At 49.2% G+C, this 71,755-nt stretch overlaps 1 long non-coding RNA gene across 1 annotated transcript; it reads right to left on the bottom strand.

Annotated features, from left to right (window-relative positions):
- Positions 1 to 17,081: 17,081 nt before the first annotated feature.
- LOC103347975 (uncharacterized) lies at positions 17,082 to 55,113 on the bottom strand. Its single transcript, XR_007918575.2, has 3 exons — positions 54,540 to 55,113; positions 53,668 to 53,739; positions 17,082 to 19,116 (listed from the first exon to the last, which is right to left on the bottom strand). It is a non-coding gene; the product is annotated as an uncharacterized lncRNA (long non-coding RNA).
- Positions 55,114 to 71,755: the final 16,642 nt, after the last annotated feature.

The following is a 71,755-nucleotide window of genomic DNA, read 5'->3' as shown; positions in this document are numbered from 1 at the left end:
AGGAGTCCACCCTTCCCTTTCAGCAATTAGTTTAAACATACAGGGATAATTAAATTCCCCAATCACAAGACATAAAATGGCTAAATAAATCGGAAGACAAGAGCCCACCATACGCCATGAGAGACTGACTTGCGATGTAAGGACTTACATATGTGAGAGTGAAAGCATGGACAAAGACATGCAAATAGCGACTAGAAGAGACCAGAAGTGACCCTACTTTGATCAGACGAAATAGACTTTAAACACTCGCCCAAGAGACAAAGAACATTTACGTACGGAGAAGAGTCAAGTCACCAGGAAGACATAGTAATTATAAATACGCACCCACCAAATATCAGAGCACCCGAATATATGGCACAAAACTAACGGATTAAAGAAAGATAGAGAGCAGCACAGTCACACCAGGACGTTCTGACGACCCTTCTAATGGGTAGAAATCAATGTCTCTTAATAATGGGTAGGAAAAAATAAATAATGGGTAGAAAAGCCAGACAAAAAATCAACAAGGAAACAGGGGACTTGAGCAACACTCGAGACCAAATGAACCTCTGCAGAACAAATATAGACAGGACACTCTCTCCCAACCGCAGGAGAATACACACTCTTGTCAGTTACACACAGAATCTTCTCCAAGATAAATCATGTTGGATTGAAAAAGTCTTTAAAAACCTACGCAGATTGGAACCGCACCAAGTAGCTCTTCCAACCACACGGGAATGAAACCACAAATCCAGAACAGAAGAGAAACTAGAGAACACCCTTGAAAAATCAATGGGACAACGAAGGAATTGAAAAGGAAGTTAGAAAACATCTTGAGAAAAATTAAAGATGAAAAGAAATCATGCTAAAATGCAGGGATACAGCAAAAGGAACAGTAAGAGAGAAGTGTGTAACAGGAAGCACCCACATCAAAAAAGATTTAAAAAATAGTATTTCCAATTGAAAACGGAACTTTAACCTCAAGGGATATGAAAAGCAGCTCAAATCGGGACCAGTGACGTGGTGCAGCGGGTTAAAGCACTACTCGTATGAGCATCCCATATCAGTGCTCTCTCTCTGTTCCTCCCTCTGTCTTTGTTGCTCTGTCTTTCGAATACATAAATACACCTTGTTTTTTAAGAACAAGCGAAGCCCAGAGTTAGCAAACGGAAGCAAATGAAGACTAGGGAAGAAATAAATGAAATAGAAAGTGGCAGAGAAAAGACAAAAGCAAAAGCACTAGCAGAAAAGATTCAAATGAATTCAATCAGGAAAGAAAACGGAGACTTTGCAACTGAGCTCAGAGAAATAATAGGTATTATAAGACACTGCCATGAACATTGATCTGCTGGCAAATTGGATGACCCAGAAAAAAAAATGGATGAATTCCAAGAAGCATACAACTTACCCAGACTGAATTATGAAGAAATGGGAAATCTGAAAAGACTCATAACTAGTAAGGATATTGACTCCATAATAAAAAATTCTTAACATTATGAGATTTCCATACTATCCAAGGTGAGCTATGGATGCAGTGTGATCCCTATTAAAACCAAACACAGAAAAAACAATCCTGGGGCCAACATTATGGCACAGCGGGTTGAGCCACTACCAGTGACACTGGCTTCCCATGTGAGTACCAGTTTGAGTCCTGGCCATTCCACTTCCCATCCAGCTCCCTGCTAATGCTCCTAGGAAAAAAACGGAGAATGCCCAAATACTTGCCAGCATCCCATAGGGACACCAGTTCGAGACCCGGCTGCTCCTCTTCTGACCAAGCTCCCTGCTATGGCCTGGAAAAGCCACAGAAGATGAACTAAGTGCTTGGGCCCCTGTACCAGCATGGGAGACCCGGAAGAAGCTCCTGGCTCCTGGCTTCAGTTCTGCTCAGTGGCCATGTGGGGAGTGAACCAGCAGATGGAAGACCTCTCCCTCTGTGTGTATGTGTGTGTCTCTATCTCTGTCTCTAACTCTTTCAAATAAATAAAATAAATCTTTAAAAATATATACATAGGGGCTAGCACTGTAATGTAGCAGGTTAAAGGCCTGGCCTAAAGCATTGGCATCCCATATGGGCACCAAATCAAGTCCCAGCTGCTCCACTTCTGATCCAGCTCTCTGCTGTGGCCTGGGAAAGCAGTGGAAGATGACCCAAGTCCTTGGGCCCCTGCACCCATGTGGGGACTTTGAAAAAGCTCCTGGCTTCTGGCTTCGGAACTGCTCAACTCCGGCCATTACAGTCATTTGGGGAGTGAACCAGCAGATGGAAGATATCTCTCTCTCTCTGTCTGTGGTGTGTCTACCTCTCTCTGTAACTCTGTCAAATAAATAAAATAGATCTTTTAAAAATACATACATACACACATACACACACACACACACACACACACACACACACACATAGAGGCTGGCACTGTGGCATAGCAGGTAAAGCCTCTGCATGCAGTGCCGGCATCCCATATGGGCACCAGTTCAAGGCCTGGTAGCTTCACTTCCAATCCAGCTCTCTGCTGTGGCCTGGGAAAGCAGTAGAAGATGGCCCAAGTCCTTGGGGCCCTGCACCTGCATGGGAGACCTGGAGGAGGCTCCTTGCTTCAGATGGGCGCAGCTCTGACCATCTGTGGTCAATTGGGAAGTGAATGAGCAGATGGAAGACCTCTCCCTCTCTTTCTGCCTCTCCTTCTTTCTCTCTGTAACTCTGACTAAATAAATAAACCTTTAAACAAAAGAAGAAGAAGCAGCAGCAGCTCCTGGCTCCTGACTTCATACTGGCACAGCTCTGGCTGTTGAGGCCATCTGGGGAGTGAACCAGTGGATAGAAGACCCCCCTCCCCCGCTTCTGCCTTTGCCTTTCTGAAGTTGAGCCTTTCAAATATATAAATAAATATTTTAAAAATAAATTAATAAATAAGTTAAAGGAGACAGAACCTAAAAACTTTAAATATATATATATACATACACATAAGGGAAATTTTTAAAATAAAATAAGTAAATAACAACAACAACAACAAAAAAAAACAAAGAAATCTTTAAAAAAGAGACAGAGCAAAACAATTCTAAAATTCCCAGGGAACCCACTAAAGACTCTTAATAGTCAAAGCAATCTTAACAAAGCTTTTTGACTTTAAAACATATGACAAAGGCACAGTAGTCTAAACAGAATGGTGATGTCCTAAAGACAGACATATGGAAATAAACTCACACATACTCAGCCGACTGTCTTCAACAAGAGTGCCAGGACCACACAATGAGGAAAGGGCTTCAATTCAACAAGTGGTTGTGGGAAAACTCAACATCCACCTGCAGAAGAATCAGTTCGGCCCCTTTGTGGGGAGCAACTGAGACTAGACTAAGTTACTGGGATTAAGACTTATTCTATGCATCTGCTCTCCCACAATATGGCGCTGGGAAAGGACCAAACAACTTCTACACAGCTGCCTCTCGCCAACTTGACTGATAAGCTGCAGGAGCTGATCCTGCTCCTGATTGGAGGAGAGCAGCGTGCTCAGCATGTGGGTAGCAGAGTTGGGATTGGTGGAAGAGGACTATAAAGGAGGAGAGAGACAGCATGCACCGGGAACATCTGAAGGAACACCTGAGCAGCCCCCGAGAGAGCCAGCCGGCGGTGTGCCGCTCCTCGGCGGAAGCGGGGAAAGTGGCAGGGGGTGCCGCCCCTCCAGGGAGGTGGAGGGGTCGGCAGCCAACCCGGGAAGGACCAGCCGCAAACCCGGGAAGGGCCGAGCAGACAAAAGAACAGCGCAGGGTCCAGTGTCGTTCCTCTGCGAATGGGGAGCGACACCCCTTACCTCAAATCATAAACCCAAACCCACACATAATGGATGAAAGACCTAATGAAGGCCGGATGAGCATGGGGAGCACGCAGTCTGTGGGCCCTATAAGGCCCATGAGATCATTTGATTTGGCCCTGCCAAGGCAACTGGTAGCTGGACTTGGAAATCAATGACGGTATAGCAGGCTAATTTTTAAGTGGATAGTTTCATCTTTTTCCCTAAATTTTGTTATTTATTTTTATTTCAGAGTCAGAGAAAGAAGTACAGAGAGAGATCTTCCATCTGCTTGTCCATTCCGCAGAAGGCCACAGCAGCAGGCACTGGGCCAGTCCCACACCAGGAGCTCCATCTGGCCTCCCAATGGGTGGCAGGGGCCCAAACACTTGGGCCATCTTCTGCCACTTTTCCCAGGCCATTAGCATAGATGGATGGGAAGTGGGGTGGACAGGACACGAACCAGTGGCTTTACCCGCTTTGCCACAAGGCCAGCCCCAAATGAATAATTTTCTATGGTCCATGAATGATGCTATAAATATCTGATGGCCCTTGGCACAAAAAAAAATTCCCCACTCTTGGAAGAAAATGAAAGAAAAAGCTTCATAACATTTGTCGGAAACAATTTTTTGGATATGATGCCAAAGACACAGCGACACAAGCAAAAATATTCAAGTGGATTACATCAAACTAAAAGCTTCTGTATGGCCAGGGAAACACAACAGAGAGAAAAGGCAACCTCCAAATGAGAGAAAGCATTTTCCAATTATGTATCTAATAATGGGGCTTTTTTCTTTAAAAAGGTTTATTTATTTATTTGAAAATCAGAGTTACACAGAGAGAGGAGAGGCTGAGAGAGAGAGAGATCTTCCATCTGCTGGTTCACTCCCCAGTTGGCTGCAAACGGTCAGAGCTACGCTGATCTGAAACCAGGAGCCTCCTCTGGGTCTCCCATGTAGGTGCAGGGGCCCAAGGACTTGGGCCATCTTCTACTGCTTTCCCAGGCCACAGCAGAGAGCTGGATAGGAAGTAGAGCAGCTGGGACTCGAACCAGCGCCCATATGGGATGTTGACACTGCAGGAAGCAGCTTTATCTGCTACACCACAGCACCGGCCCCTAATAATGGGTTAATATCTAAAATAGAAAAGGAACTTCAATAGCAAAAACAAACAAAAGCAAACAATAAAACAAAACAAAAAACAACTTGATTTAAAAATAGATAAAGATGAGATGGGCTCTTGGTCTGGTGGTTAAGACATAGCAAGCATGTCCCGTGGTAGAGTTCCTGTGTTGGATGTTCAGCTTCAGCTCCTGCCCCCAGCTTCCTGCTATTGCTGATCCTGTTAGGTAATAATGATGGCTCAAGTGGTTGGGTTCCTATTGCTCACGTAGGAGACCTAGACTGTGTTTCCGGCTCCTGGTTCTGGTCCCAGCCCAGTGCCAGCTGGGCATTTGGGGGGTGAACTGGTAGACAGGGGTTCTTTCTATCTCTCTGCCTCTCAGATCAACAAATAAAATTGAAAAAGAGGCAGTGAATTTGAATAGAGATTTCGCCACTGAAGATACACAAAGGATAAACAGGCATATGAAAAAAACACTTGACAACATTTGATGTCAGGGAAGTGTAAACCGAAACCATCATGAGATGTTGTATCACATCTGTTAGGATGGCCATTATTAAACACAAAAACAAAACAAAAAATAACCAGCGTGGGTGAGGATGTGGAGAAGCCGCGATGCCTTCACACTGTTGTTGGGAATGTGTAATGGTGTAGCAGTTATGGGAGAGGGTGGAAGTCCTTGAAAAGTTAAAAATAGCACTACTACAGGATCCAGCAGTTCTGGGCAGACATCCAAAATAATTGAAAACAGAATCTCAAAGAGATGTTTGTACTCCCATGTTCCTTGTAGCATTATTCATAATAGCCAAGTGGTAGAAATGAACTAAATGCCCATCAGTGGATAAATACATGAAGCAAATGTGGGAAGTACATACAATGGGATATTATGCACCATCTTTAAGAAGGAAATCATGGGATAGAGGCTACAACGTGGCTACCCCTTAAGGGCATCGTGCTGGGTGAAATAGCTCCTTGCAAAGAACAAATACCACCCAGCTCCACTTGCATTGGGTATCTGATATAGTTGAGCCAGAGTGGGAAATGAGTGGCCAGGAGCTGGTGGGGTGGGGAGGGAGGACGGACATTTCTGCTTAATGGATATGGCTTCAGTCATGTATGATGACAAAGCTCCAGAGACATGTGGCACTGCAGCATGCCTGTAGTTGGTCATGCTGTATTGTACCCTTAAAAATTGGTTAAGTAAATAAATTTCCTATTATGTGGGTTCTTAACACAATTTTTTAAACGGCAGTAGATTCAAATCTTAATTGCATCCAAAACATCTTTACAGAAATGCTCAGCACAATGTTTAAAGAAATGCCTGGGCACCCAGTGGCCCAGCAAGGTTGACACAGAAAACAGACACAAAAAAATGGCCCATCCCATATGGGCACAGGTTCAAGTCCTGGCTGCTCCACTTCCAATCCAGCTCTCTGCTATGGCCTGGGAAAGCAGTAGAAGATGGCTCAAGTCCTTGGGCCCCTGCACCCATGTGGGAGACCCAGAAGAAGCTCCTGGCTCCTGGCTTCAGATGGGCCAAGTTCTGGTTGTTGCGGCCATTTAGGGAGTGAACCAACAGATGGAAGATCTCTCTATATATATCCTTACCTCTCTGTAACTCTTTCAAATAAATAAAATAAAATTAAAAAAAAAAGAAAATCAGCCATCACATCCATCATGCTTTTGCATAATCAGTTCAAAGTCAACACAGTGAGAAGGTCAAAGCATATGCTTGTACTACTAAGAAGATGCTTTTGACCTTGTGGACCCCAGACTCTCAGGGACTCTCGAGGTGGCACAGTTCACACTTTGAGAACAGTTGCCCTATGGGGAAACCAACCATTCAACACACAAATACAAGGCTTCATTCTACTCCTTAATGTAGCACCTCAAGATCAATGAATGGTGTGCCAGGCATGTCCAGGTGTGTCCAGTTGTGTCCAGATGTATCCAGACATCTGATGAGAACACACACTGTGAAGGAAACCAAAATAAAAACAAAAGAAGAGAAAGAGTAGGAAGCAGAGAAAAAATAATAAATACAATGCAAGAAATAAAGGGAATATAATAATTATAGTAATAATATACATTATATAGTGCCCTAGGAGAGATGAATGACATTGTATTAATGAAATAAAGGTTACAGCATAAAACCAGAATATAAAATAGTTATACTGAAATTGAGAATATAATAGAAGAAATTTTTAATATTCCCTGAATGGTGGTGAAGTAAATTTGAAGAACTCTCCCAGAAGATAAAATGGAAAGAAAAATGGGTTTAAAAATTGGAGACAGATTATATGAAAATTAGAGAATTAGCACAGGAAATCCAACAACCAAAATAACGGTAATTCCAGAAAAGGAGAACAGAGAAATGGAGGAAGGATATTATTAAAGAGATTTTTTCAATTTCCCGTAATTAAAGGAAATTAGAGTCCACATTCCATACTGAAAGGACCCAGCCATATCCAGAAAAAATAGCAAAAATAAGAGAGAACCACCCCAAGTTTTCAAAATTATGAATTTTGGGAAAGCAGTAGTTTTACTAGGTCCTGGAATAGGGGGAAAGATAAGGCAGCAGATCCCATTACAATAATTAGAGCAGAAAATGGTGGCAACCCACTTATTAGTATTAGCATTGGAAATAATCAGTGGGTGGACAAGAGCCTTCAAATTTGGAAAGAAAAGTTATTTTCTTTTAAATAGTCCAAGTAGTTAAGACAACTGAGTGTCTCCGAACTTTAAGAAAATATTCACCAAGACAGCTGAAACCCCAGGACATAATTCCCATTTCACATCCAGTCTCTCTCCCAACAAAGTTGTCACTGACATCCTAGGTAGAACCTGATCCCTCAAATGTCTGAATACATTGCTATGTATGCATGTATGTGTCTTTAAACAATATTGTTATTTTGCATGTTAAAGCTGTAGATAAAATCTATGTATCTGTACATCTATAATGTATATAAAGTCAGATATGTACCATATGTAATTCCCACCCCCAGCACTGTTGGTAAGACTTGTGTTAATAAGTCCAGCCATGCGCCCTTTAATTGAGAACTGTATCCTCAGGTACTTTCATCACCGTGTGAGCATCACAGAGTGTGTTTACACAGCCTACAAGGTATGGGTCAATCACAACACAGCCTCTTCGTGCAATCAAGAAATGGGTAAACACAAGGCGCAGGCAAACTCCTTCACCATAAACTTTTATCTATAAATAGGAAGCGGACACTCTAAAACAATAATAAGAAGTAGAGTAAATATACAAACCAGTCCCATGCTGTTTATTACCCCTGTCGAGTGTTCTGCACGATACATAATTGTATACGCGGTTCTTTTACGTGCCAGGCAGCATAGCAGTCGTGTTTACGCAAGCAGCACCACAAACGTGGGCAGTGCATTGTGCTATAACTTTACTATGACAACGACAGCACCAGGCATAGGAAGTCCTCAGCTACATCATAATCCACAACAGGAAAACTCACTCTCACAACTCTTGAGCCCCTGACCTATTTTGAGACTATTAAAGCAATGAATGTAACTGACTTCCTATAGCACATCGTCTTTGCACGGGATTCTTTTTTCTTTGGCTGCTCAATCCCAATCTTTTGTAATGCCATTTCCAAAACGTATTTCAGCTTAAAATTAGTTACTAACTTCTATCATGGGAATTCCTTATTTAAAGATTTATCTTTTTGAAAGGCAGAGCAAGAGAGATCTATTTTCCATCTACTGGTTCACTCTCCAAATAGTTGCAACAGCTGCAGCCAGGATCCAAGAGTTCCATCTTGGTCTCCCATGGGTGCCATTCTCTGCTGCTTTCCCAGGGAGATGGATCAGAAGGGTAGTGGCCTGGATTCAAACCACCGCTCTGATATGGGATGCCAGCGTCACAGGTGCTGAGTGAACTTGCTGCACCACAACACTCATCAGGGAAACTCCCTATGTAAATGACAACAAAGCATCTGTTTGCTTATGTCCTTGACTGATTTATAGAATGCTAAAGAAAGGTATTTCACATAAATAATCTTTTATCAAGCTTTATCATGGCATACTCTGTAACAATAAATTCCAAAGAAATTATGGAAGCATTAACATCAGTTGTCATATGTGCACCTCTACACTGCAGTGAAGGTACTTAGAAAATGTAGTGTGTTTACTTAAATAGAACCTCTTATATCAAATATGCATTGTTTATGGGAGTTGGGAGAGTGAAGAGGACTTTGGAAGAGATTTTGTTTGAAAAAAAAAAAAATGTAATGATCTCAGTCTTACCATCCCACTCCAGGGAAGAAAGGGGGGATTTTGTCTCTCGCCGCAAGCTTTATGAAAGATCTCAACAGAGTCCTTCGTAATCCCTGCAGTTCAGTAGCCATAGTGATCTGCCATCTGACTCTGGCCCAGGAAATACCAGAGTAGACTTGGATGGATAGGATTATGGATGGGTGGGAGGATAGATGGATGGATGGTGGATAAGTGGATGGGTGGATATATGGATGGATGGATGGTGCCGCCGGGTGGCTCACTTGCTTAATCCTCCACCTGTGACACTGGCATCCCATATAGGCCCGGGGTTCTAGTCCTGGTTGCTCCTCTTCTCCAGTCCAGCTCTCTGCTGTTGCCCGGGAGTGCAGTGGAGGATGGCCCAAGTGCTTGGGCCCTGCACCCGCATGGGAGACCAGGAGGAAGCACCTGGCTCCTGGCTTCAGATAGGCATAGCTCCAGCCATAGCGGCCATTTGGGGGTGGAGTGGGGGGGGTGAACCAACGGAAAGAAGACCTTTCTCCCTGTCTCTCTCTCTCTCACACACTGTCTAACTCTGCCTGTCAAATGAAAAAAAAATTAAGAAGTCTACAGGCAGAATTTCATATCCTTCATGTAAGCTACCATTCTTTAAAAAAAATATATATGGATGGATGGGTGGATGGATGGATGGATGAATGGATAGATGTATGGCTAGTGGGTGGATGGTTGGATGGATGGATGGATGGATGGAGGATGGATGGGTGACGGATGGGTGATGGATAGATGGATGAGCACATTGAGGAGAATGACCACTGATCCGCATCATCCTGGCTTCCCCTGCACAGGGTCAGAGGTCACATGTCTCTTTCTCATGGACCAAAGGTAGCACTTACAGCACAAAAATAGTCTTTGGTCATTGTGGATTTTTCCGTTGAAGGCCCTTGGAAGGCTGACAGCTGGAAAAACAAAATGCAACTCTGATATCACACAAACATGCTCTCCCCTACTTCAAGATCAGTCCTGGAGGATGGAAGAGAAGCCTTATGTGTGGATGAATGTGGAAAACTGATTATATATTAAAGTGAATGGGGCCGGTGCTGAGGCATAGTGGATAAAGCCATCGCCTGCAGTGCTGGCATCCCATTTGAGCGCTAGTTCACATCCCAGCTGCTCCACTTCTGATCCAGCTCTCTGCTAGGCCTGGGAAAGCAGTAGAAGATGGCTCAAGTCCTTGGGCCCCTGCACCTGCGTGGGAGACCCGGAAGAAGCTCCTGGTTCCTGGATTTGGATAGGTGCAGCTCCAAACTGGGGAATGAACCAGCAGATGGAAGATCTCTCTCTCTTTCTGTCTGCTTCTCCTTCTCTCTGTTTGTAGCTCTGACTTTGAAATAAATAAAGAAATCTTAAAAGAAAGAAAGAAAGCAAGCAAGCAAGCATTACAGAAAAAAAAAAAAAACATGTTGTGATGTGAATAACTTCTGGGGTATCAGAAAACATTGTTTCAGAAGAAATGACTGGAAAGTTGAGCCTTAGGCATGGCCAGAACATGAAAAATAAAGATGGCCATGAGGGAGGCCACTGTCATAGGGAGCCCTTGCAGACTCTAGCAGCTCAACCAGGGTTTGCTGCCTCCTGGGGAGCTGCCCATTCACCCAAGCTTATGGGGCTGATCCAAGAATCTGTGGGTAGGAGAGTGAGGGGGCAACAACGGTAGAGAAGTTAATATCGGGGTAGCAAGGACACCAACGCAAGAAGTGCTTTATACGTCAGCTATACGATCCACCTGCTGTGTGATTTGGGACATGGGATGCAGCTTCTCTGAGCCTGGGTTTTCTCACCTTCAAAACGGGAGCTGGGGGGAAAGTAAGTGTCGTACAGGATTTACGAAACCTTCGCTGCAGTCATCCATGTAATGTTAGCACACATGGCACCTCAGTGCTTGCTGAAAGCCAGCAACCAGGGTGGGAAAGATGCAGCAATGGTGGTGACCTCTGAGGCTGTCCCTTTGGGAGCCCCTGCAACGCATGTACTTCTGGAAACAAGCAGACTCATTCGGAAAACCACAACAGTTTGGGAAGACCTGGATCTGACACCCAGCAACAGGAACCTGGGTGAGTGGCTGTCATTGCCAGAAACTTGACGGACCAACTGGGGGGATGAAGAGGGGGACCAGCTGGGCCTCCTAAGGACCGTTCCCCAGATGCACTGGACCGAAAGCTAACAAGGAAGGAAACCAAATCCACATGTGGAGACCTGGAGAGTGCCACTAAAGAGCTGGAAGGTGGAAGAGGGTGTCAGGGACAGGGTTTGCTACTTTCTACCCTGTTTATGGAATTAATTTATTTAAAAATGAAATAAGAACCTTTCTTTGCAGGAGTGGTTTGACTGATATAGGACAGGAGTAAATAAAGGGTACAGGTCCCTTAGACCATCCCAAGTGGCAGCCACCTGCTGAAACTCCACCCAAGGCCAACTGGACCTCTCCACCACTCACTCAATGGGATAACTTCTGTGTTAGGAATTTAGCTACAGTAGTCTCCCCGACAAACCCTTATCCATGGGGGGATGCAATACAAGACTCTCAGTGGACGCCTGAAACCACAGATCATACTGAACCCTAGATGTAATATGTTTTTCCTGTATATCAAAACCATGATAAAGGTTAATTTATGAAGTAAGCACACTTAGAGATTAACAATAACATAATAAAATTGAACAACTGCAATAATTATATACAGACACAAAAGTGTCAGTGAATGTTCTCTCTCTCTCCCTCCCTCTCTCTCTCTCTCTCTCTCTCTCTCAATATCTTAATTGTACTGTACTCAGCCTTCTTCCCATGATGGTATGAAACGATTCCATGCCTATGTGATAAGATGAAGTAAGTCAGGCCAACGCTGTGGTGCAACAGGTAAAGCTGCCCCTTGTAGTGCCAGCATCCCATATGAGCACCAGTTCGAGTCCCAGATGCTCCACTTCCAAGCCAGCTCCCTGTTAATGTACCAGGGGAAGCAATAGAAGATGGCCCAAGTCCTTGGGCCCCTGAACCCATGTGGGAGACCCATATGAAGATCCTGGCTCCTGGCTTGGATCTAGCCAAGCCCTGACTATTGTGGCCATTTGGGGAGTGATCCAGTAGATGGAAGATTCATTCTATATCTATCTATCTATCTATCTATCTATCTATCTATCTCTGCCTTTCCTTGTCTGTAACTCTGATGCAAATAAATAAACAGATCTTAAAAAAAAAAAAAAGACAAAGTGAGGTGAATGAGGCAGGCATCATGACATAGTGTGAGGCCACTACGGAGCGTTGCTTGGACACAAATACTGCAACGGCACCACAGTTAGCCTGAAGGCAGAGTGACTGCCAGGTGACGAATGGCAGGTGGCGTTGATGTCATGGATACACTGGGCAAAGAGAGGACTCACATCCAGGGTAGGGTGGAATAGGGCAGCACCAGAGCTCATCACATCACTCAGAACAATCTCATTTAGACGTAGGGATTTCTTATTCCTGGAATTTTCCATTTGTTTTCACTTGAATAGGATTTGACTCCCAGAACTCAGGCAAACTTTCAAATCCCAAAGTCTTATGCTAACAGTTAATGGATTAATGCTAAGGGGTGATGGATCAGGGAGGAGGCTTGATCCAATTATGGTGATTGAAGGTGGAGCCATTGAGAAGCGACTGGATTGGATGGATTGGCTGCAGGGGTGGAGCCCATGACGGAAGCATGATGACTCTATAAAGAGACACACGGGCCCGAGGACGAGCGTGCCTCCTGTCTCCCTCGCTCCCTGTTTCACCAGGCGATCCTTGCTCCACACTGTCCACCCAGCCTCACCAGGTGGCTGAACCTGTGGGGCCTGCCCAATCTTGGACTGTGGTCCCCCAAAACTGTTAGCCCAAACACAGCCCCTTCCGAAGTAACTCCTCTCTGGGATTTCAGCTGAAGAAACAAAACATATGTGGGGACCCCGTTGACCTTGAGTGACTCCAACTAAACCACGGATGAGGAGAAATTCTCGTATTATGCAACCAAGCCACCGCTGGATGCACCACGAGAGCCCGCGCTCAGACTAAATGACCAACAGCTGGGGTTCAAGCCTCATTTGTTTTTCTTTTTTCTTTTTAAGATGAAATTTCACAGTATTTCTAAAATTAAAAAAACAAACTAATAACCTCATATGGCTTTAAAACTAGCAATAAAAGGTACCGTGCTGTCAGGCGCCCTGCCCGCTCTGAGCGGCTGGAGTCTGACAAGAGCGCTGAGTACACTGTGGCAAGAACAGAATTAATAAATGACATAAGACACTACTTTAATATGAAGAACATTGGGGCCGGCACCGTGGCGTAGCAGGTCAAGCCCCCACCTGCAGCGCCGGCATCCCATATGGGCACCAGTTCAAGACCTGGCTGCTCCAGTTCCGATCCAGCTCCCTGCTAATCACCCCCAAAAGCAGCAGAAGATGGCGCCGGTGCTTGGAGCCCTGCCACCCACCTGGGAGACCCAGACGGAGTTGCAGGTTCCTGGCTTCAGCTGGTCCAACCCTGGCTGTTGCAGCCATTTGAAGAACAAACCAGGGGATGGAAGGCCTTTCCTTCTCTGTCTCTCCCTCTGTCACTCTTCCTTTCAATAAGCAAAATGAATTCTTGACTTGGGGCCCAGCTCACAGACTGCGGCGCATCCCTCTGGGCTTCAGGTGCTAGCTGAGTCTACCCAGGTCATTGAGTTCAAACAAAGCCATTAGGGGGGCCCTAAACTGAGATGTGTGGTGTCCTTCTAAGAAGACAGCCGTGTAGGGCACAGGCGCAGGTGGAGAGGCTGTCACGTGGCGATGCAGGCAGAGATGGGAGTCAGGAAACAGCAAGGTAAGGAAGACCACCGACTGCCAGCCAAGCCCCCGGAGTGGGCAGAGGCTCCCCTGTGTGCATCCCAAGAATGCGGCCGGCCAACATCTGATTTTAGACCTGCGGCCTCCAGACCCAGGAGTCAGCAGCTTCTGCTGTTTTTTTTTTTTTTTTTTTTTTTTTTTTTTTAATAATTATTTTATTTATTTGAAAGACAGAGTTACTCCCCAAATGACCGCAAAGGCCAGAGCTGAGCTGAAGCCAGGAGCCAGGAGTTTCTTCCAGGTCTTCCACATGGGTACAGGGGCCCAAGGACTTGCTTTCCCAGGCCATAGCAGAGAGCTGGATCAGAAGTGAAGCAGCCGGGACTCGAACCGGCGTTCATACAGAATGCCGGCGCTGCAGGCTGAGGCTTTAACCCGCTGCACCATAGCGCTGGTCCTAGCTTCTGCTGTTTAACCACCCACTCTGCAGGCTTTGTCACAGCAGCCCTGAGACACCAACCTCACTTGCTGATGGTTTGCCTAATTATGCACCCTGTTCCTTCTGCGTCTTTATACGGAAACTATGTCACAGGCTATTTGTAATCAAACATATACATGATTGATTAATTGAAGATCGAATAAAATATTGGATTAATTCATTAATGCCTATCACGTTCTCCAGAAGAACAGAGCCAGTGGGACATACACAAGAGTAATTCAAAAAGTTCCAAGAGAGACAGCCCTGGCCGGCACCACGGCTCAATAAGCTAATCCTCCGCCTGCAGCGCCAGCACCCCGGGTTCTAGTCCTGGTCAGGGCGCCGGATTCTGTCCCGGTTGCTCCTCTTCCAGTCCAGCTCTCTGCTGTGGCCCGGGAGTGCAGTGGAGGATGGCCCAAGTGCTTGGGCCCTGCACCCCATGGGAGACCAGGAGAAGCACCTGGCTCCTGGCTTCGGATCAGAGCGGTGCGCCGGACGCAGCAGCCATTGTGGGGTGAACCAACGGAAAAAGGAAGACCTTTCTCTCTGTCTCTCTCTCTCTCACTATCCACTCTGCCTGTCAAAAGAGAGAGAAAGAGAGAGAGAGAGAGAGAGAGAGAGAGCCTTGCACTCATCTCCAAAAGCTGTTACCAAAAGAGTCACCATGGTCTCTCCAGTATGAGCGGCTTCCTCCACCCCCCACTCACCGTCAGCCTCCTGGTTATGACTCAGACACAAACCTGAGTCTCCAAGCGTGGGCCTCAGCACTCAGCGACATCCTGCCTGGCCGAGCGGCTTCCCCCCAGCCTAACTCTGTGTCCCCTTAAGCAGCCACCACCATCACCCACCAGAGAATACCACCTGGCACGGTTCTTGGAGGGGTTGATGCCAGAGATCACTTGGGCATGGACTGACAGGCAGTGCTGGCAGATAATGGCCAGAAGCAGGTACCACCTGCCGGAGGTCAAGAAAGCCTAGTCCTTGGGGCAAGAGTGGATGGAGAAAAGGAACTAAAGATAGTGTGCATTTTTAACGAACTTTTCAAAGACCCCTTATGTATGTATGTATGCATGCACACCCGTGTGCGTGTGTACATGTGTGTGTTTGTGTGTGTGTGTGTTCATGCATTTGGAAAAGGTCATAGAAAATGGGATTAAAAAATAATGGTTTTTAGTGGAATAAAACTTTAACATCCACACACATGAAGGGTGTTCAAAAACCTCATGGGAAATGCATATTGTGAGAAAAGGAATGGATTTCAGAATTAAAATATTTGCACTGCAGTAAACTTATTTTTCCATCTAATATTTCCAGGAACTTTTTGAAGTCCCCTCATGTACACACTCAGGAGAGGATTTCTCATGGGACTTGGCTCACATGATTATGGAATCTACGGAGTCCCGTGCTATGCTGTGGAATCAGGACGCCTGAGAGCCAGAGCACGCCATGGCGTGAGTTGCGATTCAAGGCCAAGGCCTGAGAACACATAGAGAGGTTGGGGTAGGGGAGGGGAGGGTTTGGGTAGAACAAACTCAGAGAGCAAAGGCCTGTGAGCCAGGGCTCTAACGTCCAAGGGCAGGATAAGATGGATGTCCCAGCGAAGGGAGAGAGACAGACTCCCCCTGGCTTCCACCTCCTTTGCCTATGTATTAAGTTTGAGACCAGATTGAATTACTTGGGTGTGTTAATGACCTAATGTCGCCCAACAAAGTACCATGAATTTAGCAGTTTTAACACAACACACATTGATATGTCAGAGTTTCCCGGGGTCAGGAATCTGGGTGCTGCTTTTCTGGTTTGTGAATGGCCATGGGCCTCTCCCCACGACAGCTGGCTTCATCAGGACACGGAAGGAAAAGAGGAAGAGAGAACATCAATAAGAAAGAGGGCAGGCTTTTTACAGCCTGATGTCGGAGGAAGTGACATCATTGTTTCTGACGAATTCTACTGCTTAGAAACAAAATCATTGGCTCTAGCCCAAACGCAAAGTGCCGCCGATGAGGGCCAATTTAGAAGGCTGCCAGCCATGCCAGGGACAGCTAAAAAGAAGCAAAGTTCAGTCAATCTTGTCTCCAATTCTCAGAAAAAAAGAGAAATTATATATATATACACACATGTGTGCAAGTAAACATATAGTGTGTGTGTGAGTGCATACATATACAGTATATTTGCAGTAAATCTATAAAGTATATGTGTGTATTTCGAATACACAAACACATACACACATATAAATGTGTATGCATATATACAGTATGTGTGTATGTATATATGTGCATATGGCACATGCAGTATATGTGATTACACATATAAAGTATGTATTGTATATTGCTGATATATATGGTGTGTGTAGTGTGTGTATACATGTATGGTCTTTGTAGTGCATGTGTGCATGCATATAGTGCATATGTGTATACATCTATGTGGTATCTGTGCTCACACATATTTGTAGGATTGTAGTATGTATGAATGTACACATACATGATTATGAGTATGTTTATACATATTAGATAGAACTTATATAATTGGGCATTTCATAAAATTCATGGAAAAGTGGAATTAGAGAGAGAGAGGTCTCCCATCTGCTGGTTCACTCCCCAATTGGCCACAATGGCCAGAACTGCACCGATCCAGGAGCTTCTTCTGGGTCTCCCAGGCAGGTACAGGGGCCCAAGCACTTGGGCCATCTTCCACTGCTTTCCCAGATGCATTAGCAGGGAGCTTATTGGATTGGAAGTGGAGCAGCTGGGACTCAAACCTGCACTCATATGGGATGTTGGTACCACAGGCAGCGACTCAACCCGCTAGGCCACAGCGCCAGTCCCTTGGGCGAGTCTTAGATGTCCCTTCATGCGTAGTACGGGTGTACATCTGTAGTATATGCAGTACATGTGTGTGTAACGGTTTTTGAAGAATATAATTTGGAAGAATACAAATTATTAGCTTGGCTCTCAAAAGAAGGCTTTTCAGTAGGAACAGGGCACAGACAGAACCACATTCCGGGCTATTATACCCTGAATACTGATGTGGGAAGATTGCTTTTCTAGGTCAGTTTCCCAGAGGGCAACAATGCCAAGGCATGAGGGTGAGTGGGTGAAAGCTGAGATGCGACAGGAATGGGGGCTTGCGGGCCTGGGGCTGGGGGGAAGAGCGAGCAAGCCGGAGCTGCAAATTCCTTCCAGACTTAATAATCCCGGGCATCATTAGGATCCAAAGCAAGACTTCAGAACATATGTTTTGTGTTGACAGCGGACCCTTAATTAAAACAGCCCCGGTGAAGAACGGCCTGATTAAAGAAAAGTGGTGCTTAAAGAACAATTTGACTGCTGATTGACATGGGTTGGCAGAGTGGGTAATTCCCCGCCTGGGTCCACAGTCCCCGGAGACCACAGGGGGCATGCATCCCCCTGAGTGCTCCCAGCGTGTCAACGTGCAAAGGCCATTCACGGCCCTGGTCTCCTTGATGGCTCCAGATCCACAGCATTTCCACTTCAGAGACGAGCCAGCTATGCAGGAGAAGCGAGGGGACCTGCTGGTGGCCCCCGGCAGCCGGCACGGCCACAGCCAAGCTCCTCTTGTGCCGCGTTCACTTGCATGCCAGTTCTGGCCGTTGCAATGAATCCACACGTCTTGTCGGTTATAAAAACCATATGCCTCCTTTGCACAGCCCTTCTTGGGCAAGCGGGGTTTGTAGCGGCACTGGGGGTCACCGCAAGGGATCGGGGAGCCTGCGGTCCACAGGTCGGGATGGTCTGGAAGGAACTGGGCTGGGACGGAGCTGCCCCACGCAGCAGGCTGTCTGTGTTTCCCGGAAGTGCCAGAGAGGTGGCCACAGGGCTGACGATGGGACACGCCTATTCCATGAGACAGCTGAAATCATTTTGGGGTTTGATGAAATGAACCACTTCCCAGGAACAGCAGATCTTCTCCGAGGAAACAAGATTCTCAGGAAACAAATTCACTTTTATGTCAGTTAGGGATGGAAGATTTAGGGGAGGGGCAGCAAATCCCATCCTGCATGGGACACCCACCTCCCCACCCCACACAAACAGGTACACACATACAGATCTGTGCCCCTACCAGACCCTCTGCTTCTGCGGCCCTCAGGGAGTCACCATGCATGCCAGGAAATGATGGAGACTTTAGGTGAACACCTTCAGAAGGGCTCTCCTCGCGTGCATAATGACAGCCAGCTTGCTGTGTGCCCGGCACACGGTTTGTACCTGAATTCCGTCATTTAATCCCCACGGGAGTTCTATGAGGTGCCACTATTATTAGCCCCACTTAAACACTACCCTTTATGGGCCTTTTTATGAGAAAGACACTTTTTAACTTCAGTGAACTAGGAATTTATGATCCGACACGATCAGCTTTCATAGGTAAGTAAAAACCATGGGTTAGAATTTGGTGGAGGGGCCCATCTGGCCGTCGCTGGCTTCCGTGGATAGTGGAACTGTTTTCTCAAAGTTTCCTCTCTCCCTTGGTGAGTTTGACTGCCTCGATACCCTGGGACTCTTCCACAGGCACACACACGCTGGTCATGGCTGACAGGTGCCAGGAGGGTGATCCGACCCAAGCTGTCCCTTCCCTGGGCAAAATCCCAGCCAGTTTCTCTTCTAGTGGCAGAACTGCGGCGTTGAAAGACAGGCCACGTCACCATGGGCTGCACTGCAGAGAGGAGAAAATAAAGCCGCTTAGAGAGAAAAACCATGAAATGAGGCAGGCACAGTGTTCCGGAACATTCCATGTGCAGATGCTGATTGTTCCTGAGCTCGGCTCACCTATTCCCCTTCCTGAGGTCCGGCTCTGCAGCCCTTACTTGGATTCATACTTCAGAGAGTTTTACCCGGCTTTTGACACTTGCACCAAGAGTCCTGGCTAATAAACAAAGAGTTCCTTGGGAGGATGATCCAGGCTGAGGCTTCAGGAACACCCCAGCTTCTATATATACCCATGACTCAATCTCAAGATTACAACTTTTTTGAGAGGTAGAACAACAGAGAGAGCTCCAATCCACTGCTTCTCTTCCCAGATGCCCACTCTAGCTGGGGCTGGAGCTGCGCCTAGCTGGGAGTTAGGAACTCAATTCAGGTCTCCCACATGGGGGGCAGGGACCCAGTCATTTGAGTCACCTTGCTGCCTCCCAGGGTCTGCATTGGCAGGAAACAGGAGTCAGATCTGGAGCCAGGAGTGGAACCCTTGTCCTCTGATGTGGGATGCAGGCATCCTCACTGCTGTGCTCCATGCGGGCCCCATGGCAAGGGTTAGAGCCGACAGCTAGAACCACCGAGCTGAGCTGACGTCTTTGTGATCCACCACCATGGTGGTCATCAGGCTACTAAGAAAGACCAAACCATACAAAGTGCTTTAGTCTGTCCGGCACGAACCAGGGAAGTCAACAGGACTGTTAAACCACTCTATTCCCTGATTCCCTGACGCTGGTGAGTGGGCTGATGGATTTGGTTAATGAAGGAGACTAAGCGGCAAGGTGGGTGATGCAGTAGCTACAAGTGTGGGTCTGGGGTTAGACGGCCAGCCACAGCAGCCCAGGAGCAAGCCGGGCGGCCGGGAAGCCTGCACCCGCTTCCCATCGGTGAGGTGGAGATGACAACAACTCAGCTCAATAGAGCAAAGCACACTAGGTACACAGCATGCCCCACTAGACACACGGCAGCACCGTGCATGCAACACTGCATGGACTCCCAAAGGTTTCTACCATGCAACCTTCACAGACGCTCCTGGAAACACGGACACCAGCATCAAAAGAGATCATGCATACACCCTGGCCCCGCCTCGGAAACTTACAAGTACATTAGCGCAGCAAAGACTCTGAGCAGTCCCGCAGCAGAAAGAAACCTTATCTTTGCTTACATCAGCATTTCCCAAATTGACTTCGCTACAGGATCTTGTTCGAGGGGCTTTCCCCATGCACCACTTTAATGCTGGCCTAAAGGTCTCATAGCCCAACTGAGATCCTTTTGCTCCAGGACAAAAACATCTCAATTCCCCTTGCAAATCTGCTTATGTGCGGGCTTATTTCTCTGGGTTCAAGTGACTTCCTGGGCATACATATTTACAAAACAACAGGCAAATTGTGTATCTGCCTTGATTTACAAGGAGGGGGAAAAACACAGGTCATGTTGGTTTGGGGAAATTTCTAGATTAGGCCACCATGCTAGGAATCCAAACAAACAATCAGACCAAAAAAGCAGATTTTTATCTGCCTGGGTTACGAAGGAGCCGAATGTTTAGAAAAAGTAACTCATAATAAAATTACCAGTAAGCGAATCTGCATATTGTGCCATAAATACCACAAACTCGCAGCTTGGGGCAGGTACACAGGATCTTCAGAAAGTTTGCTCAAGACGGAATTAAGAGATAAGTTTATTTTTAGAAAGAATTGAAATCCATACCTTTGAGGAGTTTTCAAAAAGTTCTTGAAAATTCATAGTATGGAAAAACTAGGCATGGATTTTGAAAAATTTTACATCAAAATAAGTGTGTTTTTTTTTTTTTTTTTTTTTTTTTTGAGAGGCACAGAGACAGGAAGACAGAGTTTCTATCTGCTGGCTCAACTGCTCAGAATCCTGCAGCGGCTGGGATTGGGCCAGGCCAAAGCCAGGAGCTGAGAACTCAACCCGGCTCTCCCGTGTGGGTGGCAGGGACCCAAGGACTCGAGTCTCCCTGAGTCTGTGCTTGCGGGAAGCTGGAGTCAGAAGCAGAGTGGGGACTCCCCTTCAGACACTCGGATGCGGGATGTGGGCGTCTGGCCAGCATTTTCACCACCACACCAGACACCTCCCCCTACACTTCTCTTTTTCATTCCATTTGCCATAAGCTCTCTGAAGCACCTTGCACAGGCAGAGTGGCTGTGGAGCCAAAGCCAAGGCTCTGAGTTTCAGCCCTAATGCCTACTGGCTGCAACCTTCAGCCAGTCACGCCATCCCTCTCCCCTGCTGTGCTGTCTTCTGATCCTTGAGAGCAGGGACAGTCCCGCCCTCCTGCAGCCCAGTGAGGTCCGCGTGGGAGATGGTGGCTGGGAAGGAAAGGCCTGTAACCCCCTGCCCACATGACACTAGTGTATTCTGTGCTGTAGCAATGACAGCACGGTGCAGCTGAAGTTCTGCAGATGGTGTGTGCATGTCATAGAGACAGGCAGAATGTCCATTAAAGGGGTAGCAGGTGCAAACCTTAGGCTCTGCAGCCCATTGACGGTTCTCTGTTACAGCTACTCAACTCTGCTGCTGGGGAATGAAAGAAGCTAGGGAGAGAGGCCCTTGCTGTGGCATAGTGGGTAAAGCTGTTGCCTGTAGTGCTGGCATCCCCTGTGGACGCCAGTTCGAGTCCCAGCTGCTCCACTTCCAATCCAGCTCTCTGCTATGGCCTGGGAAAGCAGGAGAAGATGGCCCAAGTGCTTGGGTCCCTGCACCCGTGTGGGAGACCCTGAGGAAGCTCCTGGCTCCTGGCTTCAGATTGGCCCAATTCCAGCCACTGTGGCCATTTGGGGAGTGAACAAGCAGATGGAAGACCTCTCTCCCTCTATCTCTCTCTGACTCTCTGTAACTCTGCCTTTCAAATAAATAATATTTTAAAAAAAATAAGCTTTGGAGAATAAGGTTAGTGAACAGATGTGGCTGTATGTGCCAATAAAACTTAATTTCAATTTATTAACTTGAGAGGCAGAGAGATGGAAAGAGACCAACGGAGCTCCCATCTGCTGGTTCACTCTCTAAATGCCCACAATGGCCGGGATTTAGGAACGCAGTCCAGGTCTCCCACAAAGGAGGCGGGAGCCCCCTGACTTGAGCTGTCACTGCTGCCTCCCAGGATCTACACTTGGCAGGATGCTGGAGCCAGGAGCAGTGCCCAGAAATGAACGCGGGCACTCGGATACGGGACCCGCCTGTCTTAACCACTGGGCTAAATGCCTACTCCCTAAAACCATATTTATTAAAAAAAAAAAAAAAAGCAGACAGATCTGGCACATGAGGTGTCGTTCCCCACCCCCTGGTAGATAAGACCCACCAAGAAACAAAACAAAACCAAAAAAGCAAAAGGCAGAGAAAAGCTGAGGTGTGCGGGATGGTGAGATTTGTAGCGCCGACAAAATGGATTTCCCTTCAGTGTTACAAGGCTCCTTTTGCAATGAGTGAAATAGGTGTCTTTTACTAAACCAGCCATGTTCTACTAAGATTCCAAGGATTGTCTCGGGATTTCTGGGAACAGCTTTCAAGTTCCACTTCCTCTGCTTCAAATTCCAACTCTGTAGGGGTCCTGGGGACCTTTCCCACATCACAGACAGGGCTGTTTGTGTGGGAGGAGGGGCCTGCATACCATCGCAGAGCTGCTGTCTTAGAGTAAGGCAAGCTACACTGGCTCTTTGGGCGGCTGTAGCTCCAAGGTCCTCTCCCAGAAGCAGGGGGCTCTTTGCGCCTCCCCTCCTAAGATGCCTGTCAGTGTCTGGGCGCATTTCCCGTTCTTAACTGGGGGAGGGGGAGAGGGGATTGCTACTGGTATACGGGGAGGAGCAGAGGCTGGGGTTGTCAATAAACACCCCACAAGGCACAGGACAGCCCCTCCGTCACAACGAGGAACTGTCTGAACCGCTCACAGCACTGGGCGGAGGAGAAGCCTGGTGCTGTGCTGATGAACTTGACATTCAAAACAAACAGGCATTTGCATACTGACATCTCTGCAGCACCCTTCGTATAATAAAAGGGAGTCGTGTCTTCCCAGATGTTTTTCTTAAGGCGCCAGGGTCGACACCAACACCGGGACAGCCTGTTTCACAATCAACATTACCAGGAAAACGCAGGGGGAAACAGCATGGTTACTATGGATGCATTCCCTATATCATGGAGCTAACAGTGAAATACATGACGTCAAGTCATCTCAGGGAGTCTGGGCCTGGGTTAGCTTGGGAGACGGACAAGTGCAGGAGTGATGACGGGTTTGTAGGCATGTACGGTAACATAGGTTCTTCCTCATTCTGTCCCTGACTTTTGCAGAAGTCCTGAGTTTAATCCTAGCAGTAGGGGACAGAGAAGGGGAAAAGGGAAAGTGTTCCGGAACCTTTTGAAATGCAATACCCATGCCAGCCGCGTTGGTAATAAGAGCATTCATGCAGAACACTGTCTGAGCAGCTTCGAATGCTGTCCCTTCTGGGCTCGCAGCCCCCCAGGGAGGGCAGCATCGCCCCCCCCCCCTTATTTAGAAAACTTAATGACTCACCCAAGGTCATACAGTTCCCGGGTCTGTCGCTGAGACAGTCTGGCTCCAGTCGTTAACTCTGACCCTCATCTTTGTCTGTATCTGTCTCCACGTGCCGCCACCCCACCGAGCCTGAAAGTTCTTGTTTACAGGCCCTCAACGGCCCCGCACCAAGCCTCCCTCCCAGCCTCACTCGCTCACCTCCCCCTCCTCCCCTCACTTAATAGAACTGAATCAAAACCAGATTTTTGCCTCGGCAGAGGACGAACTTCCCGCCGGCGGCCGCGCGGGGGCGCCCCGGTGCCAGCCTGTGGAGCAGCGCGGAGGAGGCCCTGGGAACAGGGACCACCAGTCCCAGGGCCCGGCCGCCGGGGAGAAACGGGAGGACCTGGGCGGGAGGGGGAGCCCCACTCCGTACCCCACACAGGATCGCATGTTTTCTGCATTGCAAAGACAAATATTATTCCGCCCGCGAGATGGCTGTAACCACTTAATTAAGTCTGTCTTGCTGAAACACAGTGGTGAATTCAGTAATTGACCGTTTAAATGTCATGGAAAGCTGCTCGCTGGGCAAGGACTGACACCAAGGGCTGGCAGGGGGAGTTTGTTTTGCAGGCCAGTCTATCTCCTTCCAGAGAGTTCTTTCGCTTTCATAAGACCTCCCTCCCCCAGGTCACCATCCTGCCTGTGGCTCTCTGTCTAGCCACCTCCGGAGTGACTGCCAATCTTAGACCTTACCTGGGCCACTGTGGGGCGTGACCCCTTGGTGACAAGGCCAGGACACAGGTCTTTCTCCTGTCTCCCTCACTGGGCAGGTACAAGCCTAAGCTCCCGTCCCCACAGTAACAACCTCTGTCTCCTTGGTTGTCTCCATCAGGCTCAGCTCACACCATGGCCACCGGTTCCCCAAATAGTTCATTAACAACACTACATGGCCCATGGCGACTTCCTTCCACGGAGGGAGTCCAGTGAATTCCTAAAGAAGGTCTCATCAAGAAATTCTCCGAGGGCAGGTGAAACACAGCGGTCCCTCTGCAGCCTCCAGCCAACCACAGAAACAAGATATCCCAAAGAATCGGGGGTGTCCTGCACCAGTCCACACTTCTCTCTTATTCCCCAAACAATCTGGTTTAAAAACTATTTGCATAGCATTTGCGTTGTGTTAGGTGTTCTGATTCATCTGGAGTTGATTTAGAGGGTAAGGGAGGACGTGTGTAGGTTCTATGCAAATACTGCACCATTCCCATGCCGTAGAAGCCAGCATCTGAAGAGCTTGGTATCCGGGGGTGGGAGGTTGGGGGGGGGGTGTGTTCCTGGAACCAATCGCGTTGGGGTGGGGGGTGTTCCTGGAACCAATCGCGTATCACAGATCTTTTCTGCTTCTCTGTTTCAAACTGAAACCCCCTGCCTTCTAACCCAGCTCCTTTGTTTTATTTTTCTCCAAGGCATTTATCATGGCCTTACACACTAAATGCCATCGTATTTGTTGGTTTATTGTCTCTGTATTCACTCTGTATCGCCAGCATCCCGAACAATTCTCTGAATTGCTCTCAGTCTCTCTCCATCCCTACGAGCTCAGATTAAGTGTAAATCTCACAATTTAGCCCATAAACAGCTCAACAGCAGCCGCTTACATCCAGGGAGCAAAAAAATCAAGCTGGGCCTCTCCGACACCCCCGAGAGAGCCTCACTCGGTCGGGCAGGGCAGGGCAGTGGCTCTATTCTAACCAGTGTCCCTGGCCTTCTCTGTCAGAGCCTGGACAGACCGGCCCTGGCAGCAGCCTCCTGTCCCGCCCACCCCCACCCTGCCAGCTGCCTCCAACTCCTCACCTTCCAGCACCCCCCAACCCCGCCTTCCTCCACTTGAGATGTCAAAATAATCTTTCTTAAAGCAGGAATCTGTCCCTGTCACTTCTCTCCCGGAACTGTCCAGTGGCTCCTCCTTGGCTGCCCAGGGGAAGCTGGGAGAATCGTGGTGGTGAGCACCGCTGTCAGAGCTATGATGTGGGTGGAGACATGGACCCAGGGCCTTGGAGGAGTTAGACCCTCATTCTCAACAAGCCCTAACCACAGCGGTTTGCCCGCCAGAAGACCACAGATGGGAGAGCCAGGCTCTGGTCTGAGCTGCCAGAGGGCAGGTTCCGCCCTAGTTTTGTCTTTTTTTTTTTTTTTGAGTGCAGTAGTGATTGCAAATCATGGAGTGTGTTGGTGTAGCTCACATGGATGTAGGTTAAACAGCACAAATCCACAGAGGTGCAGCAAACACCCATTGTGCCTGGATGCCAGGAAGACTTCCAACACTTAACCAAAAGCTCTCCCGTCTCAGCCACAGGGCTCTTGTGCGTCACAAAGAGACACCAGACTTGCGAGATCAAGCCAGGGCTCCTTTGAGAGATGGGTACGACAGAAAGGTTCTGTACCTTAACCACCGAACCTTGGGAGAATCTTAGGCAGAGAGCTCTGGGTAAGTATTGAAGGATCTTGATACAAGGAAGTTGGTTATGGAGTGCACCTTTGCACCCCTCTAAAAGGCAAGTGTTGGCATCCTAACTCCCACGGTGATGATGTCAGGAAATGAGGCCCTAATACCATCAGGATCGGGATTAGAGCCCAGCGAGGCACACAGGAGTAGTGGAAGGGGAAAAGCTCCACATGATCATCTTAACTGATAAAAAGGCATCTGACGGGGGTCGGCGCTGTGGTGTATCAGGAAAACTGCCTCCTGTAGTGCCGGCATCCCATATGGGCGCTGGTTCGAGACCCGGCTGTTCCACTTCAGATCCGGCTCTCTGCTGTGGCCTGGGAAAGCAGTAGAAAATGGCCCAAATCCTTGGGCCCCTGCACTCTCGTGGGAGACCTGGAGGAGGCTCCTGGCTCCTGGCTTCGGATCTGCTCAGCTCCAGCCATTGCGGCCAACTGGGGAGTGAACCAGCAGATGGAAGACCTCTCTCTCTCTGCATTTCCTTCTCTTTCTGTGTAACTCTGAATTTCAAGTAAATAAATAAATCTTAAAAAAAAAAAAAAAAAAGCATCTGGCCAGCGCCATGGCTCACTAGGCTAATCCTCCGCCTGTGGCGCAGGCACACCAGGTTCTAGTCCCGGTCGGGGCACCGGATTCTGTCCTGGTTGCCCCCTTCCAGGCCAGCTCTCTGCTGTGGCCCGGGAGTGCAGTGGAGGATGGCCCAAATGCTTGGGCCCTGCACCCCATGGGAGACCAGGAGAAACACCTGGATCCTGCCTTCGGATCAGCACGGTGCGCCGGCCGCGCCAGCCATTGAAGGGTGAACCAACAGCAAAGGAAGACCTTTCTCTCTGTCTCTCTCTCTCACTATCCACTCTGCCTGTCCAAAAAAAAAAAAAAAAAAAAAAAAAAAGGCATCTGATAATGTCCTATATCCTTTCTCGACAAAAGCATTCAAGACACTGGGAATCAAAGGGTGTTTCCTGGACCTGATGAAGGGCAGCTAGGAAGGAAGTCACAGATAAGTTCATGCTTGGTGGTGGAGGTCCTCCTCAAGGTTAGAAACAAGACAAGGATATCCTCAAATCCCTTTCCTGGTCCACACTGCGTTAGAAGAGCTAGCCACGCCCAACGGACAGGAAAAAGAAACAACATTCAGATTGTAAATGAAGAAGTAAAATTATCTCCATTCATGAAAGATATCATCTTATACAGAGAGAAAATCCAAAGAATACACAAACACACACACACATACACAACTTTTAGAGCCCCTGAGAGAATTCAGCAAAGGCGTAGGACACAAGGTCAACACACAAAAATTGGTGGTTGGGGCCCGTATTGTGGTATAGCAGGTAAAGACGCCCCTGTGACGCCAGCATCCCAGATGGGCATGGGCTCGAGACCCAGCTGCTCCACTTCCAATTCAGCTCCTTGCTAATGGCCTGGGAAAAGGCAGCAGAAGATGCCCCGAGTGCTTGGGCCCCTGCACTCATGTGGGAGACCTGGGTGAAGCTCTTGGCTTCAACCTGGCCCAACCCTGGCTGTTGTGGCCACTTGGGGAGTGAACCAACAGATGAACCAACCATTCTCTCTCTCTCTCTTCTCTCTCTCTCTCTCTCTGTAACTCTGCCTTTCAAATAAATAAATAAAATCTTCTAAAAAAAAGGCATATTTGCATACACTAGCAATAAATAATCTGAAAATGAAATTTCAAAAAGCAATTCAGTTTGCAGTAACATCAAAAAGAATAAAACAGTTATAAATAAACTTAACTAAGGAGATATAAGCGTTGTATACTTAAAATTGTACAATAGTACTGAAAGAAACTGAAAAGGACCTAAATAAGTACAAAAATATCCTGCGGCCGCTGGGGGCATTCAGGAAGTGAACCAGCACAGGGGTGCGCTCTCTCTCTCTCTCTCTCTCTCTCTCTGTTAAATAAATAAATAAATAAATTTGCTTTAAGCTAAACATAGCATTGCTATGTGACTCAGCTATTCCACCTGTAAGTATATGCTTAGGAGACTTGAAATTGATGTTAAAACAAAACAAATGTTAAATTTTGTGTGCAGATTTCCATGGCAGCCTTATTCATGTTAACCACAATGTGAAAACAGTCCAAATGTCCACCAATTCATGAACAGATGCTTCAGGTTTTTGGTTTTTCGGTTTTTTTCCCTCCCCTTCCTGCCCATCCTGCTCTGGCTGGAGGTCTTTGACTCTAATGAATTTTGCTTTTAAAATAATAATAAAAAAAAAACTCATCAATAGATGAACAAGATGCAGTCTATGTCTATCCACACAGTAGAACATAATTCAGCCATAGAAAGGCAGTACAGCCACACACTACAAATGATGACCCCTGAAGACCGTATGCAGAAGGAAAGAACCGAGACACAATGGGCCGACTAGTCTCTGTTTCCATTCATGTGAAATGTTCAGAAAGGCAAGGCCGCAGAAGCAGAAAGGCAGTGAGCGGTTCCAGGGGGAGAAGCAAGCGGGAGTGACCAGTTACTGGACAAGGCTTTCTCTTCAGAATGATGAACATACTCGGGGGAGTGGTTGGAGGAGCGGGTTAGGCCGCCCCGGAGATGCTGCGTTTCCTACCACAGCGCATCACCCCACCTCCAGTCCTGGCCCTGTTCCCCACTCCAGCTTCCTGCTGCTGTGCCTCCTGGGAGGTGGGAGGTGACGACCCGAGTAGTTGGGTCCCCGCAGCCCATAGGGGAGACCCGGATTGAGTTCCAAACACCTCGTGTTGGCTCCTGCAGGCTTTTGGGGGGTGAACCAGTGGATGGAAGATCTCTCTCTTTTTCTCTCTTGCTTTCACACTCCCCACAGGGTATGTGTGTGTGTGTGTGTGCGTGTGTGCCTTTCAAATAAATTAAATAAATAAATCTTATTTTTCTTAAAAAAGAAAATATTCTCTAATTAAATAATGATGGTTGTTGTAGAACTCTGTGAATGCATTAAAATCACTGATTTGAACACTTAAAAATGGTTTACAGTGATGAATTTTATATTATACGAACTTTAACTGTTTTTTAAGAAGTCATATATACTCATTCTGAAAATAAATACAAAGTTACATAAATTAACAGCGGAAATGCCCATCTTTGTCCACTCCTCAGATCTACTCATCTTTAACGCTTTGCTATGTGTTTTGAGGTCTTTCTGCTATATATGTACACACACACAAAGATGAAGGTGGAGGTTTTGCAAAATGGGATAATAAATGATAATATTCATAATATATGCCTGCCATTTTCTTTTTTTTAAAAGATTTATTTATTTATTAGAAAATCAGAGTTATACAGAGAGAGGAAAGGCAGAGAGAGAGAGGGAGAGGTCTTCTGTCCGATGGTTCACTCCCCAGATGGCCGCAAAGGCCAGAGCTTTGCCGATCCAAAACCAAGAGCCAGGAGCTTCTTCCGGGTCTCCCATGTGGGTGCAGGGGCCCAAGGGCTTGGGCCATCTTCTGCTGCTTTCTCAGGCCATAGCAGAGAGCTGGATCAGCAGCAGAGCTGCCGGGACTCAAACCGCTGCCTATATGGGATGTGGGCACAGCTTTACCCACTACACTACAGCATCAGCACCCTTTACATTCTCTTTTTAACAACTACCTAAGTTTCTGTAGAATGAATAGTAGTGCTACAATTTTGTGTAACTGTTGTCCTGTCGCTAGGCATTTAGAATGCAAACAACTTTTTTATCTTCTAACGCTGCCACAGCGACCATCTCTGTGTTCGTGCCCTTACATACTAGAAGCGGCGACCCTATAGGATGGGCTGATTCCATGTGAATTGCGCTGGCCTGGGTAGTGTGCTCTTCCCAGGAGTATCTAGGGTCTGGAAGAACTCATTGCCATCTTTCCTTGGCACTCCCTTGCACAATGGGGAGTTGGGGCAAGGAGAAAAGGGGAAGGCTGCTGCCATCGGAGGAACGGGGCTATGCAGGGGAGAGAGCCCCAGCGCTGCCACCTTCCAGAAATCTGCGCCAGCACCTTGGCCAGCTTTCACTTTCTAATGTATGGAAACTGATGATGGCAGCGCCTGTCCACAGACTGTCATCCGAAAGGAGGGGGAAAGAGTCGCTGGGATTATTTCAGATGACGAGAGTGCTAACCTGTCTTTCTGGCGCCAGCTCCTCATACAAGCTCCTGCCCAGGCAAACCCTGGGATGCAACAATGTCTCAAGTCACCAGTTTCCTTCCATTCACATGGGAAACCTGGATTTAGTTCCCAGCACCTGGCTCTGGCCCTAGCCTAGCCCTGTCCTAGCTGCTAAGAATGAATCAGAGGATGGAAAACTTCTCTCTGTGTGTGTCTCCCTCCCTCTCTCTCTCTCTCTCTTCTCTCTCTCCCTCTTCTCTCTCTCTTGTAAATAAAAATATTTCTTAAAAAATTTTTGTAAAGAAAGCTGTTAGAGGGACCAGCACTGTGGTTCAGTGAGTTAAGCCACTGCCTATGGTGCCAACATCCCATATGGGTGCTGGTTCATATCTCGGCAACTCCACTTCCTATCCAGCTCCCTGCTAATGGCCTGGGAAAGCAGCTGAAGATGACCCAGGTACTCGGGTCCCTGCATCCATGTGAGAGACCTAAAGGAAGCTCCTGGCTCCTGGCTTTGGCCTTGGCCAGCCCCAGCTGTTGCGGTCATTTGGGGAGTGAACCAGCATCTCTCCTCTCTTTCTGTAATTCTTTCAAATAAATAAATACATCTTTGAAAAAAAAAAAAAAAGAAGAAAGAAAGAAATCTGTTAGGTCTCGGCACTATGGTGCAGCAAGTTAAGCCTCTGCCTGTGATACTGGTATCCCATATGGGCAACAAGACCTAGCTGCTCTACTTCTGATCCAGCTCCCCTGCTAATGGCCTGGGAAAGCGCAAGTGCTTGGGTCCCTGCACCCACATGGAAAACCTGGAAGAAGCTTTGGGCTCCTAGCTGTGGTCTGGCCCAGCCCCAGATGTTGTGACCATGTGGGAAGTAAACCAGTGGATGGAAGATATCTCTCTCTCTCTCTCTCTCTCTCCTCTTCCTCTCTGTAACTCTTCCTTTCAAATAAGTCAAATAAAAATTGCTAAAAAATAAAGAAAGAAAGCTGTTAGTCCTGATGAGTCAGCCGATTAGGGCCCAGTCTTCACTGTAGCTTCCAGAGCAGGTATTTTCTGGAGTGTGCAGTGAGTTTTTGCCAGTTCTGAACACTGTTCAATACAGGAACAGTGAACTATGTTGGTTTCTTTTTTTAAAAAGATTTATTTTATTTATTCAAAAGACAGAGTTACAGAGAGAGGTAGAGACAGAGAGAGAGGTCTTCCATTCCGCTGGTTCACTCCCCAAATGGCCACAATGGCCGAGGCTGAGCTGATCGGAAGCCAGGAGCCAGGAGCTTCTTCTGGGTCTCCCACGCAGGTGCAGGGGCCCAAGGACTTGGGCCATCTACTACTGCTTTCTCAGGCCATAACAGAGAGCTGGATTGGAAGAGGAGCAGCCGGTACTTGAACTGTCGTCCATACAGGATGACAGTGCTGCAGGCTGGGGCTTTAACCCGCTGTGCCACAGTGCTGGTCCCAGTTGTTTTCAATTCCCTTCCCACAAATAGACTGTAGGCTCCCCAAGAACAGGATCTTTATTCATCTGAATTCATCTGAAACCGAGCCCTGAAGCAGTGCTGTTGACAAAGATACAAGACTCTACCAGGCAGTCTCCCAGTCTCCCAGTCTGCCTTTCTTAGCTTAAAGTGTCTTTGCCCTGCTTTGGTCTTTCCAGATCAACCTCTTTCTCAAGTTAACTTACTGGGGTGGGCATTGCAACACGGCAGGTTATGCCACTGTGTAGGGTACCCACATTCCACATTGCAGTGCCTGTGCGACAGTCCCGGCTACTCTGCTTCCAATCCAGCTTCTTCCTAATGCATCCTGGGAGGCAGCAGGTGATGGCTCAAGTGCTTGGGTGCCTGCCAGCCACATGGGAGACCCAGATGGAGTTCCTAGCTCCTGCTTTCAACCTGGCCCAACCATGCTGATTGCTGGCATATAGGGAGTGAACCAGTGGGTAGGAGAGCACTCTCACTGTCACTCTGCCTTTCATGTAGATTAAATAAATAAATAAATAAATATGAGCAATAGTTTTGCTTAATTCATTTAATTTAATTACCTCACTGCCCTGAGAGTGGTGTATCAGGTTCAGTGAGTCCCCCAGGGTCCCAGATCACAATACTCAGGAGGTCATGTGTCTCCTGTATAGAGCACATCTTGATGTTAGGTCTTGTCTAAAGGGTTGGTTTTTTTTTTATTATTATTATTCTGTTTTTTGTTTGTTTGTTTTTGATTTTGTTTGTATTTTCAGGAACCTCAGGTCCTGAGCAAAAAGAAACCACCCCCTGGAACCTACTTTGCCATCATCAAAATCCTGCTAAAGCGTGATTTCTGTCCTAACACTGACCAGTCGGAGCAGGGTCACAGAACTGCAGACCGACCAAGGCCTCGCACGCAAACTCAACACGCACCTCTCAAGGCCGGCTCCGATCCCTAGGGCCCCTCACCCTTCCTCGCTTGGGCAGTCTAGGAATCACAGGACAGCTGCCGGTACTCCTTGCTCTGTGCTTTGCAAGTAAATACCTTCCCCTTCTACCACCCCAGTGGCAGCGACTGGCTGAGCCAGTGCCAGGCAAGTGGAGCCCAGCTTTGGAATTGTATAACATCTCTGCTTGCCGTTGTATGCCAAGCGCCTAGCACGAGGTATGCCATGTAGGCCTTCCAGAAATACATGCTGGTTGAATGAACGACTTATTACTTGGTCCCTAAGCGGCTGTGATCCTGGGAAAAATACTGTATCTCAGAATAAAAAGATAAAGACCAAGAAATGTGTTGAGTCTGCCATTTGCCCAATACCCTGCTAACTTCCAGGGATTCGGTGATAAATCAAACAAGGTTTCTGCTCGCATGGGGCTGACACTTCGGTGTAAAACGGCAGACAGTAAGGGAGCCAGCAAATGAAGACACTAAATCGTTCCAGATTGGGGAAGCCGGTGTTAATGTGCAAGTCTGGTTAGGAAGGCAGACGTAGCTTTTGAGACGCAATCTAGAAAAAGGCTGCACTCCAGTGCAGATCGTGATACAACTGTATTTTGTTATTGTTTTCATTACAAAAGCAATGTGTGCTCGTTGTCACAAGTGAGATGATTTTCTTAAGTACACAAACAGAAAGTTAATTAGATCCTGACCAGCGCCCCCAGGCATTTGCCTAATAGAGACCCTTCTACATGCAAGAGTACCTCAAAAAGTTTGTGGAGGAATGAAATCAAAGATCAGCTAACTGCGGTGCAAAAAATTTTTTGAAATCCATGCTATGATGGTTTTTTTTTTTTTTTTTCAAAATATGCCTTTTCCATTGGTGCCAGCATCTCATATGAGTGAGAGTTCCAATCCTAGCGGCTCCATTTCTGCGCCTGCTCTCTGGATACTAACACACCTGAGATGGTAGGGGAAGTGCTTGGGCCCTGTCGCCCACATGGGAGATCTCGATGAAGCTCCTGGCTTCTGGCTTCAGCCCAGCCAGCCCCAGTGACTGCTGAAGTCACTGCAGGTGAAAGATACCTCTCTTTCTCTTTCACTCTCTCTCTCTCTCTCTCCACCTCTCAGTCTGTCACTCTGCCTTTCAAATAAGTAAAATAAATCTTAGTGGGGGGGAGTTAGGCTTGCTTTGTGCATGATGCTGCAGCTCTGCTGTGCACACTGCGATATCTCATGGACACTGCCTCCAGCCAACAGGTAGAGATTCTGCTAGATGGCTCCAATAATTGAGGAATGGCCAAAGGGCACAGGCTACCTCCCCAGATCAACCAGTCTCTGCTGATGACCGTTTGTGGATGTTACAGGTGCAGCGCTAATGCTCCAGTGCAGCAAAATCACACCTGATAGCATTTTTGTGCTTTGATATGGAGCAAACCAAACATTCTGGCCCAGGAGAGCGCATTCAAATAGTGGGCATTGGCAATCAACAAGCTCTTGACATTAACAAAAAAAACAAACAAACAAAAAAAAATCAAGTCCAGAAGCTAACTCTTTTGTTACTAAACATTTTTTAAATTTATTTTGAAAGACAAAGACACAGAGAAAAGTGACATACCAACAGGCAGGGGGGAGCTCTCTCATCCACACTCCCCAAACGCCTGCAACAGCAGGGCTGGATGAGGCCAGAGCCGGGAGCTCAGAACTCGACCTGAGTCTCCCAAGCGGAAGCAGGGACCCTGGAGCTTGAACCATCATCTGCTGCCTAAAGGGTGTGCATCGGCAAGGAGCTGGAATCAGGAACAGAGCAGAGCTGGAACTCAAACTCGGGCATGCTCATATGGGACGCAGGCTTCCCACACGGCGTCTTCGCTTCAGCACCAAATGCCCAGCCTCAGAGGCTAATGTTCCATCCCAACCATTCACATTCTGCTTTCTTTTGGACTCCAGCTTTAAACTAGTGCAAGCATTACAATGCTATTAGTTCCACTTCCGTGAATGGTGATGATATGTGTCTGATGCGTCCCTTGGGAGTCTTGCTGTTTTGAGTCTTATTAAAAGAGATTTTTCCTTTTGAATTGAATGGCGAATCATGGCAATACTTGCTAATAGACGCAAATAAAGGGGACTTTTGTTCTGAGCTTTTAAAACTTCCAGGGCAGCGTGGATTTCATCATTGCAAAGGGACTTTGCTGTTGCTCTTTTTAAGAAAATGCTGACCAAATGTCCTTCCCATGGTGGTAATATTCATTTTCAGCTGGGAACTTTTAAAAATCCTCTCAAAGGGACTCTTCCTGGTTCTCTTCTAAAGTATTTTATTTAAAAATAAAAAGATTATTTATGTGAAAGGCAGAGCTATAGAGAGGCAGAGGCAGAGAGAGAGAGAGGTCTTCCATCCACTGGTTCACTCCCCAAATGGCTGCAATGGCCAGAGCAGTGCTTATCCGAAGCCAGGAGCCAGGAGCTTCTTCCAGGTCTCCCACGTGGGTGTAGGGGTCCAAGGACTTCGACCATCTTCCACTGCTTTCCCAGGCCATAGCGGAGAGCTGGATCAGAAGTGGAGCAGCGAGGTCTCGAACCAGCACCCATATGGGATGCTGGCACTGCAGGCCGGAGCTTTAACCCGCTGCGCCACAGCGCCGGCCCCCGGGATGGGGTGTTCTTATGATGGCGGCCGGATGGAAGGTGGAAGAATGCAGGAAAACTCTGCTTCTTGGGGAGAGTGTCCAGCAGGGCACTCAAGACACCTCTTACTAGAGTGCCAAGATGTGCGTCCCAGCTCCACCCGGACTCCAGCTTCCTGCTGAAACGTGTGCGCTGGAAGGCAGCCGATGTGGGCCCAAGCAGCTGGGCCCTCGCCACCCATGCTGGAGACCTGGATCGAGTCCCCAACGCCCAACTTCAGCTGGTCTAGGTCTGGCTATTGGGGGGATTTGGAAAGTGAGCCAGCAGGTGGAAGACCTCTTTCTGTCTGTCTGCCTGCCTCTCTCTGCCTTTCAGATAAATAAGTGAATAAACACATTTTTAAGTTAAAAAATAAAAAGGAAATTGCTTCCATAGGCAGACCTGGGTCTGATCCATGCTGTGTTTGATCGCCTGCTCACCACGCTGTCCCCTGAGGCTGACCCATGGTCCTGAGTCTTTGGAGAGGCCCCAGGGGCAGCCGTGAAGCCCCCTAAGCTTCCACACCCGTTCCCCGGAGGGAGAGTGCTGGGCCTGCCATTCCCAAAACTCCTGACTCTGTGGAGAGGCTGTCTCCACTTACATCTCGGGCGAGGGAACTTGGCTTTCAGCTCCGAGGCCCAGGCTGGACTTACTGTGATTTACATACCATAAACTTCTGTGAGTTTCGTTCACCTCTGTGGTCTGATATTAAACAGGCTCTCGGGGGAGCCACGGTGACTGGCGGCTTTTCTGGGCAGCCCAGGGCAGAGTTAGAAGAAAGACAACGTCGAAGAGGCAGAGCAGAGCGCATGCCGGCCTTTGGATCCCCGCTTTTCCTCATCCCCAGCCTTGACAGCCAAAGTGGCAACGTGGTGACCTAAAGGCCGAACTCCAGCTCACCTGTGGTTCCCTCGGGTGACACAGCATGGACCTGCCCCTCCAGAGAAGAAAACCTGTCACCTGCAAGCTAGAAGAACACCACGTGTGCGTCCATAGTCCTCTTCTCAAGTTTTCTGCTCAAGTCCTGCGTTCCCGTTGCTTCCCTCAGCCCATCCTCCATCAGCACAGCGAGGGTGAGCGCTGCTCAGAGCCCAAGTCCTACCGAGTCAGACAACCTCCCGAAAACCTGGGAGGAGAGCAGCTCTCTTCTCGCCCCTGTGCCTTCTTCCCCTCTTCCGCATGCATGCTTGCTCCTCGCCCTTCCTCCTGGACCACCGAGACAGCTCCAGATGGTCTTCCTTCAATATCAAGAGCACTTTGGTCGTCGTTGGCATCTGGTGGCAAGGTTGTGGACCCAATCCCAGCCACTCCACTCGGCCTGATGTTTAAGCAGATGACCCAGTCTCAAAGGTGGCTGGGATTAATATTAAAAAATGTTTTCTCTCTTTTTTAAAGATATATTTATTTATTTAGAGACCTTCCACCTGCTCGTTCACCCTCCAAATGTCTACAATAGCTACAGCTGGGTCAGGCTGAAGCCAGGAGCCAGCAACTCCATCCAGGTCTCCCACAAGGGTGGTAGTGACCAAAGCACTTGGGCCATCCTCCACTGCCTTCCCAGGTGCATTAGCAGGGAATTGGATGGGAACCAGGCCGGCTGGGGCGCAAACCAGTGCTGCAACATCGGATGCTGGTGTCTCAGGTGGCACCTTAACTTGTGACATCACAATGCTGACTCCAAGATATGTTTTCTTAACACAGTCCAAAAAGACAGGTCAGATCCCACAATAGAAACGAACTACCCAGCCTTGGTGATTCTGAGATTCTTCTAGAACTAATGTGTTAGTTATCCAGTGCATGACAAGTTACTCCAAAATGTAGTTTCTGTAGTTCAGGCAGTTGTGGCTGGGGGGTGAGGGCTGCAGTCACGGACTGGCCTGGGGCTGGGGGACCCTTTGCTCAGAGAGCCGTCATTCTCCCGGCTGAGGGCAGGAGGCCTCAGGTCCTCTCCACACAGGGCCGCCCGGCAAACTCCCGGCAGGCAGGTGGCTTTCTCCAAGGCCAGTGAGACACGTGATCATCCTGGAACCTACCGGGCCGTTCATGCTCCGGTCCCACAGTCACACAGGCTCTGAGTTAATGTCCAGAAGCCAAAGACCCCTGGGTCTCATCTGAGACCACAGCCAGCTCACAGTCTACCCGTATTCTTTTTATTAAAAAAGATTTATTTTTGAAAGAGTTACAGAGAGAGGTAGAGACAGAGAGAGAGGTCTTCCTTCCGCTGGTTCACTCCCCAGGTGGCTGCCACAGCCGGAGCTGCGCTGATCCGAAGCCAGGAGCCAGGAGCTTCTTCCAGGTCTCCCATATGGGTGCAGGGGCCCAAGGACTTGGCCATCTTCTACTGCTTTCCCAGGCCATAGCAGAGAGCTGGATCGCAAGAAGAGCAGCCAGGACTAGAACTGGCACCCATATGGGCTGCCGGCACTTCAGGCAAGGGCTTTAACCTGCTGCGCCACAGCGCCGGCCCCTACCTGTATTCTTTTCCCCGTGGACCCCTTATGTGATCTCCATCCCTCCCAGATGAGTGCGTGGTCCATTAGTGCTTTTACTATCCTGGTTGAACGTTCCTCTCCTTCCTCTGACACTTGGTCATCATAAAGTGGCGATTTCCCACCCACTTCACACAGCGGTTGTGTAATCAATGAGCCCAGGGTGCCTACTGCAGCACCTGGCCCACCTTAGCTGTACAATAAATGCAAATGGCTCTTTTTATTATTGCTATTACTATTATTCCTATGACCATGATGCTTAACTCCCCACTATCAAGACAATCGCACCATTATGAGCTGCCCTGCGGAGAGTCTAGCCAGAAACCTCACTCCTGCAAGAGATTAGGGGATGGATGGTGGGGACCGCAAATCTGCATCCCTCCTTCCCATCCTAATGCCTTTCAATGCACAGAGCTGCATTCAAAAGAAAGAACCGTGAGCCCCCAAAGCCATGAGAAATTGCCTTGGCTTCACTATTTTTAAAAGATTTACAGGAGCCGGCGCTGTGGCGCAGCATGTTAAAGCCCTGGCCTGAAGCGCCGGCATCCCATATGGGTGCCAGTTCGAGTCCCGGCTGCTCCTCTTCTGATCCAGCTCTCTGCTGTGGCCTGAGGAAGCAGTGGAAGAAGGCCCAAGTCCTTGGGCCCCTGCACCCGCGTGGGAGACCCAGAAGAAGCTCCTGGCTCCCAGCTTCGGATCCGCACAGCTTCAGATGTTGTGACCATTTGGGGAGTGAACCAGCAGATAGAAGACCTCTCTCTCTCTCTCTCTCTCTCTCTCTCTCTCTCTCTCTCTTTCTGCCTCTGTCTCTCTGTAACTCTGCCTTTCAAATAAATCATTAAAAAAGAGAGAGAAATAGCAATTTAATTGCTATGACATCAGTGAAATTCCCAGACTTTACCTTTAAATACATTTTTCTTGTGCTTTAGAAACATACTAGCCTGCACCAGATTATAAGTGGAAAAAAAAACAAGCTGATGCTTCATCAAAAATAATTCTGAGGGGAGCCGGCCTTGCACACATTAAACTTTGCCATGCGGCACCAGCATCTCATATGGGCACCGCTTTTTGTCCTGGCTGCTCCACTTCCAACCCAGCTCCTTGTTAATGGCCTGGGAAAGCAGTGGAAGATGGCCCAAGTTCTTGGGCCCCTGCCACCCACAGGGGAGACCTGGATGAAGCTGCTGGCTCTGGCTTCAGCCTGGCCCAGCCCTCACCATTGCAACCACCTAGGGAGTAAAACAGCAGATGGTAGATCTCTATATCTCTCTCTCTCCCTCTCCCCTCCAGCTCTTTCAAATAAATAAATTAATATTTAAAAATAATTTGGTGGGTGGGTATAGCCCACCCACATCATATAGCCACATCACATAACAAGGTGCTTGGTTCAAGTCCAGCCTTCTTTGCTTCCAATCAGCTTCCTGCTAATGTGCACCCTGGGAGACAGCAGGTAATGGTTCAAGTGCTTGGCTCCCTGCCACCCACAGGGGAGACCTAGACTGACTTCTGGGCTCCTGGCTTTGGCCTTTGACCTTGGCTCAGCCCAGGCTGTTGCAAGCATTTGGAGAATAAAGCAACAGATTGTCTGTCTCTCCTGCTTTCTTGCTCTTTCTCATAAATAAATAAACATTTAAGAAATAACTTTGAGAAGCTCTAACGTTCTCAGGGAATGGCTGAGCTATACCACACTCCCATTTCTCTGCCACCCCTGGATTCACCAGTGAGTGCATTCCTCCAGCCACCTGAATCTGGGTTTGAATCCCAGCTCCACCCCTCCTTGCTGTGTGACCTCTTCCAAAGCTACTTGTCTCTGATCTCTTCCCTTATCCATAATTTGGGGATCATAATACCTGCCTCACAGAGTTATCTGAAGACATATAAGACAGCGCCCATCAAGCAGAGTGCAATGCCCGGTGCTAAGAAAATGCTCAGTAAATAGCAGCCACTACTACCTGTTAGCGCTGGTCATCTTTCCCCTGTCTGCCCGAGGAGCAGTGCTTCATTCTCCAGCGTCGGTGCCTGAGCTATTTCCCCGACAGGACAGAGGTTTGCCTGCATCCACCAGAGTCGGAGCATAGAGGTCCCAGTGGACAAGCTGCTTTTGTCCATATTGTAAATAAAAATAGTGGGCTACTGCTGAAAAGCGGGAGAGCACCATAGTCACGGTGGAAAAAAAGAGGCAGTTGTGCGAGTCCGCTGACACGGGCTGCCTGGGAAGAAGCGGTGTGTTTAGGTCACCGTTCCACAAGTTCGGAGTTCAAATGGCACGCTGTGTGGTGGGGGCTGCCCCTTGGCTGTGTCCTCTGGCTGCGTCCTCTCAGGGCATGGATGAGTCAGCAGAGGTGCCTGTGGGAGAGGGAGCCATTCCATCTCAAACCAGGAGTGCCGGGGCGGGTGCTGGGGCGTAGCGGGTAAAGCCGCCACCTGCAGTGCCAGCATCCCAGATGAGTGCCGGTTCGAGTCCCAGCTACTCCACTTCCGGTCCAGCTCTCTACTGTGGCCTGGGAAAGCAGTAGAAGAAGGCCCAAGTCCTTGGGCCCCTGCACCCACATGGGAGACCAGGAAGAAGTTCCTGGCTCCTGGCTTCAGATCGGCCTAGCTCCGGCTGTTGCGGTCAACAAGGGAATGAACCAGCAGATGGAAGACCTCTCTCTCTCTCTCTCTCTGCCTCTCCTCTCTCTGTGTAACTCTGACTTTCAAATAAATAAATAAATCTTAAAAAAAAAAAAAAGGAGTGCAGAGAGGCTGCACAGGGTCATACTCAGGGGTTTAAAATGACCCTCTCAAGAGAACTGCCCAGGGCCGGCGCCGTGGCCCACTAGGCTAATCCTCCGCCTGCAGTGCTGGCACCCGGGGTTCTAGTCCCGGTTGGGGTGCTGGATTCTGTCCCGGTTGCTCCTCTTCCAGTCCAGCTCTCTGCTGTGGCCCGGGAGTGCAGTGGAGGATGGCCCAAATGCTTGGGCCCTGCACCCGCATGGGAGACCAGGAGGAAGCACCTGGCTCCTGGCTTCAGATCAGCACAGTGCGCAGGCTGCAGCGGCCATTGGAGGATGAACCAACGGCAGAAAGGAAGACCTTTCTCTCTGTCTCTCTCTCACTGTCCACTCTGCCTGTCAAAAAAAAAAAAAAAAAAAAAAGAGAGAGAGAGAGAGAACTGCCTGGAAGTCCCACAGGAACTCCCTTCTGAGGGCAGTGCCCCCATGGCCTGCATGCTGGGCCCCCCTCTCAAAGGTTCCATCATCCCCTAATATCGCCACCTTGGGGACCAGGCCTCCAGTTACAGCTGGGGGACCACAAACCACATCCAAGCCATAGCGGAAGCACATGAGTGATTTTGGAAGCTGGAGGATCTGGATTCAAGTCTGAAACCAGTCCCTTGGGCAGTTACTTCAATTTTCCATCATTTCATTTCTTAATCTGTAGAAGGGTGAAAACAATGGTACCTGTTTCATGGAATGGTGGTAGGGATTCAGCTGGAGAATTTATGTAAGGAGGTCAAAAATAATGGGGTATTGGTCAATTCCTTTTTTAAAAAGTTGTACTTATTTATTTTCAAGAATGACAGAGAGAGAGAGAGCTTCCATCTGCTGGTGCACTCCCCAAATGCCTACAACAGTCAAGGCTAGGCTAGGCCAAAGCCAGGAGCCAGGGACTTCCATGTGGGTAGCAAGGACCCAAGTACTTAAGCCATCATCCGCTGTCTCCCAGGTGCGCTAGCACAAGGCTGCATTGGAAGCAGAGCAGCCAGGACTTGAACTGTGGGACTCTGACATGTTATATGGGTGTCTCGGGCAATGACTTAATCCACTGCACCACAACACCTGGTCCTATTGGTTAATCTTTTTTTGTTTTTCTTTGAAAGGCAGAGTTACAGAGAGAGAGAAAGAATGAGAGAGAGGTCTTCCATCTACTGGTTCACTCCCCAGGTGGCCACAATGGCCAGAGCTGGGCTAATCTGAAGCCAGGAGCCAGGAGCTTCTTCCAGTTCTCGTACATGGGTGCAGGGGCCCAAGCACTTGAGCCATCCTCCACTGCTTTCCCAGGCGCATTAGCAGGATTGGAAGTGGAGCAGCCAGGACTCCAACCGGTGTCATTATGGGATGCTGGAGGCTTTACCCGCTATATCACAGCTCCAGCCCCTGGTTAATTCTTTACACTTATATGATTAGACTGCACTTTTAGGAATAAATAAAAAGATGGATCCTCTTTCTGTGAATTTCCAGGCACCCCAGTGCTGCGCAGAGGGCTCCCTTAGACCCTCATCAAGGTCCTCCTGGTACGAGCTTGCAGAGGGAAAAACAGGCCATATATTCCCCACCAGCCCTCTGAAAAACTGAGTCCTGCCCAGATACAGCTCCTCGTGCACCAGAAGCCTCCCTCGGACCTGGAGGATCCGGGCTCTTGTCTGCTGACCGTCCAGCACCACATTGCAGAAAGACACAGGACTGCACACAAAGAGAGTGAAGGTGGCCAAGGACTCGGATCACTCAGCGAGGCTTTGACAAGGGGGGATTAGGTGGAGTTAGCACAGTTTACACCGGTGAAAAGATTTCTAAACGATGACACCTCAAAAGAGAGAACACTGAATTGGCAGTATTAAAGCTGAGGCTTAGGCAAGCAGGCGAGCCCTTCCAGGACTGTTACAGAAATGAGCCTCTCCGTGACGCACGGTGCCAGTCAGATGTCACCTGAAAGACGTGTGTGCAGTGTGCTGACACCTGCATCACTCTCCAGGCTGCGACTCTGCGCTTAGCTGCATTAGCCCTCAGTATCCCCGGGACACTGGTCCAGGACTCACTGACGATGCCCAAATTCACACATGCTCAAGTCTCTATTGTAAAATGGCACAGTTTGGGGCCGGCGCTGTGTAAGCTAAGCCTCTTCCTGGAGCGCTGGCATCCTATATGCGTGCCAGTTCGAGTCCTGGCTGCTCCAGCTCTCTGCTGTGGCCTGGGAAAGCAGTAGAAGATGGCCCAAGTACTTGGGCCCCTGCACCCGCGTGGGAGACCTGGAAGAAGCTCTCTGATCCTAGCTTCAGATTGGCCCAGCTCCAGCCATTGCAGCCATTTGGGGAGTGAGCCAGCAGACAGAAGACCTCTTTCTCTCTCTGCCTCTCTCTCTCCTCTCCTGTGTACCTCTTTCAAATAAATAAATAAATATTAAAAAAAAAAGTCTGTATGCACAGCCACTCTCTCCTCGCCTCTGCACACACATACTTCCCGCACAAACTTCACACGCCACACACGCCTTCATGCACAGCCCTCGCTCACACACAGCTATTCCTCTCTCTTTCCTGCTTTGTTTTACTGTATAACATTCAGTGCCATTTGACATTGACAGGCTAAATATGGTTTTCAATGACTTGTCTGTTAGCAGTTACAAGATCAGAGACTTTATTCATTTTGTTCACTATTTTGTCTCCAGTAATAGCCATGTAGGAGGCATTTGATGTTTGCAAGATAGTCGGATAGATGGATGGATGGATGTGCAGGTGGATGGATGGATGTGTGAGTAGATGGATAGATGGCTAGACGGATGGATGGACAGACGGACGGACGGATGGATGGATGGATGGATGGACGGATGGATGAATGGATGGATGGTTGGGTGGATGGGTAGATGGTGAATGGTGGGTGATTGGAACCCAAAAGCAAAGCAATGAGATCATTTTGCTGACGTAGTTTACCTAACCACCATTTTCGTTCTAAACTGAAGATGTCCTGAAGGCAGGGGTTACAGCTCCTTTGTACTTTCAACCAGTATTTCAAGAAGCCCAACACCGAGGTTTTTCAAAAATACCTGCTTCACTGAAATAAAGTCCCTGCCAAATCTTCCACATTCCCCACTTCTGAGTGTCTTTTCAAAGCCCCAACCTCAAACCCTAATATCAGCAAAGGCTGCTGCTCCCAGCCCAGGCCTGGGGCTTTTGCCACCAGTGTCTCTGTGTTGCAAAAGCAAACCAGAGCAAAACAAAGAACTGGAGAAACTGTCCAAAGAGCGTTCTACCCCAAAGTCCTTGAAGGGGAGCTACACCCCAGATTATTTTCAAAAGGCCAAGCTATGAGCCCTGTGCAGCCAAGCTCCAGAACATGCATGTTACATGTGGCCTGCACAAATGCGGGGTCCAGAACATGCATGTTACATGTGGCCTGCACAAATGCGGGCTCCTGGCTTTGAATCAGCTGAAGAGGCGAGGGTGACTGATGGGTAATCAGCAGTGGCCAAGGAAGAGAAACTATGAGCTGTGTGTACAGTGCACAGCTGCTCCCTCAGGCCTGTGCTTAGCAACAGGACAGTAGCAAGCAGAGCCACATGGCTGGGAGCCAGGTCACTTATTTCCATCCATGTATACCTAGTTTATATCTCATCACCATACACCCATCAAGGAGCCTGGAGGAGGCTGGCCCAGCCCTCTTGCTGAACAGAAAGGACCCCCTCGGCTCAGAAGAGCAGCCTATTACAATCTTAACACAGCCTGACTCCGGCCCAGGGCTCCTATATAAACTGATGCACAGCCATCCCTTGAGATCCACATCCCTACAGATTCCCAAATTCTCAGGTGCTCAACTCCCTCATATAAAATGGCCCAGCATTTGCCTAGAACCTACGCATATCTGGTGTTCCTCCCTTGTGTGCCAGGGAGCCCAGAGCAGAAAGCTATGTTGTTAAATGCAGAAAATAAAAATGCATCAAGTGCAAAATGACACTGATTAAAATATAGTTGTAAAACTATGTTGATAATAAACTCACCTAACATCATTGTATTCTGAAAGGTGGCTGCCCGGTGTTAGGGAAGGAAGCATGGGTCCATGGTTAGTTTCAGGTACCAATAGGCACAGGCCACTTTGTAAGCCGCTCAGACGCATGTTTGTCCTTTGACGCGTATCTATAGTCTGAGTTTAGAATTGAAAATAGAGGCTGGCATTGTGGGGCAGCTTGTGAAGCTGCCATCTGGACACCCGCATTCCATCACAGAGTGCTGTTCGAGTCTCCATTCCTCCGCTTCAATCCAGCTTCCTCCTAACACACCCGGGAAGCTAGTGACGGATCCATACCTGGGTCCCTGCCACCCACGTGGGAGACCTAGATGGAATTCCTCGCTCCTGGCTTCAGCCTGGCCCAGCCCCGGCTGTTGCACACATTTAGGGAGTGACCCAGTGGATGAAAGATCTCCCTCTCTATTTCTCTCTCTCTCTCTCTCTGACACTCTGGCTTTGCTTTTCAAATAAAGAAATAAATCTTTTTTTCTACAATTTTTTATTTATGTAAGGTGAATAAATGTCATGTATTTCATATATACACAGATTTAGGAGCACAATGGTACTTCCCACCCTACCCTCCCTCTAGCCCTACCTCCTCCTTCCTTTCTTATTTCTTCTTTTATTTTTTACAATGACATATTTTCAGTTTATTTTACAATCACCACTTAACCCTCCGCTAAATAAAGAACTCAATAAGGATCTGGCACTGTGGCTTAGCAGGTAAAGCCACCACCTGCAGTGCTGGCATCCCATATGGGCACCAGTTCAAGTCCCGGCTGCTCCACTTCCAATCTAGCTCTCTGCTATGGCCCAAGTCCTTGGGCCCCCGCACCTGCATGGGAGACCTGGAAGAAGCTCCTGACTCCTGGCTTCAGATCAGCACAGCTCTGGCCACTGCAGCCATCTAGAGAGTGAACCATTGGATGGAAGACCTCTCTCTCTCTCTACCTCTACCTCTCTGTAACTCTGCCTTTCAAATAAAATATATAAATCTTTAAAAAAAAGAAAGAAAGAAAGAAAGAAAGAAAGAAAGAAAGAAAGAAAGAAAGAACGAACTGGCCAGTGCCAAGACTCACTAGGCTAATCCTCTCCTGCGGCGCCAGCACCCCGGGTTCTAGTCCTGGTTGGGGCATCAGATTCTGTCCCTGTTGCCCCTCTTCCAGGCCAGCTCTCTGCTGTTGCCCGGGAAGGCAGTGGAGGATGGCCCAAGTGCTTGGGCCCTGCACCCGCATGGGAGACCAGGAGGAAGCACCTGGCTCCTGACTTCGGATCGGCGCAGTGCGCCGGCCACAGCGCACCAGCCGTGGCAGCCATTGGGGGGTGAAGCAACGGAAAAGGAAGACCTTTCTCTTTGTCTCTCTCTCTTTCTCACTGTCCAAGACTCCCTGTCAAAAAAACAAAAAACAAAAAACAAGTCATAAGTAGAAAAACCACTGTTACTCAAGAATATAGACAAGGGATGTAATCTTTAAAAATTTTTTCAGATAAAAAAAGTTAATTTTTTTAAATTTGCAATAAACTTATATGTGTATTCTTTCTTTTACATAAAATAACAAGATCTATTTGCTTGCTTTAGTCATGCCACTATATATACATATATGAGTCTTTAAATGTACATAGAAAATGTATTTTGTGAAAAATTATGCTTGATTTCAATATTTTACACAAAAACAGACTTTTTTATTTTTTAAAGATTTATTTTATTTCACAGAGTTACAGAGAGAGGTAGACACATACACACACAGAGAGAGAGAGAGAGAGAGGGAGAGAGAGAGAGAGATCTTTCATCTGTTGGTTCACTCCCCAAATGGCTGCAATGGCCAGAGTCGAGCCAATCTGAAGCCAGGAGCCAGAAGCTTCTTCCAGGTCTCCCACGTGGGTGCAGGGGCCCAGGGACTTGGGTCATTTTCTACTGCTTCCCCAGGCCATAGCAGAGAGCTGGATCAGAAGTGGAGCAGCTGGGACTCGAACTGGCACCCATATGGGATGCTGGCACTTCAGGCCAAGGCGTTAACCCACTGCGCCACAGCGCCGCCCCCCAAAAAAGGATTATTTTTAACTGCATCTTCCCATAAACCATTTGGAGTATTTTGTGTTTCAAAACACCATGTTCTATATCATAAACAGAAATTTTTGTCAATTAAAATATAGTAATAAGGAAAAAAATCAAGTAACAAACTCTAATAACTAACCTAACAAAGTAGTGATAACCATCAATTATGTTACAAAATATCTACAAATATAATGTGGTAGGAAAATATCTGTGACTGTGATGCGAGGTCATCTTACACTGCTTTCCCAGGCCACAGCAGAGAGCTGGATGGGAAGAAGAGCAGACAGGACATGAACCAGCGCCCATATGGGTTGTCAGCACCACAGGCGGAGGTTTAACCTACTAAGCACAGTGCCGACCCTAAATAAATTTTTTTAAATAGAATAGAATAAAATTGTTTTAAATAGAAAGGGAAAGTTCCATGCCCAGTATTATAAAGGACAGCTGTTTCAACTGGAGGAACATTCCAGAATAACAGGCAAGTCTGGACAACGAGGAGAAAAGGATAATATGCAGCCATTTGCCAACCAGATGCCTTAGTTTCCAAGTTCAAAGCCACTGTTCCTCTTCCACAACAGCTGAATTTGTGCTACTACAGAAAGCAAACCTGAGTCAGCCACTAGATGCAAAGCCCTTGTACTTTTCAATGTGGCAGCTGGCAAACTGGAGAGGGCATGTGCTGCCACTCCAATACCCCTCCCCCTCAGGGCGTGAGGACTGTTGGAGCAGCCTGCCCAACCCCCACCACGACCCAGACCAGCTACCAGACTGGCACAAGGTCTGCCCCTGCAGAGTGGGCTTACCCACAGGGCATTAGCCGGAACAACAGGAAAAGGGCTGTTTCTTTCTCTGGGGTTGCTGAGATGGTAGGATGGAAACCTACCATCAGCACCCCGTGGGGAGCACCTGCCTGGTAAAGGGAAGAAAGCAAAGAAAATCAAGGCTGAGAAGTGAAGCAATGATATCTTCATATCAGAGCTTGGATGGAGCCAGGCCTAAAGACAGATTTGTGCATTAAACTCTTCATTGCTATCTAATACGTTTTCTTTTCTGACTTACCTAGTACAAGGTGGATTTCTGCAGCTCACAAAGAAAATCATCTCAACTAATAAAATCTGCTTCTCGTTTTCCTGCCTTGCGCCTCCCTAGCTCACCTCCGTGCCCCATCACTGGTAGGACTGAGTCTGCAGCCATGTCTGAGCTGCCATTTTTATCTCTTAGAATGTCAATGTCTTTGCTTTTTCCTTTCTTAGAAATTTTCAGTTCTGTACTTGTTTTATTTGGAAGGCAGAGAGAGTCTCCCTTTGCTAGTTCACTCCCCAGAAGTCAGGAGCGGGGAGCTCAGTCTGGGTCTCCCACACGGGTGGCAGAGACCTGAGTACTTGAGCCACTGTGGCTGCCTCCCAGGGCACACAGGACCAGGAAGCTGGAATGGAACGTGAAGACAGGACTTTACGGGACAAACACTCTGATACGGGATGTGGGTTTCCCAGCTGCACCAAACTCCTGTCCCAGAGCAGTGTCTTCACCCTCTCCCCACTGGATCTCCGTTGCCACCAAGCAGCAGGGCCATTTGCACATTCAGGGCCCTGGAGACGCTCCTGCAGCTGTGTCTTGGTTCGGGAGCTCAGCCCTGGCTCCCCATCGTGCTCAGTTGGCAGGAGGATATGAGGTCTTGAGCCCAAAGCTACCCCCATGTTTGCAGGCCCTGGTACTACCTCCCTTCTCTCAGTACAGTGTCCAAGCACAGACGCAGGCCGCCCTCCAAGCCAACCCCTTTCCCCCACCTCTAGTCCAAGGCATATCATCCACACACCAGCATCTTTCAGCTCAGTTATGGCCTGACTCGTATCTAATTTTTTTTACACTGTTCCCTATCTGGCAAGGAAATCGCATGGAAAGCGAGACCTGGGGTAGCCTATTAAACTGAAAATAAATTCCTTATGGAGATCATTTAAACCTAAGCCATTACAAATCCCAGCCATAAGAAGAAGGAGAGCTAAGACTTTCTAATGCCCTAACAGTTAAAATGGTCATTAAAATCCAGCCTGACTCTCTAAGCTACCATTTTAAAGTCCTGTTGAGAAAACTCACTCGGCCAAAGTGGGTTTACTCGCAGCTGTGGGCATAGGCAGAGGGACGAGAGTGTGCATTTCTCTGCTTCCAGGCTTCAGGGAGGCCGGCTGCGCATTCCCCAGTGGACCCACTCCTGGCTCAGGATGCAGACCCAGAGGCCGGGACAGAAAACAGCCACATGGTGGCGAGCAGTGGGGACTCTCTGGGCCCTGAGCTCTGTGCGAAGAGGGAGGCAGCCCCTTGGGGCACATGCACTGGCTGCAGGCTCAGATGGGCACTGTGCACAAGGGCTCCCACCTGCTGACGGGTGCCCATGTGCCAGGCCCCATCCTTGGGCTTGGGGTGTGTGTGTGTGTGTGTGTGTGTGCACTGTAGCACAGTGGAATAAGCTGCCAAGTGCAATGCCAACATCCCACACAGAAGTGCCGGTCTCAGTCCTGCTCCTCTGCTGCTGCTCCAGCTTCCTGCAAATGCACTGGGAAGACAGCAGAAGCCCTGGGGCTCCTGCCGCCCATGTCCAAGACCTGGCTGGAGTTCTGGGCTCCTGGTTTTAGCCTGGCCTAGCCCTGGCCACTGGGGCCATGTGGGGAGTGCACCAGTGGGTGTGAGATTGCTCTCTGTCTCTCTCTCTCTCTAACTCTATCATTCAAACAAGTAAATCTTTTTTCAAAAGTGGCCCCTTTAGTTCTGGCTTGGTCTCTCAAGCAGTTGCCATGAAGATACTGACCAAGTCCAAGATCAACTAAAAACTCTGAAGTCACACAACAGGCTGTAGATCGAGAAGCAATTCCACCTCCCTACCCACAGGTGAACTCTGCTGCTAACTCCTCCCCAGTGCTCCCAGGGGAAGGCTAGGCTGGAGGCGGCAGCAGCACCTGGGAACTTGCTAGAAACACACATTCTCAGGGCCCCACCCCATTCTATTTTTTTTTTAAAGATTTTATCTGAATGGCAGAGATCCAGAGAGAGAAGGAGAGAGAGAGATCTTCCATTGGCTGGTTCACTCCCCAAATGGCATCAACAGCTGGTTCTGGTCAAGACTGAAGCCAGGAGTTTTTTCTGGGTTTCCCATGTGGGTGCAGGGGCCCAAGGATGTGAGCCATCTTCCACTGCTTTCCCAGGCCATAGCAGAGAGCTGGATCAGAAATGGAGCAGCTAGGACTCGAACTGGTGCCCTTATGGGATGCCAGTGCTGCAGGCAGAAGCTTAACCTTCTATGCTACAGTGCCAGCCCTGATAATTGTATATTCTCTTTTTTTAAGGACATATTTATTTATTTAAGAGGTAGAGTTACAGACAGAGAGACAGAGAGAGGTCTTCTATCCACTGGTTTACTCCCCAAATGGTTGCAATGGCTGGAGCTGGGCTGATCCGAAGCCAGGAGCCAAGAGCTTCCTCTGGGTCTCCCACACAGGTGCAGGGGCCCAAGGACTTGGGCCATCTTCTACTGCTTTCCCAGGCCATAGCAGAGAGCTGGATAGGAAGTGGAGCAGCCAGGACATGAACTGGCACCCATACCTGATGCCAGTGTCGCAGGCAGACACCTAATATACCATGCCACAGCACCGGCCCCAACTGTGCTTTCTTAAATGACTGATGATATCCTTGTCACTTCTGGGGAATTACCTCAATTTGTAAGAGCCTGCCCAAGGTCACACAGTTAATTAACAGCAGAATTTGAACTCAGGCAGACCAGGAGGAAACATTCCAGACTGTTAATCAGAGTTCCTGGATGATGGGTGTGAAGATAAGTTAATCAAAGTCAACCATTCTTTTTAAAAATGTTCTGGATTTTCCAGTCTTCTAAATAACTAATAATAAATCTCTGACATTTAATGTTAGGCTCTGTGGTGTCCTGTGTCACACAGCCAAATGCACAGGTTTGCCCCCTAAGTTCCTGGTCCAGCACTCAGGTTGCTGGGTCTCTCCCACCAACCACACCCACACCACACCCATACAGCTGCCCCGGAGCCTGAAGATGCACTCACACCTTCGAGGTGTGGGCGTTGTGGGGCCCTGCAGCCACTCTCTCCAGAGCGGCTCTTCTTCCTGGGTTACCCAATGGGAGTTTCAAAAGAGGGCTCCTTGCAAGAGCCCTTGTGGGAGTTGGGTTTTCTAATTCCTGGAGAAATGCCTTGGAACCCCAGATTTTATTCTGCAGATTTCCAGTCCTTGAAGTCTGGACATGGTCCCCTCTACACGGCATTGTTGCCTTGGAAGAGTGAAAATATGAGAACAGCCTACATGCCCACCAGGACATCACGACCACAACCACCATCCCCCCAAGGCCTGAGGCAGAATCTTCCCCCAGGTGTCCTGGGTTGAAAAGCAACAGAGGGGCTGGCGCCGTGGCTCACTAGGCTAATCCTCCGTCTTGCGGCGCCGGCACACCGGGTTCTAGTCCCGGTCGGGGTGCTGGATTCTGTCCCGGTTGCCCCTCTTCCAGGCCAGCTCTCTGCTGTGGCCAGGGAGTGCAGTGGAAGATGGCCCAAGTACTTTGGCCCTGTACCCCATGGGAGACCAGGATAAGCACCTGGCTCCTGGCTTCGGATCAGCACGGTGTGCCGGCCGCAGCGCGCTGGCTGCGGCGGCCATTGGAGGGTGAACCAATGGCAAAAAAGGAAGACCTTTCTCTCTGTCTCTCTCTCACTACTGTCCACTCTGCCTGTCCAAAAAAAAAAAAAAAAAAGCAACAGAGGACCAAACAGTGGGTCCATCTATACTCCACTTGGGTTGTCTAAAAAGATTGCGCCACACTTTTATGGGGCACCAGTGTTACAGCAAAGCAGTTAAGCATCCCATATAGGTGCCAGGTCAAGTCCTGGCTGCTCCACTACTGATCCACCTTCCTGCTAATGAGCCTGGGAGAGCAGCAGAAGCTGGTTCAAATGCTTGGGCCCCTGCACCTATGTGGGAGACCCAGAAGAAGCTCCTGGCTCCTGGCTTTGGATCGGCCCGATTCCGCCTGTTGCGGCCATTTGGGGAGTGAACCAGCAGATGGAAGACCTCTCTCTCTTTGCCTCTGCCTCTGTCTCTCCAACTCTGCCTTTCAAATAAATAAATAAATAAATCTTAAAAAAAAAAAAACTTCTATGGAACTACTGTAATGCTTTGATCTTTTTCGTAACCATGTATGCATATGACTTTAAAAATTACATGAAAATCTAACGTCAATGAATAAACACGAGAGGTCTCCAACACATTCATGGAAAATGCATATTATAAACAAAGTAAGCATGATTTCAAAATGTTTGTACCTGAATAGCTTATTTTTAATTCAACTTTTCCACCAGTTTCTTTATAAAGACTTATTTATTATTAATTTATTTGAAAGGCAGAGTAACAGAGAAAGAGGGAGAGGAGAGAGATCTTCCATTTGCTAGCTCACTCCCCCAAAGAGCCTCAAGAGCCAGGTCTGGGCCAGGCCTGTGACAGGAGCCAGGAACTCCATCCGGGTATCCCACATGGAAGACAAGGGACCCCAAGTACTTGAGCCATCTTCTGCTGCTTTCCCAGATGCATGCACAGGCTGATAAAATGGAAGCAGAGTAGCCAGGACTTGAACTGACACTCAGATATGATATGCCAGCATTGTAAGTGGTGGCTTAACCCTCTACTCCATAATGCTGGGTCCCCATGAACTTTTTAAGTACTCTCATATACACGTACATGCTACTATGAATTGTGAAAAAAAAGGTAAAATTAGACATAAAGCCAAATTTACATGTGAAGAAAGGTCAGCCTTAGAAGTATATTTTTATTGAGTTTGAATAAAGACTCCCTAGACCCACACCAGACCTATAAAATCAGAACTTCTAGGGACAGGTTCGGGCTCCTACACTATAAAGTTCCTGCGGTGATGCTAATGAGACTCCTATCTGGCCCCATTCCCCTTGCCCCCCAACACACACACACACACACACACACACACACAAGGCAAAGAGCACTGTCTCTGGTCCTGCCACTTACTGGATGCCTTTAAGAGGTGTCGTGAACATCCGGGACCCTCAAGATGAGACTCAGGGGAAAACAATCTATCTCATTGGTTCCTGTGGCCATCAGGTAACAGAGGTGTGTGAGAGCCCTGGGGGTGGAATGAGGAGGGGGCACACCCAGAGAGATCTCGGGAGCCATCGCAGCCAGCGCTCAGACTGACCTCCCCCTCTCAGGGACCCGGGTTTGTAGCGGGAGCCTTCTCCTGCTTCAGGCCCGACAGCACCCAGTCCCTGCAGGTGTTGCGGTACAGCTGTTTAAGCCGCCAGCAGTCCTGGCGTCCCTGATGGGAGCACCAGGTGCAGTCTCAGCAGCTCCGCTTCCGATCCAGCTCCCTGCTAATGCACCTGGGAAAGCAGCGGAAGGTGGCTCCGTGCTTGCGTCCCTGCACCCATGTGAGAGACCGGGATGGAGCTCTGGACTCTTGGCTTTGGCTTCGTGCAGCCCTGGCCGTTGCAGCCATTTGGGAAGAGAACTAGCATGATGGAAGATCTCTCTCTCCCTTCCTCCCTCCCTTCCTCCCTCTCTCTCTCCCCTTTTCTTCCTCCCCTCATCTGTAACTGCCTTTCAAATAAATAAATAAACCTTTTTAAAAAGAGAATTAAATGGCATAATCCATCTCATTGCCAGCCCATAGCAGCTGCTAAAACAGCAGGTGTAATTGATAAAACACTCAGTCCTTCTTCCTCCAGGGAAATGGTTGGGTACCAAGTAGGGCCACGTGCGCCACACACTTTCTGTATGAAGGACACAGGCTCATACTCTTTCTTTTCCAGCTTTGCCAACAGCAAGGGAGGCAAGAGGGACGACGGGAAAATTGCAGCTTGATCTGGACAGGCAAGTAACTGCTGAGGCCCTGACAAGCTTCCCAACACCAGAATTCAGAACCTGGAGCAGTCAGAGCGAGTCCTGCGCCTCAGTGACTGGAGCCTCAGGAGGACTTTGTCCCAAGGTTCAGGCTCCTGGTCACCTGCCCCAAGATACTCTCCCCAAACAGCTTACCCAAGAGACACTGGAAACAGATTCTGTTCATCACAGGGCTTCAAGACTAGGTCCACACCTCTGAGCCAGCACCTGTAATTCACAATAAAATTAATATGTATTGGGGGCCGGCGCTGTGGCACAGTGGGCTAAGCCTCCGTCTGCAGTGCCAGCATCCCATATGGGCACTGGTTCGAGTCCTGGCTGCTCCTTCTCTGGTCCAGCTCTCTGTTGTGGGATGGGAAAGCAGTGGAAGATGGCCCAAGTACTCGAGCCCCTGCAACCACATGGGAGAACCGGAAGAAGCTCCTGGTTCCTGGCTTTGGATTGGCCCAGCTTCAGCTGTTGTGGCCATTTGGGGAGTGAACCAGCAGGTGGAAGATCTCTCTCTTTGTCTCTCCCTCTTCCTGTAACTATACCTCTCAAATAAATAAATAAAATATTAAAAAAAGACCTGTTTAAAAATTAATCTGTATTGCGGGGGCTAGAGTTGGAGGTCGGGGTTGTGGTTGGGCACCAACCTGCTAGGCTGATTCGATACTGCATCTCCAGTAGGAGTCCTGGTCACTCCCTTCCTGTCCAGTTCCCTGCTAATGCACCTGGGAAAGCAGCCCCGGTGTGCTTGGGCGCCAGCCACCCACGAGGGAGACCTGGATGGAGTTCCTGGCTCCTAGCTTCCTTGCAGCCATTTGGGGGAGTGAACCAAGGATGGAAAATCTCTGTCTCTCTCTGTCACTCTGCTTTCCAAACAAATCTTTTTTAAATTAATGTATTTTTCCCTGAATCCTGCCATTACCCTTTGAGTCTCATGCAGTGTGAATGTGCGTGCGTGTGTGTGTGTGTGTGTGTGTTAAAATAGCAAATATTTTAAGTACAGTGTAATACGGTCTTACTTGGTTCTGGTATGTCTTCCTTCCGTCATAATCACTGCGAGAGACTCACAGAGTGGGTGTGGCCCGGCCCCTGTGGGACAGCTCCACCCACGGCAGCGCGCCGTCCGTCCTGGGCAGGGACCCCGCTTGCCCGGCTCGTGGCCAAGCACCTGATCGCGCCACTCCCGCGCCAGGGCGAGCCCAACAAAAGGCGCCATGAAAGGGGGCCCGCAGCCCCGGTGGGTTGGGAATCCCACCCCCCACTCCCCACCCACCCCCGGCCGGGCCGCCCTTGTCCCCGGCGTGAACTCTCGGTCTCCGCGCGCAGCGAATGGTGGGGCGCGCGGCCGCGGCCCCTGTCCCGGCCGCCTTTAAAGAGAAGGGCGCGACTGTGCGGATTTCACAGTCTGCGCGCCGCTGAAAGGCACAGAATGCAGCGTCGCTCACGGCTCTTTTCACGGGGGCCGAGGCTGCGATTCGCCTCCATTCAGAGCGCACGCAGCCTTTGTGCGCCGCCGGCCGGGCGGCGGCGGGCCCCGGGCGCGGCCGCCTCTCCACGCTGCAAACGCGCAGTAATTAACGCGGGCGCCGCGCCGCCTCCGCGCGCCTGGGAACGCGGCCGCCCCGGGGCCCGCCGCGTGCACCTGAGAGCGGCGCGGCGCGGCTGTGCCCGTGCCCTTGGCGCCCGGGGGGCCATCCATTGTGGCTCGGGGTTGGGGGGAGGGGGCGGCGGCGCGGGCGGGGTGCGCGCGGGCCGCGCATGTGTTGCTAATGAAAGTGCAGCCGGCTCCTGCCCGCCGCGGGGGAGGGAGCCCAGGGCCGGCCGCGGCGACCCGGGGAGGGTCGCTCTGTCTGGGACCCGGGACGCGGCAGGAGGGATGGAGTCAAAATACTAAAGCTCCGCCCCCATCACTTCTAGGGAATTGTCACCTTCAGATGAAAATCTAACTTTTTTTTTTTCGGTCTAAAAGATGAAATCTGAAATCTGGCCCCAGGGGCTGGAGCCTGCTGGTATTTTCGTTGTGCTTTTTTTTTTTTTTTTTTTTTTGGTCACTCTGGGATGGCTCCCGCTGGTGAGCCTCTTGTATCATTTACACAGTAACGCGGCGCAATAAAAGCCCTTTCAAATGTGTTCCTTGGAGAGCAAGAATTTGTTCCTGTGGACTCAGACCTGTGTTCTTAATAAAGCTTGATTGAAGAGAGAAGTGGTATTGGGCAAATCTGACAGCCTGCCTATGATGACACACTAGCTCTGCCCAGCCGGGTTCCCATCCTGTCTTAAAACTATGTGGCCTAAGGCGAACTTGTGGATGCAAATTGTTTGAAACCAACCTTCTGGGGGCCGGGCTGCGCTGGGGCAGAGTTGGGGAGTGGGCCGAAAGGAGAGAGGTTGTGACTCAAGGGCCTGCATCCCGTAAGGGCTCCGGTTCCAGTTCTGGGTGCGCCACTTCCCATCCAGCTCCCTGCTGATGTGCCTGGGAAGACAAAGGAGGATAGCCCAAGTGCTTGGGCCGCTGCACCCATGTGGGAGACCAGACTGGAGCTCCTGGCTCCTGGCTTTGGCCTGGCCCACTCCCAGCCTTTGCGGCTGTTTAGGGAGTGAATCCATGGATGAAAAAATCTCTTTTTTGTCTTTCCCTCTCTGTGTGTAATTTTGCCTTTCAAATAAAGGAGTTACATAAATCTTGAAAGGAAGGAAATTAGAAAGAAAGAAAAAGAAAGAAAGAGGAAATTAGAAAGAAAGAAAGAAAAAGAAAGAAAATTAGAAGCCAGCGCCGCGCTCACTAGGCTAATCCTCCGCCTTGCGGCGCCGGCACACCGGGTTCTAGTCCCGGTTGGGGCACCAGATTCTGTCCCGGTTGCCCCTCTTCCAGGCCAGCTCTCTGCTATGGCCCGGGAGTGCAGTGGAGGATGGCCCAGGTGCTTGGGCCCTGCACCCCATGGGAGACCAGGAGAAGCACCTGGCTCCTGGCTTCAGATCAGCGCAGCGCGCCGGCCGCAGTGGCCATTGAGGGGTGAACCAATGGAAAAGGAAGACCTTTCTCTCTGTCTCTGCCTGTCAAGAAAGAAAGAAAGAAAGAAAGAAAGAAAGAAAGAAAGAAAGAAAGAAAGAAAGAAAGAAAGAAAGAAAGAAAGAAAGAAAGAAAGAAAGAAAGAAAGAAAGAAAGAAAGAAAGAAAGAAAGAAAGAAAGAAAGAAAGAAAGAAAGAAAGAAAGAAAGAAAGAAAGAAAGAAAGAAAGAAAGAAAGAAAGAAAGAAAGAAAGAAAGAAAGAAAGAAAGAAAGAAAGAAAGAGAGAGAGAGAGAGAGAGAGAGAGAGAGAGAGAGAGAGAGAGAGAGAGAGAGAGAGAGAGAGAGAAGAGAGAAAGGAAGGAAGGAAGGAAGGAAGGAAGGAAGGAAGGAAGGAAGGAAGGAAGGAAGGGAGAAAGAAAGAGAGAAAGAAAGAGAGAAAGAAAGAGAGAAAGAAAGAGAGAAAGAAAGAGAGAAAGAAAGAAACTTTAAAATCAGTACATGAACTCACTTTGCTGGTAAACCATAGCAGAGTGGCGCTATGGTTTACCAGCATGGTACCAGAGAGGCTTATCCATGACATCACAAAGTTCTGGGTTCAAATCTCATCTCTGCTCTTTACTCACTGGGTGACTTTGAGCAGTTTCCTTAGTCCCACAGGAGCCTCAGCCTCCTTATCTGTGAAATGGGCATAATGATAGTCCTTTGCTGTTGCGCAGATTCAATCAGACAATGCATGTCTAATTAGCTATTGTTATTAGGGAACAGAGTCTCCCCACTCTGATTTGGAAGGTGTGATAACTTGGCCCTCTGGTAAGGAATCCCCTTCCTTGACCTGGGTGTTTTGAAATCTGTTACTACCCACTTAGGGTTTATCCTCTACCTTGCTACCTTGTTGCATATCCCATTCTCCTCTGGTCTCATTTAATCCAGTTACTGGGTGAGCAGAGGTAGCTTTCCCTGGGTCTCGATTCTTCCCCATCACCACCTCTTTCTGCAGAAGCCTTCTGGGAGCCTCATCCTGGACCCATTCCTCCGCCAGCACTGACATGGCTCCTACACCTGCCCTTCCTAGCCCTCCACACCTTACCAAGGATGTGCTCCAGGGAGCCCTACAGTGCCCAGGCTGCAGCCTTGAGTTTCATTTCCCAGATGAAGGGCCAGTAACCCTCTTTGGAGCAATGGCTGATCCCAAGTCAGGGACAGGAAACATGCAAGATGAGCTGGGATTGTCTTTCATAAGAAAACAGTTTCAGGGCTTTGCTTCCCATATGGGCGCCAGTTCGAGTCCCGGCTACTCCACTTCCGATCCATCTCTCTGCTATGGCCTTGGAAAGCAGTAGAAGATGGCCCAAGTCCTTGGGCCCCTGTACTCACATGGGAAACCCGGAAGAAGTTCCTGGCTCCTGGCTCTTGGCTTTGGATTGGCCTAGCTCCAGCCGTTGCAGCCATTTGGGAAATGAACCAGCAAATAAAACTCTTTCTCCCTACTTCTCTCTCTCTGCCTTTCAAATAAATAAATAAATCTTAAAAAAAAAAAAGAAAGAAACTTTGAGAGATGTCAATAGATCACAATGGACCTTATTTCTATACTGATTTCAATAAATTGTAATTTTTTAAAATTGTGAGTCAAGGAAATTTAAATACTATTTGCATATGTAATGGTGTTAAAGAGTTAGTGTTCATTTTTAGATGAGATAATGATATTAAGCTTACATTTTTTTACAATAATTGTATTTTAGAGATACATGCTAAAATGTTTATGGATTAAGTAATAACATGTGATTTGCTTCAAAATTTCATTTCTCCTTGGCAAAGGAGAAATGGACAGGAGTGGTTTAGGCGTAGGCAGAACCTGCTAACTGGCCACCAGTATACTGCTAAGTAGGGATTCGTTATACAATCCTCTCTCCTTTGCACACAGTTGAATTCTTCCAGAATGAAAAGAAGACAGGAAAAATTATCGATATCAGTTCTGTCAGGCACAGGAGATGTTGGGAATCAGGGAACTCTTATAAAAGAAGCCCATACAGTCCATGGAGTCTACGGCTGATTTCCCATAATGAATACACTTGTTGATGCTCCTGTGTTTGATTTCATTCTCTGTTTTCACTGCTGGGTGGTGAGCACCGTGGGAGCAGCGCCATGGTTTGAATGCCTCCTCTAAAACTCTGGTTGAAATTTGATTGTCAGGGCAGTCATTTGACACGGCAGTTAAGACCCCACCTGGCTGGTGCTGTGGCTCACTTGGTTAATCCTCTGCCTGTGGCGCCAGCACTCTGGGTTCTAGTCCCAATTGGGGCGCTGGATTCTGTCCCGGTTGCTCCTCTTCCAGACCAGCTCTCTGCTGTGGCCTGGGAAGGCAGTGGAGGATGGCCCAGGTGCTTGGGCCCTGCACCCGCATGGGAGACCAGGAGGAAGCACCTGGCTCCTGGCTTCGGATCGGCACAGCGCTGGCAGTGGCAGCCATTTTGGGGGGTGAACCAATGGAAGGCAGACCTTTCTCTCTGTCTCTCTCTCACACGGTCTAACTCTGCCTGTCAAAAATAAAAAGACCCCACCTGGAATGCCTGCACCCCATTATCACAGTTTCTGGATTCCAGTCCCAGTTCCGCTCCCAATTCCAGCTTCCTGCTAATGTAGACCCTGGGAGGCAGTGGGTGATGGCTTAGGTACTTGGGTCCCTGACATCCATGTAAGAGACCTGAATGGAGTTCACTCTGGCCCAGCCCCGGCTGTTGAAGGCATTTGGGGAGTGAACCAGTAGATGGGAATTCATGCTCCATCTCTACACGTGCACACACGCACAAACATGCCACTTCCTTTCTTCCTTTTTTTTTTTTTTTTAAGATTTTATTTATTTATTTACTCAAAAGGCAGAGTTACAGAGGCAGAAAGAGAGAAAGTCTTCCATCCACTGGTTTAGTCCCCAAATGGCTGCAATGGTTGTAGCTGAGCCAATCCGAAGCCAGAAACCTGGAGCTTCTTCCAGGTCTCCCACGTGGGTGCAGGGGCCCAAAAACTTGAGCCATCTTCCACTGCTTTCCCAGGCCATAGCAGAGAGCTGGATGGGAAGTGGAGCAGCTGGGACTCGAACAGATGCCCATATAGGATGTTGGCACTTTACCTGCTATGCTACAGCAACACCACTTCCTTATTTTTTAAAAGATTTATTTATTTATTTGAAAGTCAGAGTTACACAGAGAGAGGAGAGGCAGAGAGAGAGAATGAGAGAGAGAGGGGTCTTCCATCCACTGGTGCACTCCCCAGTTGGCCGCAACGGCTGGAGCTGCACTGATCTGAAGCCAGGAGCCAAGAGCTTCTTCTGGGTCTCCCACATGGATGCAGGGGCCCAAGGACTTGGGCCATCTTCCACTGTTTTCCCAGGCCATAGCAGAGAGCTGGATTGGAAGTGGAGCAGCTGGGTTTCGAACCAGTGTGCATATGGGATGCCGGCACTTCAGGCCAGGATGTTAACCAGCTGTGCCACAGCGCTGGCCCCCACCACTTCCTTTCTAATATAAAAAAGAAATTGTATTGCCATTATGACTCTATTAAGAAATGAGACCTTTAAGAGGTGATTCGATGAGGACCCTGCCCTCATGAGTGGATCCATGCCATTATATCGAGACTGGGTTTCTTTTAAAAGTAGGATAGGCCCAGTCTCCTTTCTCTGCTGTGTGCAAGCTCGCTTGGCCTTCTGCTGGGTTCTGACGCAGTGTGAAGGCCCTCACAGGATCCTAGCACCAGGCTCTTGGACTTCCAGCCTCCAGATCCAGGGGCTGAATCAATCCCTATTGTTTGTAAACGGCCCGGTCTGCGCTATTCTGTTGTAGCAGCAGAATGTGGGCCATGCCAGGCAGCATCTCTGTCTTGCTCGTTGCCCATCCCAGGAGCCCGTCGTTGTGCTGGGCGCTGAGCCAGTGGTCTGTAATATCTGTCGGAGAAATGTGTCTCCTATGAAGGCCAGGGCACCCACATTTCCATGTTTGATTATTTTTTGTTGTTGTTGTCGTTATTGGAAAGGGAAAGAGACACAGGAGACAGACGACAGACAGACACAGCTCCCCTGTGCTGCTTCATTGCCCAAAGACCCACAACAGCCAGGGTTGGGCTGGGGCCAGAGCCAGGAGCCAGAACCACAATCCAGGTCTCCCATGCGAGTGGCAGGAACTCAAGTCCTTTGGCCCTCACTGCTGCCTGCCGGGGTCTACACTGGCAGGAAGCTGGACTCAGGAGCCAGAGTGAGGACTTGAACCCAAGTACTTGGCTGGTTCACTCCTCAGGTGTCTGGAACAGCTCAGGCTGGGCCAGGCTAAATGCCTGATTCCAACATTTTCATTTTACAGATGAGAACCTTGAAGCAGAGAGCTAATATCCTTGCCCAGGGACACCTAGCTGGTTAGTGGTGGGGCTGGGACTCACACCCCAGTGTCTCTAAGGTCCCCCACTTAGCATCTTTGAGTAAGTGCACCCCAGCCTGGTGTAGGAAGGGGAACCAGGGCTTCAAGTCCTGGCATCTCTGTAGCTGCTCTCGGTGGAAAGGCTGGAGAGGGGAGAGAGGGAGAGAACAAGGCACAGTCCACACTTCCAAGGGCCGAACACCATGGCGAGCACTGTTCCAAAAATCAACTCACTGAGTGCTTCCTAAGATCCCAAGAATCGGGGTCTACTACTACACAGCAGACTGAGGCTGAGAACGACACACATGCTGACCACACAGCTCAAACCTTTCATCCTTGCATAAGGCCCTTAACTGCCACGTTAAAGGCTGTTGAAACACAAAACTGTACTGTGGCATTCTGTGGAAGGCGGCGTGGCTTGCGGATCTGAATCCTGGCCTCTGAGGACAGGCAGATGCCGCAGCTATGACAGCAGGCAGTGCACAACGACACGGCGCTCAGTGCTCTCATCCTCCGAGCACTGACTGCCTGAAATCCTACAGCAAATCCCCGAGTTGGCCACAGGCTCCCCCTGAAGCTCTGGGCATGCATCTCCCCCTTTCTTGGGCCTCAGTTTCTCCATTCAGACCATGAGACTTGGCCCAGACAGATGTTCACAAAAGACACTGCCATCTCTGACATCCTTTCGTTCCACGCTGAAATTCTATGATCCCACCCAGGGAGCCGCGGTGTCTCTGCGCCGTCCCCACGTCAAGCGGCCGAGACTCATTTTGAACCCCTCGTCGATGTCTCTTACAAATTATCCAGGGTCATGGATTAGTTGAAATACAAAAGCTTAATTTCCTCTGTTGGAAGCGATGATCAAAAGGAGTGGAGGAAGAGACACAGTTGGCTGGAGAGAGAACGCCAGGCAGGAACCGAGGGGCCAAGCACTCCCTGGACCCCTCGGGGCTGGGAAGTCTTTGGGGCCTGCCATTCGCCACAGCCCTGGGCAGTGCTGAAATGAATCCTAACGTTTGGAGCCCTCAAAGGGAAGGGGGAAGAAAGGGGACAGAGGCCAGGGAGAGGGAATGCTCTGTGCTTTCTCGGTTAAATACATGTTTTCATTGCAGTGTGATGTGTTGAGAGCAATGAATGGCCATGACTTACTTATCTTTTGGATGGATGATTTTAAATGCTGGCTGGGAACGGCTTTCATGGGACCGATCCCCACAGGCTCGGCACGGAGTGGAAGTCTCTGGATGGGGAGTGTTGCTTGTCTTTCATGGGCTGTAGAAGCTCAGGACTCCGAGATTCCTGGTGCAGGCATTCTGTTTCTGTTTGCAACCAGTACCCGCTCACTTCCGCTGTTCACACTGTCCTCAGATACCTTGTCATAGGCAGAGAGGAGAGGGCAAGACAGACGGACACTACAGGGTGAGCATGCAATTCTTCTCACCTGTGTCCCATTTGTGGGGTGGGGGCTGCTATGGTTGGAATGTAGGCGTCCCCTCCAACCTCTTTGTGCAAAGTGAATCTCCAAGGCTGCAGCAGTAAGGCCTCTAGGAGGTGCCATCTGGGGAGTGAACCAGCGGATGGGAAGACCTCTCTCTCTCTGCCTTTGCCTCTCGTAACTCTGCCTTTCAAATAAATAAATAAATCTTTAAAAAAAAAGACATTTACGAATTGAACATACTCACGGGCTGCAGTGTGAAAATCTCATACATGTATACCAGGCATAATAATCCCATCGGATCATCAGTGTTTCCATCTCCTTCAATATTGACTGTTCCCTTGCACTGGGAACCTGTGACTTCCTCTCTTCCAGCTACTTATAAAACACAAGGCAAACTGTTAGGAGGTTTCTTATCCTATTGTAAAAGGAAAGAAATTCGGACACATGTTACAACATGAGTGAACCTTGAACACATTATACTGAGCAAAATAAGCTGGACACAAGAGCACAAATGTTGTAGGTTTCCACTTATAGGAGGCACTGGGAACAGTAAACTCCATGGAGACCAAGGTAGGACCAGGGTGACCAGGAGCTGCAGCAAGGGAGCATGGACAGCTATTTAGTGGATACAGAGTTCACTTTGGCCGAGGAACAAGTCTTGGACACAGATGCGGCTGATGGTTGTGTCAGGAGTGTATTTAGTGTCACTGAATGAATTTTACACTCACAAGCGGTTAGCGAGGCCAGTGTTGTGGCACAGTGGGTTAAGGGGCTGCTTGCAATGCTCCCATATCGAAGTGCCTGTTAACATCTGGCAGTTCCACTTCCAATCCAGCTTCCTGAAGGTGTGCCTGGGAAGGCAGCAGATGCTGACCCCTCTCACCCGTGTAGGAGCATCAGCTGAAGTTCTTGTCTCCTGGTTTTGGCCTGGCCCACACCTGGCTTTTGTAGCCATCTGGGGAGTGAACCAGCTGATTTTAGTACTGTAGTACTCTTCCTGTCTCCCACTTTCTCTCTCTCTCTCTTGTTCTGCCTTTCAAGTAAATCAATAAATATTTATAAGGTGGTGAGAATGTTAAATTTTGTTATGTATTTTTATTACAATAAAAAGGAGGGAAGGAAGGAGGGAGGAAAGAAGGGAAAAAGTGAAAAACAAAAAGAACTAAGATCCATGAGAAAGACCAATAGTTAGGGGCTGGCACTGTGGCACCAGCATCCCATACAGGTACCAGTTCAAGTCCCAGCTGCTCCTCTTCCAATCCATCTCTCAGCTATGGCCTGGGAAAGCAGTGGAAGATGGCCCAAGGACTTGGGCCCCTGCACCCATGTGGAAGTCCTGGAAGAAGCTCCAGGCTTCTGGCTTCAGCTTGACCCAGCTTCAACCATTGTGGTCATTTGGGAGTGAACCAGTGGATGGAAGACATTTCTCTCTGCCTCTCCCTCTTTCTGTAACTTTCTCAAATAAATAAATAAGTCTCTAAAAAAAAAAAAAAGACCAATAGTAAGTAACACTCTTTTGTATACCATTTCCTTCAATTTTAAAATATGGGGTCTTCAAAAAGTTCATGAAAGGGTCCACTGCGTGGCACAGTGGGTTAAGGTGCTGTTCGCATCACTCAGATCCTTTGTGGGTGCCGGTTTGAGTCCCAGCTGCTCCACTTCCGATCCAGCTCCCTGCTAGTGGCCTGGGAAAGCAGAAGAGGATGGCTCATGTACTTATTTATTTATTTGAAAGACAGAATTACAGAGAGAGAGAGAGCAAGAGTGAGAGCGAGAGCAAGAGAGAGACTCTGCCATCTGCTGGTTCACTCTCCAAATGGACACAATAGCCAGGAATGGAACTCCATCCAGATCTCTCATGTGAGTTTCAGGAGCCCAAGCATCTGGGCCATCTTCTACTGCTTTCCCAGGCCGTAGCAGAGAGCTGGATTGGAAGTGGAGCAGCCGGGACTCTAACTGGCACCCACATGGGATGCCAGCCCTGCAGGCGCTGGCTTTACCCGCTATGCCACAATGCTGGCCTCTCACAGCCGTTCTGACCTCCTCTGCTCCTATTGCCTTAAAAAAAAAAAAAAAAAAAGCTGACACCCTCGAGCTCCAATTCTGTGTTTGCAGCAGAAGCTCCGACTCTGCTGAGCCCCGTGTGACCCTCGCTGTCTGTGAGCCGCTTCCTCCTCTACCTGCGGCAATGACGGAGGTGACAGCGCTTCGTAAGCCGTGAAGAGGGGCCTGCATGTCACTCCTCACTCACTGCCCGCAAAACGGGCTAAGGAGCGAAGGTCTGCAAGGATGGCACCACGTGCCTCCTGCCCCTGTAGAGGACGGAGTTCCCGCCTTTCCAATGCCGTTCGTGTCCAGATGAACCCACACCCGGAGCCCTCACACCACAAAGTGCTCTTTGTCCATGTATTTTATGTGAGTCACTGAATTTACGATCATATTTCAGAAGCTAGTAGCAAAGGGCCTGCCGTATATTTCTGAAAACTGATGAAGTCTTAGTAATGTGAGACCCTGCTCTGGCCCTGGGCTTAGAAATCTGGGCTCTGATAAGTGCAGGGGGACTGCCAGACTTTGGGTGAGATTTTCACGATCTTTGTGTGTTTGTCACGTGTGAAATGATCAGGTTTTTTTTCACAATGATGTTGGAAATCAAGATAAATTTCGAAAGCATTCGCTGTACCCCCAGATTGAGGCCCTACAACTCAGTCTCTTCCCCTCAACCCCTGAAGAGACTCAGAGTTGAGTTCAGTTCAGTCTATGAGAATGACACCTTTTATTCTGAAATTACCTCCAATTTAATTTGCCACCTAATTCCTAGAAGGTCCTTTTGCTTTAAAACCCCTACTGCTGGTGTCTAGGAGACAGGGAGTGGTAAATATGTTCTCACTATGCCTCTGAACTTGCATCTGAGGGTGACTGAAGCAAAAGTCCCAAGTCCCATAATACAGAAGAGAAGACTGAGGTCTTAAAGATAATGAATGTGGGGCCAGCGCTGTAGCATAGTGGGTAAAAGCCACCGTCCGCCGTGCCGACATCTCATATGGGCGCTGGTTCGAGTCCCGGCTGCTCCACTTCCAATCCAACTCTCTGCTGTGGCCTGGGAAAGCAGAAGAAGATGGCCCAAGTCCTTGGGCCTTTGCACCCACGTGGGAGACCTGGAAGAAGCACCTGGCCCCTGGCTTCAGATCAGTGCAGCTCTGGCCGTTGCAGCCAATTAGGGAGTGAACCAGCGCATGGAAGACCTCTCTCTCTCTCTCTGTCTCTCTCTCTCTGCCTCTCCTTCTCTCTGTGTGTAACTCTGACTTTCAAGTAAATAAACATATCTTTAAAAAAAAAAAGATAATGAATGGAGCAGGCGCTGTGGTGTGGTGGCTGTTTGGGATGCCTACATTCCATATCAAAATGCCTGGATCAAGTCCCATTTCTGCTTCTAACCCAGCTTCCTGCTAATGCATCCCCTGGGAGGCAGTAGATGATGGCTCAAGTACTTGGGTCCCTGCAGCCCACGTAGGAGACCTACACAGAGCACTGCACTCACGGCATCAGCCCAGCCCAGCCCAGCCCTGGCTGTTGCAGGCTTCTGGGGAGTGAAGCAGCCGATGGAAGTCCTCTCTCTCTGTCACTCTTTCAGGTAAATAAAAAACAAAGTTAAATAAAATAAAAAACACTGGGGCTGGCGTTATGGCATAGCAGGTAAAGCCGCAGCCTGCAGTGCCGGCATCCCATATGGGTACTGGTTCGAGTCCCGGCTGCTCCACTTCCAATCCAGCTCTCTGCTGTGGCCTGGGAAAGCAGGGGAAGATGGCCCAAGTCCTTGGGTCCCTGCACCTGTGTGGGAGACCCTTAAGAAACTCCTGGCTCCTAGCTTCGGCCTGGCTCAGCCATGGCTGTTGCAGCCATTTGGAGAGTAAGCCAATACATGGAAGATCTGTCTTTCTGTCTCTCTCTGTAACGCTGCCTTTCAAATAAATAGATAATTTTTTTAGATAGTAAAATAAAACATGGAATCATTTTATAAAGTGGCCTGTAGCAAATCATCTGCTTTAAAAAGTAAATAAAGAGGATAAATAGAATGTTTCTGCAGAGTCTCCCTTTCCTCCCACATCAGCCGCAGGTCGGGGTCTGAGTCCCCCCGTCAGTGAGTGCATTGATCAAGCACACTGTAAAAGGGGCTCCAGAGGGGATTCTACGTCCTCCCACACGACTTTATAAGTCAGGAGGGCTTCATTTATTGCCCTGTTCTAAGCGTTTTTTGCCTATGAAACATAATGGCAAGTACAACTGGCTCTACACTGTCTGGCTAACCCGCCGGTTGGGGTCATGAAAGTCCCTTTAAAATTCACCTGTGCCTCGTCAGCAGAGGCTTGAGCCCAGTCGAGGATTTTTTTATAACCATCTTGATAGCACTACCTGGCCCATCCCACCAAATAGAAATCATTTTTATTGTCTTCTGAACCGAAGCAACTATAAAAAGTTGGAATGCTCGGCAAACCTACACATTTTCTGAAACTTGAAAACATTGGCCTAACTCAGAGACCCCCACATTTTGTGGGAACAGTTCTGTCATTTGGTAGAAACTTCACTTTCATTTAGTCAATGAACACTTGCTTGCTGAGCACCTACTATGGGCCACGCTTGTTCTGGGCACGCGGGCGACAGTCCAGGATGGGACAGCCCAGACCTGTGCCCTGGTAGGCTTCCTGACTCTCACGCCACTGCTAATGCTTGCCGGGGTTTGCGCATGGCCAAGAGAGGCTGACAGTGCCAGCAGTGGCCGGGTTAGATTGGAACTCAGTAGCTCATGTATCACATTTTGTGCTCTTCAATGGAAGTTCAGAATAAAAGGAAAGGTATAGCCAAGCAGTGCACTTGGGATTGGAGATTTGTCTGCTTCCCAAGCATGCTATTTCTACCATTATGGCATGTGGAAAGATGAAGAAAAATAGCAGCGCTTAATAAAACAACACTTTTGTTCACACCTTTTGAGCTTAAGGAAATAGGATTTGATCATATCAAACACTGTACACATGTATTTTGAATGTGGAGTGGCTGAGGGGATGGCTGGATGATATTAAGGGCCAAAACCCAGCCTCTTCTCCCCCAATCCGGTTGCCATGGGTCCTGTTGCTTTCTTAGTGAGCTGCTAACATCTGATTTGTAGGAGACCTGAATATTTCTGGTTGCTCAGAAATCAAATTTGAGGAGTTAGTGTTGGAGCAGAGTTAAGCCACTGCTTGAGACACTGGCATGCCAGTTCTGATCTCATTCCCTGCAATTCATCTGGGAAGGCAGTAGATGATGGCTCAAGAATTTGGGCACCTGCTACTCACATGTGAGGCCAGGATGGAGTTCTGGGCTCCTATCTTTGGCCTGCACCAGCCCTGGCCATTGCAGCCATTTGAAAAATGAGCAAGTGGATAGAAGAGCTCGCTCTCTCTCTCTCTCTCTCTCTGTCATTTGGCCCATCAAATAAATAAACCTTAAAAAATAAATCAAATTTTGAAAGCCTGAGCTGAGATGAACTGAAAAGAACTAGAAATTAGGCGTCCCTCCATTTGCAATATTTCTGCTCCACACAGCTGCAGGTGACTGCAGAGAAGTGACTTGGACACTCGTGCCTGGTATGATCCTAAAATTACCTTCCACCCAACACTCCCCGGGTTGCCCTTCAACGTCATCAGGCTCCTGATTCAGGATGGCGGCAGAAAATGCCACTAGGTCTCAACTTCTTCCTTTCCATCCATTCAGCGACACAGTGCACCTCTCACCCTGGCTGCTTCTGCCGTAGGTGGCCCAGACCCCAGACGGTGGCTGTGCAGCAGCAGTTCTGACAGCATGCTCCCTTGGAATCCAGCAGCTCAGATCCCAGCTCTGCCGTTCGCGGGCTGTGAGATCACGGGCCAGTGACATAATCCCTCAGGATCCCTGTTCTCTGAACTAGAAAATGGCAGTGACACCTGACTGTCTTGCTATGTGGCCTAAAAGGAAACTATGTAAAGGGATTCATCCACCGCTGGGCACACAGGAAGTGCTTATTTAATTCAGTTATTATTTAACTACATGAACACAAATCATCTTTTCCAGGGTGTAGTGAATTTGAATAATTCTTTTGAAGATTGTTTTTGTTTTTAAAACAGAGTGATAGAAAGAGAGAGAGAGAGAAAGCGAGCACTATGTTCTATCTGGTGTTTTACTCCCCAAATGGTTGCAGCTGCCAAGACCAGGCCAGGCCAAAGCCAGGAGCTTCTTCTGGGTCTCCCACGCAGGTGCAGGGCCCCAAGGACTTGGGCCATCTTCTACTGCTTTCCCAGGCCATAGCAGAAAGCTGGATCGGAAGTGGAGCAACCGGGACTCGAACCAGTGTCCATATGGATGCCGGCACTGCAGGCCTTGGCTCCACCCCACTATGCAGCAACAGCGCCGGCCCTAATTCATTATATTTATCATGTTCTAAAAACCACATGGAGGTGCCGGTGCAGTGACTTAGCAGGTAAAGCCGCGCCCGTGACACCAGCATCCCATATGGCCTTTGGTTCGAATCCTGGCTGCTCCAATTCCGATCCTGCTCTCTGCTGTGGCCTGGGAAAGCAGAAGATGGCCCAAGTGCCTGGGCCCCTGCACCCACGTGGGAGACCTGGAAGAAGCTCCTGGCTCCTGGCGTCCCATCGGCACAGCTCCAGCCCTTGTGACCAATTGGGGAGTGAACCAGCGGATGGAAGACCCGTCTCTTTCTCAGCCTCTCCTCTCTCTGTGTAACTCTGACTTTCAAATAAGTAACTAAACATTAAAAAAGAAAACCACATGGAATCCCCCTTCTAGTCCCAGATGTAGCCAGGGCCGGGAGCAGAAGAGAATCCGGCAGTATTTTTGAGTTCGGCTCGGTTTTCCCCAGCTCCGGGCCCGGAAAACCTGCCGCCTTCCCCTTTAATTGCCGCTTTCCATCTAAGGCCTCATTTCCTCGCACTCGCCTGCTATTTGCAAGGGCAAAACGTCTGCACCCTCTCATCTCAGAGGTCTGAGGCTTCGCAGGCACCCGCGCGAGCCCCGCACGGAGGCGGCGGCCACCTGGCCCCGGCCTGGGCCGGCCCGGGGCGGGGAGGGGGCGGGGCGCTGACGCGCAGGCCCGCCGCCCCGCCCCCTCCCCGCATCCCGGCGGCTTTCCTGGAATTCTGGAGCCCGGGATCGTATTGCCCACACCCCCTCCTGGGATTTCCGACTGTCTCTTTGGCTCCTCTCTGTTCTCCTTGCCGAACAAAGAGCAGGCAGGCCAGCTGGAAGGAGCGTGGCTGCGGTGCGGTGGGGAGGAGAGGCTTCAGCCTTCCCCCACACTGGCCAATCGCGCACCCGTGGCCGCCTCATCCGTCAGCGCCGTCTTTCAGGTGATTTTCTGAGATGGGATTTCGGGAGGCACTTCAGTGACCAGTACACGACTTCTTTACAAAGGCAGGTTTTCCATCATCGGGTATTCTCAGCGCTGGAATTAAAAATAGCCAGTGTTGCCATTAAAATAGCCCCTTTTGTATCTGGCCCGCAACCCAGAAACCTCTTTTCAGGGAACTGTACACTTTCTTGGGTCTACAAAACACAAAAGAGTCCGACAGACCTCTCATGGTGGCGGGCGGGGGGGGGGGAGGGGCAAACCTCGCCCTCTGGGAAGGCCTTGGCACACACAGCTGATGAGCTCACTCTGTGCCCCGTGCTGTGTGACCTCAGGCCAGTCCCCTCCCCTCTCTGAGCACACCTTTGATTTTCTATAAGATGAGGCTAATAATAACACCCCTCCCTGTGCCCGCAGGGCCAAATGGGATTCCGAATCTGAGAGTATTTTTGGACACTGGGATATATTTCATGCACAAATATGTAGGATTAAGAAAGACCATTGAATATAGGAAGTCAAAGACAGACTGCAGATGACACCTCCCTCCCCCAACCCCGTCATCTTTGTTTAAATGTGTAACGATGACCCCCCCCCCCTTCCGGGAATAGCAAACCACACAGAACACAGACAGGATGTGTCGCACAGGCGTTCACAAGTAGCACACCTGAACGGCTTTGCTGTGTCACCTCTCTGGGCAGTTTGCTGGCTAAGGCTTACTTGTGTGTTCTGAGACAACGGTCAATCCCATGGCTCGTGAACTGCAGGGTGGCAGGGAAATCTTCGAATGAAGATGGCTGGAGCCAGGCGGCGTCCTCAGCTTGAACTGGGCCTCGGGCTGTGGTGGCCTCGCCTGGATGTGCGCTTGAGAGTATCTACTTCGCTAAGTTAGCAGGGGGAATAAGTCAGATCCCGCCTGAAAGCTGAATCAGTCAGTACCTGGCCTACGATGCTGCTAGCACACCTGAGTGCCCAGAGCCCCAGGTAACTCTCCGGCCTCTGGGAGGCGCTATTGCCTCGTGGGTCCCGCGGTGAGCTTGGGGACTGGCCAGGTCGCGAGGTCCCGTCCTACCTGGGCTACTGCACGTCCTGGAACGAAGCGGGCTTGGGTCTAACTCCCGAGCAGGTGGCCACCCCGACGGTGGGGAGACTCGCAGGAGCCGAGGGATGCGAGTCGCTGAGCGAGGGGGCTGCAGCTATGTGCTGGGATTTCGGCTCCTCTGGGGAGCGAGGTGTAGGTTTAATGGTGGGGGGCGGGGTGCGGCCGCGGGCGCCTGGCCGGCTGCGGTCTCCCGGGCCGGCGGAGCGGGCCGGGCCTGTGTCAGCGCGCACTTATTGATGGCAGGTATTTGGGGAGTAATTGAGCGCAGCGGCCGGCCCGGGGCGAGAGTGGGCCTCCACGAGCAATTAAATGTGATTAGGCCGAGACCTTCGCGATCCAGCTGGGTGATTGATAACCCGGCCGCATTCCTGCAGGGCCCGCGACATCAAACGGGCGGCCGGCGGCGGGCGGGGCGGAAGGGGCCGCGCGCTGGGACGCTGCCCTGGTCGCCCAGACGTCCACGGTCCCCTGCGGAAATCTGGGGACGCGGCCCCCTTCCTGCGCGAGGGTCGCCCCCGGTGCTCCTTGGCCAGGTGCAGGGGGGAGAGGGGAGGGTGTGATGGTAGGGAGAAGCCCCCACTGCGCGGGACTCGCGGCGTCGGGACCCGCCAGGTCGGCGTGCCAGGCTGGGCTCCCACGATCTGGCCCGCAATCGCAGGAGCAGGGGAAGAAGGAAAAGGAAGACGAAGAAAGAAAGAAAAGGAAAAAAGGGGGGAGACGTAAGAGGGAGCGGTGAGATGAGATTCGAACACGGAGAAAGACCGAGGCACGCGACCACGGAGCCAAGGGACAAGACAGGGCAGGAAGAGGGAGCAAAGAGAAAGTTAAGAAGGGGCTTGAGGGCAGTGAGCAGAGAGGACAGATCAGAAAGACGGGACCAGGCACAGGCAGGAGTGGCAGGAGGGGAAAAAGAA

The sequence above is a fragment of the Oryctolagus cuniculus genome, chromosome 6 (assembly GCF_964237555.1).
Source record: "Oryctolagus cuniculus chromosome 6, mOryCun1.1, whole genome shotgun sequence".
Classification (NCBI taxonomy): domain Eukaryota; kingdom Metazoa; phylum Chordata; class Mammalia; order Lagomorpha; family Leporidae; genus Oryctolagus; species Oryctolagus cuniculus.
The sequence above is the reverse complement of the archived record's forward strand: the minus strand, read 5'-3'. Positions and strand labels throughout refer to the sequence as shown.